The sequence below is a fragment of the Zingiber officinale genome, chromosome 6A (assembly GCF_018446385.1).
Source record: "Zingiber officinale cultivar Zhangliang chromosome 6A, Zo_v1.1, whole genome shotgun sequence".
In the NCBI taxonomy this organism is placed as follows: domain Eukaryota; kingdom Viridiplantae; phylum Streptophyta; class Magnoliopsida; order Zingiberales; family Zingiberaceae; genus Zingiber; species Zingiber officinale.
In genome coordinates this window covers 14,257,691-14,315,451 of record NC_055997.1, presented here as the reverse complement: position 1 = coordinate 14,315,451, position 57,761 = coordinate 14,257,691, and the positions used below count along the sequence as shown (strand labels likewise).

Sequence of the window (57,761 nt, the reverse complement as noted above, 5' to 3'; positions counted from 1 at the left end):
GAGATATTGTTGATGAACTTGAGTTGGGTATTCGGGGCGAACACGGGAAGCTCAAGTTCATCGGGAGACCAAAACCAATTCCTCCTCTCGGTCCCTATTGTAGTCTCTTATTTATAAAGTCTTATATCCACCAAAAACCCAACTTCTTACCCACCTCTTGGTGGCCAGCCAAAGCCTAGCTTGGAGCCCAAGCTAGGGCAGGCCAAACCAAACTAAGATGGGAGCCAAGTTGTGGCCGACCCTAGCTTGGAGCCCAAGCAAGGGTGGCCGACTACATTAAGGTTAAAAGGAGTTTTAAATTTTGAAATCTTTCCTATTATGGGAGCCATGGTTTTAAAAGAAAGTTTTAAAATTTTAAATCTTTCTACAAATGATTAAGAGAAAGATTTGATATCTTTCCTTATTTGTAGTTAAGAGAAAGATTTTAATTTTTAATAAAACTTTCCTCTTTTGTAACCATCCACATCTTTTAAAAGAGAGATTTTAATTTTCCTTTTATAACCAACAAGGGATTTTAAAAAGAAATTTTTATTTAAAATTTTTCTTTATGGGAACAAATAAGGAAGTTTTAATTTCATGTTTAAAACTTTCCTTGTTTGGAGCAATAGGGGTGACCGACCATGACAAGAAAAAAGAAAGTTTTAATTTTTATTTTAAAACTTTTCTTTTTAGTCATTGGCAAGGAATATAAGGAAGTTTTAATTATGTTTAAAACTTTCCTTATTTGCCAAGACCAAGGAATATAAAAGAGAATGAGGGGGTGCCTCATCGAAAAACACATCTTCTAATCCTCCTCTCTTTTTCCTTGTGGCCGACACTTCCTCTTTCCCTTTTCTTCTTCTTTGGTGGCCGGCGACATCAACCCTTGTGGAGATATTGGTGGTCGGTTTATGCTTGAAGGAGGAGTAGAGAAAGGAGGCATTGTTTCCTAGCATCCCTTGGAGATTGGTTGGTGCCCCCAGGGCGTAGCGTAGACGGTGGGCTCATGATATCTCTGGCGTAATGGACAGGGGTCGATTCTCAGGAACTAACGACATAGGGTTTACCCCGCCATGCGCTTATGGCCTATGTACCTGCATGAACCTCCCTCCATATCCGTGGGGCCGGTACTAGGAGAGCCGCTAAGGTAGCAGATCTACCTTGGAGATTGGTTGGTGGCCGGAACTCATCATCCTTGAAGGTTGTTGGTGGCTGAAACTTGGAAGCAAGAAGAGAAGGCTTGGGTGGATTTCATCTTGGTAGATCGTCGCCCACACGACGTCCAAGATAAGAAGAGGAATACAATAGAAGATCAAGAGGTCTATAAGCTATGAAAGGTATAACTAGTTATAAGTTTCCGCATCATAAATAGTGCATCCTTTTTGTATAGATCTTGTAAAACCAACCACAAGAGGTTATCGATTTTAATTATCATTTTTTGTTATCGATTTTATTTTTCAATTTCATGTTTCGATAATGTGTTTCTATTGAGGTCTCTATAGTTAAACCTACTTTACTGTGAGAAGTTTAAATATCCGATTTCTTAGAAAGGCTTTGCCTAGACAGTGGTGGATGATCCCATACCCAAGAAGGTCTAGTACCTCGCCACGTTTGACCTGGAAGTTGATCCTTGAAATAGATATTTGATCAACTTCTGTAATATGATTTAACTTAGGAATATCACATCGGTTGAACTTGAAGTAAGAATGTTAAGTTTTGTTCCCAATTCAAGTTTAACTTCTAAAGGAGAAATTTGAATTAATAATGTTAAACATCGTTTGTAATCCAAATTTAACTTTAGTAGAGCACATAGGTAACAGGATAGTTCTATGCTTGTACAAATTTTTATATAAGGAAACTAGGATGGTATTCCGAGTAGCAACCAACACCCTAGACTTGAGTTAAGCAAGTCAAAGGGAAGTCAATCGATCAACTGATAGATTGAACTGTGGTTCAATCAATCAGTCGATCGATTGAAGGTGTGTTGCAAAGAAGGTTGGTCCAATCGATCGACCGATCGATTGTGAAGTGAAATCGCGAGCACAGAATACTCCCCAATCTATTAGAGCAAGTTTTCTCACGCAGACGTGAGAGCATATAAGAATGCTGAATCGATTAGCCGATCGATTCAAGCTCCCCAATCGATCAACTAATGGATTGGGATGTGATCGTTACGTAGGTAGCGAGTGATGGACAGCTGGGATGAAGCTGATTTGATGTGGCAATCGATTGGGAGCATGCCCAATCGATTGGGAGCCCTAGAAGCGCGAAGTATATAGCCATTGGTGAGCTTCTTCTTCGCAACTCTTCTCCCGATCTTCACGCTTTCTTCTCCATCGAGCTCACACACACACACATCAGATCTTCGAGGCTTAGAGAGGAGTGTTGTTGGACTTTCAAGCAAGTCAAGATGTGTATTCAAGCTAGAAGAAGAGCAAGCTAGGGTTTCTTCATTGTAAATCTTGTAAGATTTGTTTGGGCAATTTTCCTAGGTCAAGTTTGACCAGTTTGACTAAACTTGAGTTGAGTCAAGCTTGAGTCAGGATTTGAGTTTTGATGTTTGACAATATAAGGAGATTGCTGGAGCAATCGTCCGGTTATGGAGATGGTCAAAGGGTTGACCAGGTTGATGAAAATACAAGTCGAGCAGGTCAAGGTTGACAGGAGACTTGACTGTGAAAGTCCTAACTGGATGTTAGGCATTTGGAAAGTCCTAGTGAGGAGCTAGGCAGGAGAAAGTCCTGGTGAGGAGCCAGACAACGGGAATGTCCTAGTGAGGAGCTAGGCAGGAGAAAGTCCTGGTGAGGAGCCAGACAATTAGAAAATCCAAGTGTGATCTTGGCAAATGGTGTAAGTCCAAGCATGTGGTCTTGGCAAGGTAAGTCCTGGTATGACTTGGCAAGGAAGACCCGACAACTAGGATGAGGCCAAAGGAAGCTCCTGAAGGTAAGACATAAAGGATGGGGAGATATCCGAAGGACGCAAGGCTGATGGAGGAGGCTAGAAGGCTAGTTCAAGGTTGGTCGGATGTCCAAATGCTAGGCATGGAGACTCAACAGGTCATGGTTGACCGAAAGTTGGGTTTGGAACTTTGGACTTAAGTTTGAGTCAAGTTCAGAGTGTTCAATCGATCGGGCGATCGATTGAACATGATCCAAATCGATCAGTCAATCGATTTGGACTGTGCTACGATTGTGGGAAGGCCCAATCGATCGACCGATCGATTGGGATGTGAAATCGTGAGCACAGAGGCTTTCTCAATCGATCGGGCGATCGATTGGGAGTTGCCAATCTATCGGTCGATCGATTGGGCAGCAGAAGCTCTCACACGGACGCGAGAGCACAGAGAGGCGCTGAATCGATCGAGCGATTGATTCAGCCAGTCCCAATCGATCGGTTGATCGATTGGGAAGTGACCGTTGCAAAATATAGGTGATGGACGGCTGCGATGGAGCGGTACTGATGTGGCAATCGATTGAGGTTGATTTCAATCGATTGGAGGCACTGTCATAGCCTGGGCGGAGAGTTTTCTTCACTAGATCTTTGCGATCTTTTCCTACGAGCTTATAGCGATCTTCACAATGATTTCTCCAGCACTCACACCAGTTCTTGAAGGCACTTGAGGAGCATCTTCACGGTTCAAGAGGCAACAACAAGTAGCAAGAAGAAAGGTGTATTCACTTGTATTCTTAGAGTTTCTTCTTGCATTTGTGTTTGTGTTGTGTGTGAATTTGTACGAGCTTCTCCGCCTCTGGCTGCGACCGAGAAGGAGTTGTTATTAGTGGAGATAGCGTGTCGTATGTGGATCCTTGGATTAGTCACCTCTTCTTGAGGTGGATACCAAGTAAATCCTAGTTGTTAGCATTGTGAGTGTTTGTCTTCGAGTATTCCGCTGCATATCATCATCAAGACGAAGCAAACCGACGCAAGCGCGACGAAATGCTATTCACCCCCCTCTAGCGGCCACATTGGTCCCAACAAGATTTATTATTGTATTAGCTTATCTTTTCTTCTTCTTGTATATTTTGTTGCGTGAATCTTGTACGAGGTTTCTCCACCTCCAGTAGTTGTCGAGAAGGAGTGTTTTTATTAGTGAGTGTGTGTCACGTGTGGATCCTTGGATTAGTCACCTCATCTTGTAGTGAATATCAAGTAAATCCTAGTGTTAGCATTACTTCAGTTACATTCCGCTGCATATCATCATCAAGGAGCAAGCAACGAGTGCACGACGAGCTATTCACCCCCCTCTAGCTATAAATTGACCCTAACAAAATCAAGAAGCGGGTCAGTTGGTTTAATATCCAAATGACACAACAAGACTTTTAAATGAAAGAGAGTTCAAAATTGGCGAAGAAAACTTTCTTAGAGTCAAAGGAATTAAAAAGAAGAAAAAAACGGTTTCAGGTAACAGGTTGAAAGGTGACTTAGATAAGATTTCAAGGAAAAGGAAAATAGCGAGGAAAATCAGCTAAACTTCAACAATTGTTAAGGTTTCGTCTTTATTAAAGTGTTGTATATTTGAATTTATTTTTTGTCGTTAGATTTGAAAAAGCATATAGAATTAAATCATTTTTTTATATAACAGGGTATAGAAGAGCATTATGAAAGTATATTCAGTTTGTCCAGTGTAGAATGTCAACGGATGATCAATCAAATTAAGGATTGTTTTAGTATGTTAAACTAAAATAATTATGTTATCACTATCTAAGACTATATTTTATTATTTTAGCTTACAAATTAAATGCAAACACTTGGTAGCTGTGTTGAAGGTTTGAGTTGTTGGAGTGTATACTGAAAGCCTAAGCTTTGTAAACATTCATTATGAATAAAGAATCACATTTGGTCAAATTGTCTATATTTTGTAGTTGTTCATTTAATTTATATTGTAGATAACATAGTATGTGGTGTCACATGCAGAAGATGATATTATCAGTACCTTATAAATTATAAACAGTAGCTCACGACCAAAATGGAAAGGAACAAACCATTAGAAGGTCGTAGTGTAATTAGGTATTAGTTTATCTTGACTACATAATTACACTAGTACACTCAGAGTGTATTGAGTAGGACCATTTGAGGTCGTTTCTTTTATACTGACTTTATAAAGGAACAAAGACCTCGGTTATTATGGAAGTGTGTACTCTTAATCCTAATATAATAACAAGCATATATATTTGATATTTATTTCTTTAATTTATCAATGGGTGAGATTTAGTTCGATGAATCAATAAGCCCGATAAGTTGGGAAATGATATCACTTATAGTGTGTGTTGTTGATTATAGAAGGAAACTGTGTCCTAGAGATACTAGGTTGATAATGTCCCCAAGAGGAGTTCATAAGGATTGTCATGTTAAACCCTGCAGGTGGACTTAGTCCGACATGATGAAAAGGTTGAGTGGTACTACTCTTGGATTTAGATATTAATTAAATGAGTTGTCAGTAACTCACTTAATTAGTGGACATTCGATATCTTAAACACAGGGAGACTAACACACTCATAATAAGAAGGAGCCCAAAAATGTAATTTGGGATTGGTGCGGTAGTTCAATAATAGTTCTCTAGTGGAATGAATTATTATTGATAAAATTAAGTTGTGTGTTCGAGGCGAACACGGGATGCTTAATTTTATCGGGAGACCAAAACCAATTCCTCCTCTCGGTCCCTATCGTAGCCTCTTATTTATAGAGTACTATACCCACCTATACCCACCTTCTATACCCACCAATAGGGGGCCGGCCAAGCTAGCTTGGGAACCAAGCTAGGGCCGGCCTAGGTATAAATTGGGGTGGCCGACCCTAGCTTGAACCCAAGCTAGAGGGGCCGGCCAAATTAAATTAAAAAGGGATTTTAATTTTAATTTTTATTATGTGGAAGAAATAATTTATTAAAGAGAATTAAAATTAAAATATCTCTCTTGTAAAAGATCTACAAAAGATTAAAGAAAGAGATTAGATCTCTTTCCTTATTTGTAGATTGGTGAGATATTTTATTTTCTCTTTAAAATTATCCACATGTTGATAAAATTAAAATTATAGAAATTTCCTTTTATCAACCATAAAGAGTTTTTTAAAGAGAAATTTTATTTTTAAAATTTCCGGAAACAAATTAGGAAGTTTTAATTTGTTGATTAAAACTTGTCTAATTTATTTCCTCTTGATGTGGCCGGCCATTAGAGTTTAATTGGGGAAATTTTATTTTATTTTTCTCAATTAAATCATGTCAAGGAAATTAAGGAAATTTTATTGTAATTAAATTTCCTAATTTGCCTAGGCCAAGGAATATAAAAGAAGGGGTAGGGGTGCCTTCATGAGACACAACCTCTATTATTTTCTCTCCCTCTTTTGTTCCTTGGTGTGGCCGGCTATCCTTTCCCTCTCTTCCTCTTGTGGTGGTCGAACCCCTCTCTTTCCTTGGAGCTCTTGTGGTGGTCGGATACTACTTGGAGAAGAAGAAGAAGAAGGAGAGGAAGCGAGCATCTCTTGGAGCTTGGTTAGTGTTTTGATTTTCTTCCTTGGTGAAGCTTCTTTCTTTGTGGCCGAACCTAGCTAGGAGGAGAAGAAGGTGGTTGGTGGTTTCTCATCTCGGAAGATCGTTGCCCACACAACGTCCGAGGTTAGAAGAGGAATACGGTAGAAGATCAAGAGGTTTTTCTACAAGGTATAACTAGTAATTTTTCTTTCCGCATCATACTAGTTATTTATGGAAATAATACCAAATACAAAAGGCTTACGTTCTAAAATTTTGAATATGTTTTTCGATGTTGTGTTCTTTTATTTTTTCTTTTCCTTATGATTTGATTGTTCTTTTTGGTTAACCTAAAGTTATTTTAGGAAATTAAATATTAGATTTCTATAAAAGGTTTTGTCTAGTCGGTGGTGGTTGCTCCCATATCCAAGAAGGCCGTGTGCCTCGCCACGTCAGTATTGGGAACCAATTATGGAAATTAATATTTAATGGAATTAATAACTTAAGGTGATTTGGGTCGAACGTGTTAAGTTCCGCAGGAGATCCAAGTCAAAACCTAAAAGAACAAATAGATTAAGTTTTGGATCAAACGTGTAAAGTTCCGCAGGCGATCCAAAATTTAATTTAAAAGAACACATGGTAGCTAGGAAAAGGTTCAGACTTTTGTACAAAATTTTTGTACAGTAGAACCTCTAGGCTTTCCGAGTAGCAACCAACATGAGTATGGCTGAAACTCAATTTCCACCACTTTTGTCAATACAACTGTCTCAAGTTCACTCATGTTTTAACATTACAAAACTAAATATTTATTAATAAATTGAAACAACTATCTCAAGTTCACTCTGATATTGGTTATTTTCAGGCAACTGTGTTAGCTTCGGACTTTCAGGCAACTGTCTCAGCTTCGGACAGCAGACCAAGCAAAGAACAAGATAAGACGAATATGATGATCACTTACATTAGATTTTAGGAAGCTTCTTCCATTGTAATTTTACTCATGGCTTATATTAGGTTGAATTTCGATTGTGTCGGACTTAAACGAGTGTAAATTACTTATTTTTCTAGTTAAAATTTTGCCTGATGAATCACATCTATAATTGGTAGACCATAAAGTAATAAGATTAACTTGAAGTCTCCAGCAAATCATTTTAAAATAAACTTGAATACTCCAGAAGATCAATTGAAGTAAACTAATCAATGAACATTATCCATTTGTCAACAAATAAGATACACTGATAACGAGTAAATGTAAGCTCAAAATATAGCTTACTTGGAATTATAATAACGAAGATTACAAAAATAAAAAAATGAAATAATGTCAAAAATTGAATGCATTAACTAAAATAATGATATAGAACTTTTATCCATCCATAAAAAAATAAATGTCGACATCATTCATAATTACATTTCTTTATTACATTACAATATTAGTATTACTTAACCAGACCAACTAACAAACACATCAATTATACTGCCAAAAGAATTAAGTTCACTATCACTAATATCCAGACTATGAGCGATACATTCCAATTTCCCATATTATGTCTAGGAAAAGTAATGTGTTCACTTCCTACCCTTACTCCATTCTTGGTAACTACCTAAAATGTATATCACTGGTGTCTTCATTTAGTCAAGTATCGGACTTCACCCACTTTAACTATCTATGTTGCTTACATCCATAATATAGTGTTCCTGGGTTCTTGGTCAATCTCGAGACTAGCACCAATGCTCTTAGTCTGCAATCCTTGCATTGTAAATTTAAAATTTGGTGTGGTCAATGCTATTGTTACTTAATGATATCATTGAATAGCAACCTAATACATAACAAAAAAGAAGTAAAATTTTACAAAATTAAACTAAACAGTAGCAATTTGCATAGTAATGAAAAATTACTCATTTTTATGAAAAATTTGACAATGAATCCTTCCCCGGGACTCTACATGGCGAGAGCTCTGTGCACCAGACTGCCCTTTTTTTATGAAAAATTTGATAAAATTCACTCAAAGTAGCTCCAACTTGCATAAAATACCTGAATTCACTCAAACATTACCAATTTGGATAAAGAGGGCATCATACGCATATCTATATTTGCAAGAACAATAATACTTAAATTCAACAAAATTTAATTAAAATCAATACCAATTAGGTCAAAAAAATATAGAACATACATAACCACAACCATTCAATAAAAGTCCTAAATGACTCCTCCAAAATAATCTCATACTTGTTGGTTGTTGCTGTTGGGTTCAATCAAAGTCTCACATTGAAAAGATTTGGTAAGATCATGGGGTTAAAGGATGCAAGATATCTCCATTGGCATGAGACCTTTTGGGGAGAGCCCAAAAGCAAAGCCATGAGAGCCTTGACCCAAAGTGGACAATATTATGTCATTGTGGAGATATGTGGGCATCCTTTTGGGCACAACAAATGGTATCAGAGCCATGGTACGAACCAGATACCATGTGGGGTGACCTTGAATGAAGTTGAGAGTGGGCCCGGAGTAGGTCAAGGTGACCGGATGTTCGTGGGAGGCCTGGAGCAGATCAGGATGATCAGATACTTGTGCGGAAGCAAGTAGGTCAGGGTGACCAGATGCTCGCAGGGAGGCCCGAAGCAGGTCAGGGTGACCGGATACTCACGGGGAGGCTTGGAGCAGATCAGGATGATTGGATGCTTACGGGAGGCCTGGAGCAGGTCAAAGTGACCTGATACTCGCGGGGAGGCGAGTAGGTCAGGGTGACCGAATGCTCGCAGTGAGGCCCGAAGCAGGTCAAGGTGGTCGAATGCTCACAAGGAGACCCGGAATAAGTCAAGGTGACCGGGTGCGGATGCTTGCGGGGAGGCCCAGAGCATGTCAGAGTGACCAGATGCTCGCGGGGAGGCCCGGACCATGAGAGTAATTGTGGTCCTTCGTTTGAGGGAAGGATTATTGGAGTTCAATCAAAGTCCCACATTGGAAAGATTTGGTAAAGATCATGGGGTTAAAAGGAAGCAAGATATCTCCATTGGCATGAAACCTTTTGGGGAGAGCCCAAGAGCAAAGTCATGAGGACCTTGGCCAAAAGTAGACAATATCATGTCATTGTGGAGATATGCGGACATCCTTTTGGGCACAACAGTTGCGACGAAGCTACGACAATGATGGACATTGGAGACGTGACGGCCGTTGGAGCTAGAGTGATGAAATCTGAATTTAGGACACCTTCTGCAGGATTCTGGAGCTAGAGTGATGGTGGTTGAGGACCACAATGGCGGAAATGGCGAAGCTACAGCTAATAGTTGTCGGAACCAATCGAGTAAATGGAAAGACCTTTTTTTTGATGGAGCATCATTGTTGGGTGAAATCACCCTTTTAGGTACTTTTGAAATTTTAGAGCTGGAATTAATGGAGTTGGAGTCGACGAAATAAGTGTTGCTGGAGTCAACCAAGAGAGGAGATGAGAAGTCGACAGAGGGAGGAGATCTGAACTCGAAGGAAAGCCGGAGGAGCGTCGAAGTTGTTCGAAAGAATTAGAAAATTTCACTCAAAATAAAGAGAGGTTTTGTTTTGTTCGATTATCGTTTAGCTAGTGGAATAAGGGGTAGAGAGATATTGGGATAGAAGATTCAAATTCCGGCCGCTAGGAGGATCTTTATGCGGATATTCAACATCCTCCGTCCATTTTAGGAAAGGAATATTAACCGTCAGATTCTGCCAGGTGTGCTTGGTGGGATCGTGGTTCAGGGACGCTTGACGCGGGGAATCGTTAGGCGGACAGCAGATAAATAGGATCCGATATAAAACATGTTTAAAGTAAACTTTCCAATCCTTACGTGCCGTCCCAGAGATTCGATTGAGCTTGGATCCGATGATGGTGTTATTTTTAATTCATAACAATATTTAAATTAGTATTTTCGACCGCGGGAATTACTCTTGAACTAAATAATACTTTTTGTTATTTCGCAGTGTTTAATTTAGCCAAAATTTAAGTTAATTTTGACCGTAACAAAATTAAATATAGCATAATTAATTAGATAAATTTATGTAAAGTGGTAAATAATTAAAATAAAATCATTTCTCATTGATATATAAATTTTTGGACGAAATACTTTCTATAACTAAAAGAGGCATGTCATATTTAATGAAATAGTTTTGAAATTCATAAGTTACGTTAAAAAAAAAATAACAATTTAAAATATAATTTAATTTTATACAATTATTTAATAAAATTTGAAATAATAAAAGGAGATGTGACGTAACTAGCACGGAGAAGATGATATTTAATTACGGTTAACATTTAATTAAACAATTATGGTAATTAGAATAGAGAATTATATTTTAAGAGACTTGCTTTTCCCCCTCCCCTGACACCCTCACCTCCCGAGCCCACCCATGTTTTTGACCTTTATACCCCTTATTCACTCCACGTTTTTTTTTCTTCACATTTATATTTCTTTTTAATCAGTTTTTTTATCATTTTTTTTATCAATTTTATTCTTTTTAAATAATTTTTTATTATATATTTACCATGGTAAATAATATTTATTTAATATTAAAAAAATAGTATAATTTTTTAATATTTTATTTATTTTTTAATTATATATTTTCACATTCCACACACTCTCTTGTAGTTCCATTATATTATTTATCTTTATATTATTTTTTTATTTCATTTTTTTTTTATTAAGTATTTTTTTGGCAAGAATATCATATTGGTAATCTAAGATCGGATTCTATGTTCGTAATTTTCTCTGTCCCTGTGTTCTACTCATCGCCTCCAGTCCACTACCAGCGACCTCTGGTCGTCGTCCCGACCAAAACTATACCCTAGAGGGAAGGTGAACCTAGGGAGATCGCCATCGACACGATCGACATCGGTATTCGACCGAATCTGAGCAAGGACTCAGATCGACGGTGAAGGAAAGTCTGCTTAGATCCGGCCAAATTTTGGCGCTGATTGCGCCGATGCGACCTCACTACGTTCACCTTCTCCCTAGGATATAATTTTAATCAAGGCGGCAACCGAGGGCCTCCGACGGTGCCGTCGACAGTGGGCTGAGGCGACGAGTGGGAACAAGAATAGGTGACATTGGAATAGAGGATTCGATCTCTTGTAATCTTTTATTTTTTTAATAGTAGATTTTAGGGGTTATTATTTATAAAAAATTTAAAAGTAAAATAGGGCTAAAAAAAAAATTGATGAAAAAATAATAAACAAAATTTATTAAAAAAATAAAACTAAAAATGTAAATAAAATTGAAAAAAATTAAAGAAGTAAATAAAATTAGAAAAAAAAACTTATTATTTAAAGAAGGAGGGGGTGAAAATGTCATTTAATAGAGGAGAGAGAGTGGGGTGGGTGTTAGAGGGGATGGGAAAAGTAATTTACATATTTTAAACCTGTTTTTTTTAATTAATTATTCTTTACCCACTATTCTTTAGGTACCCTAACGCCATTATAGAGGAGTACAAAATATGACTATATATTACTAGAAAATTTTTTCATTAATTAATTAAAGATTTAAAGTTTAATACTCAATTGTGATATATTATTAAAAAAATTTCTCATTAATCAATTAGGATTTAAAATTTATTTATGATATATTATTGAGAATTTTTCTCATTAATTTTTTTTTAATTTTTTTTTAATTTTATATTTTATGATTGGTAATATTACAAGTAGAAAATCTTTTATATCATGTTAAAAAAATATATTTTTTTAAATTTTTTTTACTAAAATATATTAAATTAATTTTTTATAAAAAAAAAGTTTTTACTAAGTCTAATATTTATTCTCCCTTAATATTTATAATATATATAAGTAAAAAAATATTTTATTAAATTTAGATATCTATTTTTTTCATCATTAATGTATATTAAAATACTATTAAATTTCGGGTATATGAATCCTTAATTAAAATTTGAAGCATGTAAATGAAATATAGTTGACATTCCTACCGTACCAAACCCTAATGTTTGACATACCGAGAAGTCATGCAGTAAACTGATCCAGTGTCCTGTGTTGTGTGGAGGGGCACGGCCCAGGGACTGGGAGGAGACGTAGCATCGTCTCCGTGGAGCAGAGAGAGAGAGAGCCATGGTCGATCTCGCTGCTGCTCCAATGGTTTCTGCCGCTCGTGTCTTCCTAGGATTGATCCCCGGGCCGTCGCACCCTATGAGACTGCAGAAAGGCGCCGCCTTTAGCGCCTTCCCTTCCTTCTGTAGCGCTGGACTCAGGCCTTCTCCGAATCCCCTGTCCCTCAGGATCCCTTCCTCGCGTCCGTCGCGGCGGAAGCCGTTCCCCAAGCGCAAACCTTTCTCGCCTGTCATGGAATGGCAAGATTGCAGGTATTTGGCTCTTTCCCCATTTTCTCCTTTTGTCTTCTTATGAAGTAGTGTAATCTGCCAATTAGGCGTCGAAAGCGGATGTTATTTTTTCAATAATGACCGTGCTGATGAGCTGATCCAAATCTTCAGTCTTCGTTGGTTCAGTCTTGTGGTTAATAAGCTTTTCATACTCGTTTTGACATGGTAATTTGAATTATTCAAGTTTTTCATACTGAGTTCAGCTATTCCCTTCCCTTTTTCATCAATGTAATGGTGGACGATCTGCTGCCTAGAACACACTGTGTTCTCTTGAAACCCTGAGATGTAGTTCAAAACTCTGACATTTCTGTCTCTGGTCAATAAATTTGGCATCTCGTTGATCAGGCATGCTAAAGAATTAATTCAGGCTTTAAGTCATGAATCCATACAAAGTTCATGAACTTCCACAAATTAATCAAACTTGTATAACCTCCACGAGAATAAGAGTTGCAGGCTATAGATTTCTCCTCGGAATTTCCCATCTATAACTGTATGAACTTTCATTAGTTTTCAATTACTTTCAGTATGGTCCATCGGCTTTTAGGATTTTCTTCTTCCACTTCTGGTAGCTGTTTGATTATTATTGAACTTCAAATTTGGGCTTAGGCATTGCATTGCTATGTGAAGTAACTCAATGCTTGTGTGGATGCAGCTCTGAGATTGAAGTTGATGTTCCATGTTCCGTAGCTTATGACTGCTATTCTGACCGTGAGACAATTCCAAAATGGATGCCCTTTATTTCTTCTGTAAAGGTGCTTGCTAATACCTTGCAATTCCACATGTTTGATGGGTTTAACTCATGTTTATTCAGCTTAAGTTGCTCCGTCTATTGAGCAATTGGCTCGCATAGAGCTTGCTACTGTCAATTTCCATCTGTTGATAAAGTAGCTTAATTATGCTGGACCAATCTTCTCATGTTCTTGTTAATAGATTAATATTATATTATTATTGTGAATTTTGAGATTTCAGATTGAAGTGGGATTGAAAGTTAGAGCATTTAGGATATATTTGTCAAAAATATAGTAACATGTCTATAGTTTAGTTCTTTTTCTTTGTATTTTTGCTTGTGTATTAGAAATTTCCTGCATCGAGAATGAAGCATCTTTGAAGTGGATATTCAGACACCCTGCTGCTCTTGTGTGTTATTATTCTTATCTTGTATCTTAATATAACTTTAATCAGCTAATACAACTTCCTAATCGATTCAATTTATAAACACTAAGCTGTATCTTGATTTGGAAGCATAGTTGAATCTAGGAAAGTGAAGTTTTTGGCTACACAATTGATAGGTGGTCTGTGTGGATGTAGAGTGCTTTTGAGACTAATTGTAGTATTTTCATATAAGGCTAAAGTATTTTATATTACTTGGCACCATACAGGTTCTACAGGATAAGCCCTATCTATCGCGCTGGTCACTTAAGTATGAAGTGTTTGGTCGTGATGTTGAATTCTCTTGGCTTGCTCGAAATTTGCAAGTAAGCACGAAATCAACTTCATTTGGTGAAACAATTTGATATTAGTTCAAATGTTCAATTCATTTCTTTCTTGTGCTGCAGCCTATTCCTAATCAGAAGATACACTGGCGATCTTTAGAAGGTCTTCCGAATAGGTAGGCAATCATTCAATTAAAAGATACACAACTTGATGCTTGTACTAATATTCAACTGTTCTATCCCTAGTATTCTCTACAACACTAAGAAACTATAAACAATATGGTCATATGCTTTGGTTGATCGCAATATAATAATCATGAGCCCAACCTACTTATTGGTACTAGAAGTTGAATAATACATTGTGATGCTTAAGATTAGCATGTAAGGATTTATTCTTGTGTTGTTATTTTAAGCCCCTGCAAAGGGGAGCGTCATGCACTTCATGCGAGTTCAGATATTTCACCAAGGAAATTCGATGAAGTAAAACAAAATTGCCAAGCAACTATGATACCTCTCCGACATTTTACTCATTGAACTTATGACTTCCCCCCTACTCAATCTTGCAGAGGTGCAGTCAGATTTTTTCCCAAAGGTCCATCTTCTTGCAGAGTTCAAGTATAGCCGCTGTCTCATTGTTTCCTTTCTCTTTTTCCCCCCTAATATAGCCATCACTTTGCTTCATCTCTGATGCAGTTGACAGTTTCTTATGAGATTCCTGAAATTTTAATTCCGGTGGCAGCAGTATGTATCACAAACCTGGATAAAAGCCACAATCTGCTCGTTAATCTCTCCCTAACAATGAAACTTATTGGATATGTAGGCACTTAAGCCATTCTTAGAAGGACTGCTTGCTCAAGGGTTACAAAGATTCTCTGTCGTTGCAAAAGATTATGAGAGAAAGATGCTGCAGCACTGATCTGCCGGCCATCTCTAATTAGAAAGGAAATTGAAATATTTGCCATGACGTTAATCAGCATTCCTTGAAGTTTGCAACAGTTAACTCATGATTAATCTCTGTATCAAACATTCCCTTATTCCATATTGAGAGATCTCTTGCTATGTGCCAATTTTTCTTGTTCCTTCTCTCTGAAAGAACCTGGTCATTTCTGTATTCCTTTACAGATTCCTATGCACTTGCAAAATTTCTTTCATGGGCACCTGATGCTGATGTGGAAAATTGACTCAGAATTTTTTTTTAAGGTTTAGAATTTCAGGATTTAAAGATGAGATTTTTTTCAATTCTCACATAAGTGAGAATTTAATGTTCATTTCTTTTAGCTAAATATTTAATTTTCACTCCTTTAGCTAAATATTTTATTTTAAATCCTAAGTCTTAAAAAAAAAATAGCACCAGCTGTTCACTTAGTGCACACAAATGTGTGTACAGGATAACATTTCAAAATATATGAAGAGAGAGAAATAATATCCTAAGGATTTTATGAGTGTGATTTTATGTGCCCACTCTATAAGCACTTAAAAAAAAATTTTATTTAAAATTTTTTATATGTTTAATACTGTAATTTAACTTAAAAAAATAAAATTAATAAAAGGTAAATGCACAGGTCTACAAAATAAAATTTTATAAAAATACATCTGTACCTTATCATTAGAAGAGAGTAAATTAAAAAATTAAAGTTAACTATTATATGGAAAGATAATTCTTCAGCTTTTATCAGGATTTAATTTTGTTTAATTCAATAAATTTATCATGTGATATCTACGACAGAGCCGCAACATAAAACTACTATTGAAAGCAGGTAAATTTTATGGGGCAAAATAAAAAAATTTAGTCGATTATTCATTTAGAGCATCTCTTTTTTGGATTGTTGTGTGGCCCAAAAAAGTGAAAGAAATTAAAAAAAAAATCTGGGTTCGAAATTCTTATTCGGTGACACGTAGGAAAGAGAAAATATAAGAGTTCGGATGAAAAGTCAACTTTTAAGTTGGTAGAATCCATCCATATCAAAGCACGGATCCTCTGGTTGCGGATCAGAAGATGATCTACTTTTTTACATCATTGATTTGGATGGATCTCATTTATTTAAAAGTAGGGTTCATCCAAATCAACAATAGTGTGGATCATCCTCTAATCCGTAAATTACGGACCAGAAGATCTGTCCTCCCGTTGGGATGTTTTTATTCTCTCTAGGGATTTCACAATAAACCCCCTCGACTCTGTAAACTCCATTCTAGACTGACGCAATAAAGCCAGCAGGAGGTTGAATTTGAAATTATCACAAACGAAAAGACGTAAAAAGAAAATAAGGCGTTCAACTTCAAGCAGCGATCGCTCAAGTTTGGCTGTAGCGGTGAGGAGCGGAAGCAGCAGCAGCAGAAGAAGGCAGACGAAGAAAGAGCGAGGAGGGGAGATCGATCTGTTTTCCTACCTCTACGCCATCTGTTTCTTCTCCTGTTCTAGTCTTCCGATAGGTGATTTGAGGTTCTGTTCGGTGAGCATTTCAGCTGAATCCTTGCATTCTATCTTTTATCTTCACTGATGCAGGGCATGAACATGCGTTGAGCTTTCCCTATTTATTTTTCGTTAATCTATCGTTTTCTACTTTATATAATAGTTTGGTGGGTTTGGGGGCTTAGATCCGAGATTTATTCTTCGTCCGGCAGCGAGGAGCGGGCATCGTATTAGGGTTGGGGTTCTTCTCTTTACATTTGAGTGATTAAATCTCCTATATCATTCTTTGTAGGTGTAAGACACGCAGAGTTTGGATTAAAGTTCCTTTGTTGTCTGTTCTGGTGGACAGGGTATATCTCTGTGAAAATGGAAGAAGCTTTTTCCTCTCCTTGCTCTTTTCCTCGTATCATTTTCTGAATCATTGGCTGTTTGTCTAGTCACTTTGATATGTCTTTATTTTCACAAGAGAGTGTTATGCTCATTGGAATTTTCCAATAACTGAGTGTTAAAATTGATATGAAGGCATCATGTGATTGAGTGACTTCATAGTGCATATTATCTGCACTATTTGTAATACATATAGGAGATACATGTAGTTATCCACTGTTTAATCTTGCATGATTACCTAAAACACTTCTTAAAATAGTAAATGTAGTGCACATTTAACTATTATCTGTATTTCAAATATGGCGAGCTTATATTATCATTATTAGAATGCCTATAATAAAAAACCACCATAATGCAAAACAAAGATAAATCGTGTACCTCAATTGACAATCCACAGGAATGATGTTGCTTAGTTAACAATTACACAAAAAGAAGAGGAAATTTTCAAATAAATGATATATTATTGCTTAAATGGTCAAAACAATCAGATGTGGTTCTCCTTTACAAATCTTACAATAATCTAACTTTATGAGACAAACAAAATAGACTAGTTTTGATAGAAATAGAAAAAATTAGAAGCAATAAACTTGTCGAACTAAAAGGAAAACAATTTCTTAGATCATGAACTGGTAATTTTCATGGATGGGTTTTTAAACTTTTTGATTTTTTATATCATTCTATCTCATCAAGAACTCAACTACTGATGAATGAACACCACTTCATCTTGGTTATTCCATCCAATGAATAAGGAAATACGGGAAATTATCGCCAGCAAGAAAGTATCAATATCTCAATTATACCCTTGATATCTTGAAATTTCTGTGCTAAAATAAAAGTTTTGGTCCTTGGAATTAGATAGCCTACTAATGAGAAATGAACTCACAAAGTAGGAGGCTTGATCATCTCCTGGTAAGGTTGCAATGCTCTATGTGAAATATTGGACTAATTTTTGTTGTAGACAAGTTAAACAAATAAATATTTCAATCAACTTTTCTAACAAACGGGTTGATGGAGTGGACATGAAAGTTCTTAGACTATTAGAGAAATCACTTGCACTTGTACGCATTAACATCTTCTTAGACTAATATTCGGGTATTATATTCTTTAGTTTTAATGGTGTATTGACATCTTCAAAGGCCGTCAAATGATTTATGGTTAGATAAGTGGAATCAAGTAAAGTTTAAGGAAGAAGGGGTGGTGGAAATGAAATAAACTATAGTTAGTGAAATAAGTGATTAAGTCGATTTCAATATTACTAGTTATGTTGTCAATTTCAAAGATGGGATAAGATTCATCTAGCTAGCCCCAAATAATTGGGACTTACATGCATAGTCCGTAGAACCGGAATTGGTAGCGATATTGGTTTGTTAAACAACTCAAGTATCAGCTATATTAGATCAGTTGGATTAAAGTCGGTGAAAATGAATTTTAATAAACATAATTTAATATATGGGAAAAGGTAAAAGTTAAAAAAAAAATCTTAAATAGTAAATCTTGTGCTTCACTAAGCTTTAGGATCACTATTTTAATACAGAAGAAAAGGGAAAAGTCCAATTTACATTATCAAAGAAGCAAATCTTTTTGCATAAATGTCAACCAAATTTGACAACTCATGAAGCAGTACAATCTTAGTGATCTGTTCTTAATTTTCACCGTGTTAAGCTATTCATACTGGATTATATATGATCATAGCCATTATCACACTGATGATAATGAGGACATAAATGATTGTAAATTGGTAGATCCAAAAAAATGAGGGCATTATGGAGCCAAATGTGATAATTGATCCAGCACATATTGCCATTACTTGACTCCATATAGTCTTCATGGTGCATTTGTGGTTTGTAAACCCAATAAGGATCAAATGAATCATCCATACCTTGAACTCCAGAATAATTCTATGGAGGTTGTTGCTCTGAATCCTCAACTTTATTATCCTTTTCTTTTTCTCCTTACACGTGGTTGTGATCTGTCTCCATCTATACTAGAGTTTTATCGATATCAAAAAATTTAATTATTCTGGCATTTTTATGGGTTGTTTTTCGTATGCCCAAATTGTGCATAGCAATATTACAATTTCAGTAAATTGTTTGAATATTCTCTAATCACAAGGTGGTATAATTTTTGGTTAAGCTGTTTGTCATTTAGGATTATATGAATTGAGTGAGCAAGAATTTTTCACTCTGTAGGTTTCCTTCTCTCTTTTTCAATTTTACATATTAGCAAGTCATTGCTAAAACATTTTTAAAATTTGTTCTGGAAAATATTGCCTTAAGGTGTTTTTGTTGTCATGATATTATGTTTCTTTTACAGGTGTTGCTTCCCGTATTGTTCTCATGGAGAATTGCTTACAAAGATTAGTTAGGACTTCTGTACCTGATCAGTTAGCATGGCACCTAAATCAGTGATCATAGATGCTAGTGCTAGTAGTATATCGGTAGACAGATTGCCAGATGAGCTGAATGACATGAAAATAAGAGATGGCAAGGTATGTAGCTCAATGAATCAGGTTTGTGTATCTCCTATTATTTCAAATTAAAATAGACAAGAGAATCACACAGTTAATGGATCCAATTGTAGGGAGCTGAAGCTACTGTAGTTGATGGAAATGGAACAGAGACTGGTCATATAATTGTGGCAACTATATGTGGCAGAAATGGGCAGGCAAAACAGGTACTTCCCATCAGTATATATATTGTTAATGATCTCTATGACTGGATTAGGAAGATGGAGTATCACTAATGTATTATGTTGTTAGTTCTTCTCAGACATAAAACCACTTGTGCTCAAATGCTTAACAAGTCGCTCTAGTTACAAAACTGAAAACTACTGTGTCTGTTCAAATGTTGAGAGATGAGAGTTGTATCAATTTTTCTGAAAAAAGAGCACATTTTTCTGTACATCGAGAATGAATTTCTTGAATTGATTGAAGAACTTCCAAATGCACACAAATCATATGTTACAAGGCAATATTTACCAGAAGCCATTGTCATTGGTTCTTCCAATGAGCTCTCTCCAATCACCGCCACTCATCAAACATACTAAACTGCATTTGCACGATGTTAATATGATAGTTTGGTGATAGGTCTCAACTAGTCATAGTGTCAAAAGAATGGAAGAGATCAGCAAATCGTATGCTGAAAGTGAGGATGCTTGCATTGATTCCCTAAAACCATTTACAATTGATGTTGATGGAGAATTTGTGTGATCTCACAACCATCTTTGATAACCTTCATATTGAGAGAGTTTTTGGCATTCTTTGAGATGTCAACAAGAATCTTTGTATATCCTTCTATCATCATGATTTTACCTAGCAATTCTATCATCCAACTACAATGGTGGTGGTTGCATGACTGTGATGGTGTCTCAGGTCACCAAAAATAGCACTCAACATGTCAAACCACTTTATCTGTAAACTTTGTCCAAGGACCATGCACTTGGATCTACTAATAATCCAATAAATTGTTGATCTGATTGTAGCTTCTTTATATAATTGATGGCCAGTGGGCTATTGGCTTAGGTCTTTGACATCACTTCAAACTATTTCAGGTGATTGTTTCCATGCTATGATCTATCAATGGAATTTGTATTCCGTAAAAATGGGAAATTTATTTAGAAGGTCCATCTGGTGGCCCTGTATAACTTCTTGAAGCATTTCCTATACAATTGCCCCCCCCCCCCAACTGTTACCTTTAGCAATTCCATTGTTAGAAGCAACATGTTTCAGGCTTGGGCCAAAACAAATTTATCTCACAATTGCTGAGCATACTCATTCCCAGGAACTTGCATTTAGTTTTTTCTCACTCTCTGTCTTTGCTGTGCTGTCCCTTTCTACCTTTTTATCTAATAACTTTGCTGGGTGCTTGTCAGACTATAAGTTACATGGCTGAATGAGCTGTTGGGCATGAATCATTTAAAGCTGTGTTCTTTCTGCTTGTCGCTTTCTACATTTTTATCTAATATGCTGGATGCTTGTCAGACTATAAGTCACATGGCTGAACGAGTTATTGGGCATGGATCATTTGGGCTTGTATTTCAGGTGAGTGTGTAGCTGTTTCCTTAGGAAGCAGAATAGTTTTTTTTTTTCTTTTTGTGGTTGCTGATGGCTTCGCTGTTTTTCATTTCCTGGCTGCTTCCTTTAACAAAGGTAATGCATTTTGAATTTTATTTTATAGCACTATCTTAGCCAGCTGCTGCTTTACTAATTTTATTGTTGGTTTTCTCCCATTAGGCAAAGTGTCTTGAGACAGGTGAGACTGTTGCGATAAAGAAAGTTCTTCAGGACAAGAGATACATGAATAGAGAGTTGCAAACCATGTGCATTCTTGACCATCCAAATGTTGCCTGCTTGAAGCATTGCTTCTTCTCAACAACTGAAAAGGAAGAACTTTATAATCAGTGCTTGAATATGTACCTGAGATTGTTCATGGAGTAATCAAACACTATAACTAGATGAGTCAGCGTATACCATTGATATATATGAAGCTTTATATGTATCAGGTAAGCTTGACTTTATTTGACAATTTTGCCATGAGGAGGGATCTATTGATAACAAAGTTTTTTTTTTTTTTTGCATTTCATTTGCTCAACGTTAGATAGTCTTATGTTAGTTTTCATCTCAAGTCATTTATAATGGCTCCTCTTCTGATTTATTGCTTGAATACTAATTCTAGAAAATCCACAATGCAAATATTCTGATGTCTTTTGTCCTTACAGACTTGCAGAGCATTGGCTTATATCCATGGTAGCATCGGAGTATGCCACAGGGACATCAAGCCACAAAATCTTTTGGTATGTGGTTCATATACCTTAGATGCTTTTAAACCTTTCCCTTGTGAGGGTAACATTTGCTCAGTGAACGAGAAATGCATGTGCAAATCTAGCTCAATAGTGACCATGTTCTTTGAATAAGAGTTCGCTGTAAAATCTAGTATATGTGTCAATCAATTGTTGGATATGTTGATGCGTTTATAGTCACAATTTTATATTTCATTTTGATTTTGTTGTGGAGCATAAAAAAAATGCACATTATATGTTTGTGCAAAATTTTCTCAAGATTCTTTTATACAAATGATTCACATAGATGATGTTCTTTTGAAAATTGTTTCCTTTTTTTCTTTTTTGTGAAATTTCACTCTTACTCTAAAAAACAATATGAATAACCTTACTTTTATACATCAGGTCAATCCACACACGCACCAACTGAAGATATGTGACTTTGGTAGTGCCAAAGTTTTGGTAATCCTTCTTGTCAGATCATAATATAGTTTTGAGTAGGTTTGCAGAATATTAACTACTTTCTGGTTTTAACAGGTGAAAGGGGTACCAAATATATCATACATATGTTCTAGATATTATCGAGCTCCTGAACTTATAGTTGGTGCACTGAACTCCTTCTAGGGCAGGTACATAACTACTTGTCATCCCTCAAAGAGTATCAGAATTCCATCATTTCTGTTAGAATTATTCTTTTGACTTTGCCAACAGCCTTTGTTTCCTGGTGAGAATGCTGTTGACCAACTTGTAGAAATTATTAAGGTGCGGGTGGCATTGTTCTAATTTTATTTGTTAGCTGTGTTTTCAATAATTTTTTATAGTTTATGTCGTATTTTTTTGCATGATGAAAGATTCTTGGTACCCCAACTAGAGAAGAAATTATATGCATGAATCCCAATTACAATGAGTTCAAATTCCCACAGATTAAAGCTCAGCCTTGGCACAAGGTCTAATTTTTCCCATATGGAAACTTTTTCCATTTTCTTCTATCCGGTGTAAATTTTAGTCCAAGCTTCTACTTCTACTAGATTTTTCACAAGAGGACACCGCCTGAAGCTGTAGACCTAGTCTCTCGGCTTCTTCAATATTCTCCGAACTTGAGGAATACCGCCGTTAGTATACTACGAGACCGTTTCTGACTTCTATAGTTAATAACCGCAGATCTATAACAAGTTTTTATTCATGCAGTTGGAGTCATTGACTCACCCATTCTTCGGTGAACTTCGCGGCCCAACCACCCATTTACAAATGGCAGATATTTACCTCCTTTGTTCAACTTCAAGCCTCACGGTAAGTTCGATTTGTGACGGCATTTTCTTATAATTTACAGCAGATTCGATCATAACTTCCTGTGTGTTTTCTTGTGTCGACAATGCTCGGCTGTTACTAGAGTTAAGGGGTGTGCCAATGAAGATCATAACAAAATTGATTCATGCAAGGAAGCGGTGTGCCTTCTTAGGATTGTAACTTGTCTACGTGAGGTAAGAGGAAAATAGTTCCCTATTAATATTATTCATCTAAAGTTTGTTGTGGTTTTGAACTTTGAAAATTTCCTCAGTAACATTATTGCCACCTGTTTGCTCTTGTTTAATCTCATGAGTATGTTTAATCCCATATGCTTTTCCTTATCGTGGCGTGTCGAATGGAGGCACGTGTAGCTCTGTTTTTATTCATTGTAAAATAATATAGAACGATATTATTGGAAAAATTTTGATCACTGTCTTTGTGATCAATGGAACAGTCTTAGCTTTCAAACTCAATTAAGTAGGGGTGGTTATGGTGTAAATTTATTTGCTATTTACAACCTTTGTGTGAAAAAATTCTCTAGATGTAACTCGCATATTACTAAGCTATGCAACTATTTGTGAAAATGGAAAGTATTTGAACAAAAATGAAATATAGAAATTTGCTAATGATTGTTGGACTTAGCAGAGTGAGCTAGATTTGAAGGGAGCATATCTCCTGGTTCATAAAAAAGTGGATCAGGACCTGGATCATTTTCAATTACAATCGGATTATAATTGATTGTGATCCTTTCTTGGATTACCGTTCTTATCAGGTTATAATTTGAGTCGGAACGGATGACCGGAGGTTGCTCTTGCTCAACGCCGGCAACCTGAACATTTGCCCACTTCCGGCAGCTTCTGGGCTGTTTTTGGTCGTCCACTTTGACTTAAATTATAATTTGATAAGGACGGTGAATTTAAAAAGAGATTGTAACTAATTATGGTCAATTCATGATCCAGTGGATTATCCCTTAGTTCTTTTTTTTTTTTTTTTACCAAGAGATCTGGTCTCAGATTTGAAAGTTAGTGCAGCGGTCAGGCGTGTTCGACGGATTCTCAAGGCGCTATGGTTCAAGCCCTAGCTGGGGTATGCGCAGGCTACTAGTGGCATGCACAGCTTTATAGTGAGTAAGAAAAATCATGGATTTCTTAGTTAGGTTTATAAGGGTCTAAATAAATACCTAGATTAACAAAATAAAAAACTGAAGCAACATAAAATGGTAGTTATATGAAGATTCATGTACTGATGATACATTTTTCACATTAGTAATACAAGAAGATAGCCCCAGGACAATGGTTACTTTTTTACGGATAATCAAGCAAGGACATCTACACCAACTTCCTTAAACATATAATTTATCTTAAATTTTATATTTTACGTAAAAAAAATTTTTACATCAATTATCTTATTTATTTTTTAAATTTATATTTCATGAATAGTATTTTTCTAAATTTAGAGGATAAAATTTATTTCTTAAATATTAAAATATCATTTAATTTGAGAGAGAGAAATTAAAGAGAATGAAAAAATAATTAAAAAAATTAAAGAGAGGAAAATAATAAAAAATTTAAGATAATGAAAAATTTAAGATAGTTAATATAATAGGTAGGAAAAATAATTATCTAAATTTAATAAAATAGATGATTTATTTTAACTTTTACAAATATTATAAAAAAATTGATGTGAATATTCTAAAGTTCAAATCTCAATTACGGCATAAAAATTTTTATCTCCAATGATAAGCGATTTCAAAAATATTGACAATCTAGATGAGTCTCTATTAACATTTCTTAATTTATCCGGTGACAGATGAAAAACTTACATGAGATTAGTATCAGCCACCTTTAAAATTAGTCAATTCAAGAAATTGAATACATGGATTAAAAAAAACAAAATCATTTTAGTGACAAAACTCAGACGCCAACTCGGGAACTAGCAGAAGTATATGAAGGATTACTACTGACAAAAGATGCATTCTCTTTTTTGTACAATAAACCATTGAACCCTTTTTGGCACGGCACAATGGAGTTCATATCGCATTCCCAAAGACTGCACAATTGTTTCTCTGATTCTGTTACAGCCTCAGTCCTCATCGATGCTGATCTTTCATTAGCCAGAACCTCAGAAGCATGTATGCAACTGCCATGTTGATGGTTTGATCAGAGCAATTTGCAGCTAGCTACATTCTTTGATGGTGCAGGAATGAACAAACTGTGCTCCTCGCGAGACTACTTGGTTCCTGGAATGAGGTTGGACAGAGAGTTTTGACGGTTGCGGATCAGTCGGGCTTGTTTCTCTCATGAGATCCTACTCTTGCAAAGTTTTCACCAGCTGCAGCACGTTGCATGTGAGACTGCACCGTATGTTGTTTTTGCATCTCTTTCAACCTTTCTACAAGTTCTTGGAAGGTTGGTCGCGATTTTGGTTCACTGTGCGGAGAAGAAATAATTAACACATACACCAAAAAAAAAAAAAACTTCGGGCAACTATTTATCGGGTGAAGAAATAACCTATGCCAACAGCTCTCTATGATGGATACCCATTGAGGATCCAAATCTCCTGGCAAATCCAACCTCTGATTCATAAATCCTACCGTCGCAATAATCTGGATAAAATGAAATTTTTTTAGAACTATGGAAATAGGAAGTTAATCCGAGAAATTTCATAGGCAAGTGAAAAAGTAGGATGCGAAAACACAAATTTACTGGTGAAGAATGGCCTTTACTACATTCCCCCTATTCAATATCAGCCAGTAATGTCTGTTGATGATAACAACTGTTATGACTCATGAGGTAGAATTCACAATCAGCGAAAAGAGGTGGCAAAAGCAGAGTATAATTAAGTTGGCCTAGAGAAATTGATCACGCAAATTCTATCGACGAAGTCGTCTTCGCATTTTCTGCTTCTATTATAAAGAATTGGAGAAAGTTAAAGATACTATCATTACTTTGTTGAGCAGCACCACATGAAGACCACTATTTTGTTCTTCAATGAAATGGTAATTACCTTCACTGAATTGAGATTCTCCCAAGGGATCTTTTTGGTGGCAAGTTCCCATAGTATTACCCCATAGCTATAAACATCTGACCTGTTTTTGCACAAACCATACGAAGGTTTCACTAACATTCTTTTTCAAGAAACAAGTAAAATACAAATGGAAACTGTCCTAATTGCCATAAACTAGCATACTTTTCATCCGAATGCTCATTTCGAAGAACTTCCGGAGCCATCCATTGTGGCTAAAATGAGGAAAGCACAATATTGGAATAAGATTTCAGGAGCCATAGAAAACCAACAATGGCAAATAGGGAACGTCAAAAATTACCGTTCCTTTCCCAGATTTCGTTGTCAAATAAGTTTCATGTTTCAAACGTGAAAGGCCAAAATCACAAACCTGGTGCCATCGAAGTTGACAACATTAGATGTTTATGCTTTTATAAAATGAATACTTTGCACATATTTTGAAGTGAAATTCCCACCTTCACAGTCCAATTCTTGTCCACCAACAGGTTTGATGACTTCAAATCACTATGGATGATAGGAGGGTTGTGATGGTGAAGATAATTCATCCCCCTTGCCTATCAAAAAAAAAAACACTGATAGCATCTGAGACACTTGCAACATCAAAAATATTTTACATAAACAGAAACAAAAGAGCAAACGAGTATTTTGAGTCATAAGTTCAATTAATTTCATCACATCCCTCAAGAAGTAGTGGAATTTTAGTAATAAACTGTGTCCATGTCACTATCCATCTTCTATTTATAAGATTCTTATGAACCATGTTTACTGGATCCGGCACAGAGCTTGTATAGTACATGTCTTTCCTAAATTCATTTAGTGTAAAATCAACATAACTCCTTCCTAACGACTGGATGTGTCATGTGTGTACTGCATCTCATACAATTTAATGAAATATCAACACAGATTAGAATAAGAACATCAACTAACATGCACATTTTAGTTTGAGGAATTACACTTACAATGTCTAGGGCCATGTTAATGCGTCGTCTCCAGTGCAGCCTCATGTTGTTTCTTTGCAGCAGACGAAATAAGCTCCCACTACATTTGAGGTAGGAGAAAAATGGAGAAACAGATGGTAAGTTTAGTAATACTAGTTAACCTGTTTTTGTCAATAGCTGTTTCCAATCTAAAGAAAATAGATATCTCAAAAAAAAAAAATGAAATGAATTGTGCACCTAATAAATTTAAAAATTGGAAGAAAAAAAACACTACATGGATAGCTCTTTATAATTTAAAAAATGAGTTGTTCCCTCTCAAGAGTCCACAATAACAAAAGCCTTCACAAACTCGTCTCCTAGAACGGTTGATCCCGATTCAGATTTTAAAATCTTGACCAAAACTTGAAAGTGAATCATACAATAGCTCAAAGCCAATCTATTTGGACCCTGCTTATAGCTAGAAATACAAAGCCGTATTCAACGACACCTGGCACAATACTAAGGGAACTGCAGCATAATACAGTGAAATTGTAATGGTTATCTATCCAACCATATAATTATTTCAAACGTCAGGTAAGGAGAAAAAAAGTGAAGTCTCCCTGCATTATAGTGCACCGGCACAATTGTTCTGTGCCAACCCATATCAGTGTTGACAAAGATTGGTAACTATGGGTCAGCTCTAGTCAAAGAATGGAACTGGCTTGAATACTGGTTTTAAACCTTGGAGACAGATACGATCATGTCAAGTGACTCTAATCCCCCTGTTATGCAATATCTTCATCCGAAGATAAAACATAGAAGATAACTGATTCGCTATGTACGTTGAGAGAAATAAAAGTCTACGAAACAATTATGCTAATACTGATAAGCTAATAGGAGAATCAACCGAGGAAGAAATTCTGTCACAATGCAAAGACGTTGAGGAGAGGTAACTGCACCCATGAAAAGTAGCATATTCGGATGCCGCAGTCTCTTCATCAGTGACACCTTGTAAAGAAACCAACATCAAGGTTAAAGAATGTGTAATATTCAATAACGAATTCAATAAAAGCATGTCAAAACTATATGGATGGCAAAACACAGATGAGTTAGATTCAAAATTACTATCAGAAAACATAAGACATAATCCTACCGTACCAATGAATTTTAAAGTACATAAAACTAAAGGACAATATATAAAAACTAAAAGACAACATTAAAGAGCAGCCTCAAGTCTAAAATCAAATCACCCAAGAGAAACCAGTATCTTCCTAGGATTGTTTGTTTGACAAGGAATTTCAATCTGAATAATGAGAATTAGATTGTCATTTTGACATTTCAAGCAACTTGAACAGTGGAGCATGTCAATCTCCTTACTAATATTAGACCTTTTGTACAATTCTTTACTTATGGAATGAAAATATAGCATGCAAAATCTAACTAGGTTAAAGATGAAAAAAAAAGAAAATGTAATTATATATGTTAAATGAGCAAGCCAACAGATTCTCACTCATGGCCTCTCCCTTTTACTGCAAGGGGCAATGCACAAGGCCTTCACTCTCTTCCTCATCAAAAAACAAAAAAGTTTAAATAATTTTGTAATGAAATCTATATGGAGCCTATGAGCAAGCAAACAAAATGCTGACCCATATCATCTTCATTTTATCTCAATGAATCACACATGATAAATTCACATGAATAAAAAATGTTTGTTCATGAATTATTGTTTATCGACCCTTAAGAGTTGTTGAGTTGGCTTGTATAGTTTGATAACAGATAACATATTAGTACCTACAAATAAGAGTCAGGATAGTTTTAGTTTTACCCCACATAAAGTCCTGCTGTCTAGGCATCGTTATTGACCAACAAGGAACGCGACTATATATTGTTAGTACATGTCTCTATGAATGAAAGCATAATTGTCATGACATGCTAGTTGATATACAACATTTCAACTTGTAAACTAACATTATAAAGAACTAAGCACATCTTTCAGAAAGTTTCACAAACAAGATAAGTAACAAAGTTGGCCACTCATGACATGCGTAAAGTTATTTTAGAAATATTTCAACAGACAAAGAATAGAGCAGCAAGAAAACAATTAAAACCATTATTTATACCATTCCATAAATAAATTTTGTATGAACATGCCATAGATAGTAAGACCAAATAATAAACCACCAATGGACAATGTAACCTAACAAGAACATAGCTAGTTTCTCAGTGTAACACATAAGAGCAAGTTACATAATATTATTTTAAAAGATACATGCAAAGAGTTAACTTGATCATTACCTCTTGCCTAAAGGAAAGTATCACATCATCTGAATATTCCTGTTTTGAAAATACTTTTGCTGCCACATCCTGGAACCAATAGTATATATTTTATTCATCATTTAGTAAAAAAAAATGAAAGATCTATATTAGGGATTTGATAGTACAATAATTATCACATTTTCACCTAAATGAGAAAATTCTTTCATTCACTTTTTAGATCTAAACTGTAGCCCAAAATGTTTAAATTTAGTTAATATTAGCACTCATCATTGCCTTGTAAATTCCCTTGCTTTGCCAAAACCTTCCATGGTGAGACTAAAATAGGTCGTAACAATGTCCCTCATTCAAGGCTTGAATCTTCGAGACTTCTCCCATAGTATTCATCAAAATTGTCCCGTCCACTAACCTAAAGATGTTTAAGCCAAATTCAAGGTAGTACACTCATTTGGCCTTATAACTATCCCAAATTAGAACACTATTTTTGATGTGGGGTTAAACTACAGTAATTTATAGGAAAAACAATCATCTGTGCCCGCGCGCACGCACGCACACACACAACATTTTTTTTTATCTCAGAGGGTAGCCCGATGCACAATGCTTCCACCAATGTGAGGTCCCGAGAAAGGGACAGATTGTATTGGATCTATTGTATGCACCATTATCCTATATTGCAAGAGATTGTTTCTACGACTCAAATTCTTGACCACCAAGTCAAATGGTTGCATTGCAAGGGTCAGACAATTGTTTCTTTTACCTCAATTGCATGAAAAACATTTGGGTTCCCTCTAATAATCATGTAATGTAGTTATAAACCTGTCAGGAACACTAGGAGTGTAACATATTTTCCCCCAACTTCAACCGAGTAAAAAATTAAATGTCATTTAGGCTATATCTTTCCACGAAAAGAGATCAAAAGCTTTTAAGTGATAAATATATATATTTCTATAGTCATAGTCAATTCTATATCTTTCCATAAAATTCTTATATATTCATAGTCAATTGAAGCTTACCGAGCCATACCATAAAGCATGATATACAGTTCCACAAGAACCTGGAAGAGCAGAAAACAAATTATTGTAAGAAATAGAAAAGTAATCAATTACATTGATGAGAGCATTGTCTCCAATTCAGTCTTAAAGATTAGATCATTCAGGTAAAATCTTGAATTCAACAAAAGATCCTTGTATGATGTTAACTATGACAGGTGCTAAAAGAGTAGTTTGGGACAAAGAAAAAGATTTGATACTTATTGAATAGTGACCATGGTAAATTGGACAACAGTCCTTAAGCATTGCATCCTGAAAAAGTAACTTACGTCGATCGCTAATAATGCCAAAGATGCAAATCATGAAAAGTCAAATTTCTCCACAACAATTCTCAGTCATCACAAGAATAAAAGAGTTTCTTCACGTGAAGTAACACAAAATATAAACCTCCAAACACAATCCATAACAAGAGAGCAAGAGCACAAGAACCAAACTTTTGACAAATTAATCTCGACATAGTTAACTGAGGAAGTATCTGAACATGAACACAACTAGAACATGAACATGATATCATATATCAAATTAAATGACAAAAAAAAACAAATTCTCATATACAAAAAAGAAAGCAGCTCAGATGTGACTACCAGGTTTTGATGATCAGATAATTATTCTCATTGTCCTCTAGATTTATTGCCAATGTGAAGTTTTGCACAAGGAGTGATGCTTAGTGTGCCTAGATGATGATATCCATCTAACATAAATACAAAATAGCAGCAGTGCAATAGCTGATTGATGTTATAAATTGCAAAGTAGTACACAAGCTTCTGGTGAGGTTTCACTTATTGTCTCGCATTTATCTTCCGCACTATAGGAAAAAATAACAGCTCTAATATATAACACTCAAACAGCTATATAGTAAGAACTAAGATAAAAAAATTTGAGATTAACCAAAAAAATTCATAAGCATGCAAAATCAGCAAAAATCCTAGATGATTTAATATTGTAATATACTGTGATAAGACAGACATTAGATTTAAAACTACAGGTAATTTGTTTATGCAATGTTATGGAAACTGAGGCAGGACTGTTAGCAATTTGGTAATCAGAGTTCAAGGTTGAAAGTAATTTGTCTTAGCAAATCACCGACTGGCACATCCAATAGCATCAAAAATGAAGTATAGCAATATCACAATCAGAAAGATGCTTGTAGCTATCTCCGGAGTTGTTAACAAAAGTACAAGGATCAATCTTAAGGCATTGTAAAGCAAGAACATATGTAGGCCAAAGTGAATCATAGCAATACTTGCACAAAAGGAAGTATTTCAGTTTAGCTATTCTTATCAACTTATGCTTCGCTATAGGATACATTTTATCATATTTATTGGAGAAGAAGGCTACCTTGACCTATTTGTTCACCAATTGTAAGATCTTCCCATAAGATCTCATAATCTAAACAGTCTGTATCCACTTTGTGAAGCGCACTGCTGCTGGTGCTCCCACAACTGCTAATGCTACTTGTGCTATTGACATTAAGAGAAGACCAAGATCCTGAGGCTTCATTGTTTCCTGCCCGATAGTTTTCACTCATTTGACTTTCTGACTTCATACAAGACTCAGATGCTTTAGAATGATTGTATGCATTTTCTGGATTGCTATGCAACCATGGCCAAACAAAGCGAGTCTTTGAATTGGTAGCATCCTGCTCATTTCCTTTCCATGGCCATACTATACCCTTATTGGCAAATAGCCCCTCCGTCTTGCTTATGATCTTGTAGATGCCAGCCTTTCCTTCATCTTCATCATTATTTACTTTGGCTGCTTTGCCAGGAGACTTGAACTCTATGACAGAAGAAGGCTCCCCAAAGTCACATGGTAGTACCTCTCCTCTCAGTGTGCTAGCATCACTACAGATACCATCCTCCTTGTGGTCTGTTGAAATTCTGTCACGATCAGAACACTGGCTACCTTCGGTTGCCATTTCCCATTCCATATTATTTTCGCCTTGCTTCATTTGAGAGCGAACTTTATTTGTAACTTTAGTAGCCTGTCATGATGATTTTAAAAATCAAGAAAGAATGAACTAGAAAATAAATTAACAATAGATGTCAAACTAATATACTCAAGGAACACTCCCAATTGTTTTTATGACCTATGCATCTATTGAATTCTTTATGTTTAAGATCAGCAAGTGCTAACTTACTAGATTAGTAATTTTAGATGCAATAGTAATTTGGAGGGGTTGCTGAGGATCCAAACTACCATTATTTGTGACACTTTTTCTAGCAGTGTCACTAGCTTCCAAATTGCTAAAGGTTGAAGCGTATGTTGAATCCTGAAATGATTGAGAATCACTTGAAACACAAATAATGCCAACCAGGCTACCATCATCATCATAAACAGGGTTGTACGTGGCAATAACTAGAAAATGTTCTCCTAGTTTGTTCTTCACAGGAAACTTCCCTTTCCAGTTCTCCCCCATGTTTACATGCTTAACTATGCTCCTAGCAATGTTGAAATCACAGGCATCAACTAGTAGCTCAATAGCATTCTGACTAAGTGCTTCTGATGCAGTATAGCCATAAAGTTCCTCTGCCGATCGGTTCCTACAAAATCAAAAATGATCATATTTGATACTCTTCGATAAGCAACTGGAAAAGGTTCCTAACAAAATCGAGAAACCAAAAGTACCATATTGATACAAATACATATGCAAATATAAACATTTGACAGAAGAATACTTTTGAACCAGACAAATAGTACGTTACCTAAAACTAAAGTTAAATACCACCAGGAGGACAATTTCACTGCAGCCAGGAGGACAATTTCACTGCAGCTTTGATAAAAATAAATAAATAAATAAAATAAAAATGGAATATGAATAAAGAAGATGGACTAGAATTAGAATTTTAGCATTGAACCTTGCATATGTGAATTAACATCAGAAGAAGTGCAGACTTCTAGCATTCCATAATCAAGATAGTCCATTCTTGTCAGATTGTAGATTTCAAACTTCTAGGTGAATAAACGATATGCACATAACATTTTAGTACCTAAGCGATATTTACATTAACTAAAAGCAATTTTCTTGCATGGCCTCCCAAGATTATTAATCATTCTTACATAGTTCCTTTTATGCATTCTCCAATCGTCAAAATCAACTTAAATACAATGAGTAAAGGCCATGCATTAAGCAGCTCCCTAAAATGTTCGGGATTCTAAGGCACTTGATCACAAAAGAAAAAGGGAGTAAGAACAACAGGAAAGGCAAGGGCAACCGACCAATAGATTATCCGGCCCTCGAGATCAAAAATATGGACAGACTGAGCCAGTGACTGCAAAATGTTTAGGCACTGCCCCTCCGACAGCCGGATCCCAGCGGGACTGCCACCGGGGGAATCGGTCGGCCCCCGACTCTCACGCTGCAGCCTCGAGGAGCTGGATCCCCTCGCCCAGGCCGCCGCGGAACCCTCGACGCCTCCTCCGCTATTCGTCCTCCGCGGCGAGACCGAGTGGGACCCGCAGTCCGCTCGGCGCGCGCCGCCATCCGCGGGCATCAACCTGGACACATCCTGCTTCAGCCGGGCGTGGTCGGCCTCCAGCTCATGGATCTTCTTCAGCAGCACCTCCGCGGAGGGTTCCATGCCCCAAAGGCGGATCCTGGCGGGCAGTGACGGAAGAAGCGCACGGCGCCGATGAAGCGCAGGGCAGTGACGGCAGGCAGGTGTTGTGTTGCGTGCTGTTGTGGAGTATCTTTTCTTTTTCTTTTTCAGTAAAATATCTTGCCTTCTCTTGTGACGTGTACTATTTTTTTGTAAGCTAATGGCTTTGCAATGAACTCTTAAGTCACGAAGAAGTTCAAAGTAAATAAAAAAAAATTGGTTGATTTTTCTTTCCACTTCGACCTACAAAATAACGGTAAATTATCCTAAAATTTCCATAAAAATTTCAATCAGTCCAGTACTCTAGATCGGATTCGAGTCGGATTCTATATCCTCCGTCTTCATATTCATCGGATATACGATCGATGAATATATTCATACCCATTAAATGATTGAATATTTTTTATAATTATAATTTTTCTTCTTTCCATCCAACTATTATCATTCAACAAAAATATATTAAAATTAACAACTTATTAAAATATATATATATATATAATTAAGAAAATAGATTAAGCATCTATATAGTAATATCAACAAAAATAGTAAGTTAATTTTGGAAAAAAAAATTCTTTAATATATGTATATATATTATTTAATCGGATATTCGGGTCGGATATCGGTTATTGATAGTCTCTCCATACACTCCTCCATTCGGGTCGGATGTCGGATCCTCCATCGGGTTCGGGTGAAATTGTCATCCCTAGTCCCAGAATATTTGTTTCAACTTTTCAATCCATATCAATTCATTTAATTTACTATCTGTGCATAATCTTATACAATTATACCCAATTAAATTACATATATACTTGATTTCAAATATTTTGTACCTAATAAAGTGGATTATATATATATATATATAGAGAGAGAGAGAGAGAGAGAGAGAGAGTATTGATCTCCAGTGCGACGCGCACATCGCGCAGGAGATCAATTAATAGCTTTGTTTTTTTGTGTTTTTTTTAATATTTTAAATTAAAAAATCAATTAAAAAAATTAACATTTCCTTATATAAATTTCTAATACATTAATATATCCCCTCAACATATTACAATACTTAATAAATACTTAGATTTATTTTATTTTATTTTTTTTAAAACTAAACACTATAACCTAATTGGGAAACCTGGACCCTAGAGGTAAAATCTAAAAAAAAAATAGCTTTGATACTATAACTCAAAGCCTGAACCGTAGAGGTAAAATCTAAAAAAAAAAAAAAATAGCTTTGATACTATAACCCAAAGCATGAATCATAGAAGTAAAATCTAAAAAAAATAGCTTTGATACTATAACTCAAAGTCTGAACCCTAAATAGCTTTGATAATATAACCCAAAGTCTGAACCCTAGAGGTAAAATCTAAAAAAAATAGCTTTGATACTATAACCCAAAACCTGAACCCTAGAAATAAAATTTAAAAAAATATTTTAATTATTTTTTTAATTCAAAAATTTAAAAAAAAAAAAAAAAACTAAAACCAATGATATCTTGCGCGCGCGCACAGTCGCGCACTGTGCGGGCGCGCAGGATATCAAATTCGTATATATATACACACACACTACATATTCATATATATTGATCGATCTATTATGAATAGCGCTCAATTGAATAGAAAATATACTAGATTTTAGTTTAAATGATGTTGAATTTAAGAGGAATTATATCTTATTATGGACTTTTTGTACATATATTTTGCCACGTACATAAAAAAAATGTGCACAAGAATGATGCTGAATTTAGAAGGAACTATTCTTACATTTTGCCACGTACATAAAAAATATGTGCATAGGCAGTATACTAGATTTGAGTTTAAATAGTGTAAAAGTTAAAAGAAATTATATTTCCTTTTGAACGTTTTTTTACCTATATTTTGTAACAGTCCCTCAAAATATGTGCATAGGTAGTGAATTAGATGAATTGGTGTGAATTAAGAAGTTAAAATAAATATTTTCTAACATAGGGACCGGTGGCAAAGGTGAAACTTTGTGCATGGGAAGTTTAGGGCAATTTGCCCACAAAACAAACATATTCTGAAATAAAAATAAATTTTTTCTGATAAATGATCTTTTGTATCAAATTGACAACTTTGTTATTATTATTAAAATTGTGTTAAAATTAAACAAAATAACACCAACAAATGTTGATGCTAAGAATTAATCAACCTGTGCCCTATCGAGGTGATGAGTGTTACCATATGAGGTCTTGGAATTGAAACTCGCATCCGAGCACATCTTTCTCTATGTCTTGTCCATCTGCACTAATGACTAGTAGTCACTCATAATTTAACTCCTCCGTGTTGACCTAAAGACGAATTGGCATGAGCGCTGGATGAGAAAATCGTCTTTTTTGCAACGTAAAAATTGGCCAACCTTATTAAGGCATGATCATTAGATGTTGCCTGTTTAACAATTCATAGTGACCTCCGAAGAGATCGATCAGTTTGACTATGATTCGAGTTGCACGATGAGAGGATGAATCAAACACCTTAGTTCATGTTGATACAATTACAGAAGTGATCCTAATTGTTTATGCTAACAGATCAACAAAAGAATAACACCACTAAAGAATCAGAAACAGAAAACTTATATGATCTTTCCAAAAAAAAATAGTTTGTCAAATAAAAAGAAATATGTAGATGAGAGCCAAGTGCTCTCACCTCCACGAAAAGTGTTGCATCCTTATTTTGCTATGTTCTTATGTTCCACTGAAATGGTAGTAGATGAATGCCAAATACAATAGGGAAAACCATGTACTTCCACCTCGACAAAATATTCGGGAAAACTAAAGAGCTTTCAAACCAAACTAAGCTTAAGCATTTGAGAGTAGGCGGTGCGGTACTAATAGAAGAATCAACCTCTACTTGATGTACTGTGAGATCCATTTGAAACCTTCACCATATCCCATCTTCCGCACGATGCTACACATGAAGATCTCAAGGGGGCGGACATTGGAATCGCTAAGATTCACCGTTCCCTTGCCAGTTGTGAAGTTGTTCAGACCGAGATGGTAGCGTAGCTCTTCCTCTGATGCTGCATAAGGGATGTCGATCTTGTTTCCTAGAATAAGAAATGGGACATTTGCCAAACAATCGTCTGATAGCAGTGCATCCAATTCTTTCTTTGACTCTGCAAACCTCTCTTTGTCATATGCATCTACTAGGTACACCACTGCATCCACCTGGTAGAAAAAAAATTTAAGGATTTGTAACATTTCACAAGAAAAGAAATAGCATACGACATCGTAAAAGAGAATAGCAAACTTAGAGAATGAAGTGAACAACTTGTTTGACAACTTCAACCCAAAAAATCATTATCAGTGACACAAGTATGTCACTGCATTCCATGAAAAAAAATTGAAAGAGGGTTGCAAGGAGAATAATAATAAATATGTGATGAATGTGTATACAGTGACAACGACACTATCTTGTGTGGCCAATTCATCCAGCTTAATTGAAAGGCTCATTTCTGTATTATTTTTACTCATAGTTCTTTCGTTTTAAATTTGGGAAAAAGCAAAAAATGTGATCGACTGGCCAAGACAAATGGTTCAGAACTTCCTCGTGTGAGTTAATTCGACCAACAATGAGAGAACTTTTTGTCCTTTCCAACTACTTGTTTATCCTCTTGTATTGCCCACCTTCCTTTTTTCTCATCTTCTTTCTCGACACAGCCTAGAAGTATCTAAGAAAGAAATGTAACTATCTAAACAAACATTCAAGAAATATCAAAGTCCAGCCGAACTTGGGTAACAGTGTCTGGGAATTTTTAACAAATTCACTGCAGCTTCAAGTTTTCAGATGCTTACTAAGCTCAAACTATTTTCAAGAGCAAGAACAATACATCAATACTCTGTTTGATATTGGATTGATCTATTCCAAGAAAAAATTTAAATAGACAGCAACCAATTTATTTAGCTTAGTTCTGAATGAGTTCTGTTATAAAACATTGTGATTAAAAGATAAGTATCTCCTAAGAACATTTACCAAACTCCACCAAATTTCTTTTTCAAAAATTATATCATCTGTGGTTATGATTCAAACACAGCTTTGTCTTCCATTGTCCCAGGCTTCTAGATTTGGTTAAATCAGTGTTCAAGAATACATGAATGACAGATAAAGTTGGATTCCCCCTCAAATCCAACAACCCATGAGTTGACTGAGCAATGTAAGAGAAGTTACAGATAGACGTCAGATTATTCATATGACTGAAGTAAGCAATTGATCATGACAACCGTATGCATGAAAGAAAAACACAAATTGTAAAGATGCAACCATGGTGAAATGATTTGTTTATCCCTGGAGGGTCAAAAATCACAACTAAAAAAAGCTGCAATCAAATATGTGGTCAACATCACGGTAGAATCACCAATAATTATGGCATAACACTAAGATAACCAAACTTTAGTTAATTCTTCAGAAAAGTACACGATCAAGGAAGAGAAGAACTCAAGAACCACCCCCATGTATGTAAGAAAGAGTTGCAAGGAAAACGAGGCATAGATTCGTCGTCAAAAAGACAAATTTTGATAGCTTACCTTAGCATAGTAATCTTTCCAGACGCGTCGAGCGATCTGATGGCCTCCCAAATCAAAAGCCTTGAACTTGATCTTCCCGATGCTCAGCTCCTCCGACGTCGGGTGCTGCGTCGGCTGGTGCTGGGCTAGTCTCTGCATTCATGAGAAAAGGAAACGAATTCCGACCAACATAGGAATACATCAAAGAGATGAATGAAAAAGCAAACGCTGATCTGAGAATCCAACCTCGTCCTTGAGCATATGAAGCAGCGTGGTCTTCCCGGCATTGTCGAGTCCCAGGAACAAGATCTTGGCCTCCTTCTGCCACAGGCCTAGCGAGGCGAGGACCCCGTAGAACCAATCCACCAGGAACATCGCGGCTGGTGGAATTCGAGAAGCCGGGCGAGTAGATCTGTAGAACGGACCGCGCGATCTCGCCGGAGTCACGCCAAAGATCGGATCCGGCGACGCTAACCGCCCGAGCCAAATCTAAGTCTGATTTAAATGGCGAATGAGATCGAAAAACCTGAGATCGATTGGAGGAGAGAGAAACAGAACAGACGTTATAATACCGGCAATTGATTTTTTTTTTAATCTTTTTGATTTCCTAAAAAACACATTATTATTTTTTTTATTTTTAACTTCACGAGTACCAGCGAAATTTTGTCCATACTTTTTACCAATTTAAATTTAAATTCTTATTACTATTTTATTATTTATTTATTTATTTAGACAATTTAGGAGAGATGACAAACAGGGTTAATATTCTTTTAATGAGGCATTCTTTTGCATATATAAAAGTAAAACGTATTCTTTTACTTTTATACTTTTAAATTTTATATATATATATATATATATATATAATAAACCCAACTAATCATGAGATAATAGATTCATCTCAAAATTTTTCCACTAACTATCAAAATAAATCAAAAAATAATACTTATAACTATCAAAATAAATCAAAAAACCTATAAATTACATACATAAAATATTTTAATTTATTTTTATTAATCCATGTATCTACCCAACTAATCTCTACAACTAATGTTAGAGATGGACGACCAGATCAACAGACCGACCACCACCACTGAGGAGCATAAGTGAATCATGGCATGGCACTCTAGAACTCAAGGATATAAAACAGATCCCACTTGTAGTTAAAGAGTTGTATGACAAAACTCAACTGAAATAGACCGCAAATATTAAGACATGCCTTTCAACGGAGACCCTATCAATAACTAATTCAACACAAAGTAGGCAAAGCTCATGCTCTACACGAGGCAAATTTAAAAAAGAAAAATAAAAATGGCATCTTCTACTTGTAGCAATCACCTGCACCAGCATACCTTCTATGGCTTGGCTGGACTGACCCAAACTGACCTGAACACATGACATCGACTGGAAACATCTTTGGATCGTGGCGCCTGCAATGTAGGATATGTAGCTCCTTCCAGTCATGGTTATTGTTCTCAAGCATTAAAAGCATTGATCCTACCAGTGTTTAGCTGAAGTTGAACCCGCCAGGAGGAGCCGCATTCTGGTCGTTGTTCCCGAAGTGGAATCCAGTCTGAGTTGCGTCGGCTACCGGCATCGCATCGTCTTCCTCCTCCAACCAGTACGTCTCGAGAATTTTCACAGATTTCTCGTAGATTTCAGTATTATCATGGCTCTGAAGGTTCTCAATCTTCTCCAAGCCCTCAGCTTCATCGATCATCTGAGCGTACAGATTGACACTGCCAGTGGCACCTAAGTTCTTCTCCGCTTCCCCAACCTTCAAGATATTCTCCAGCCCTTCCAAGCAGACAGTGACGATTCTTGGATCTGGGCAGATAAGTAGATCGCACAAGGGCTTGATGCAGCCCTGGCTAACTAAGAACCTAATTGAATGCATCAACACATGGTTGGTCTAGGGAATGAAACATGAATAACAATTCATTTAAAGTTTGACATCCAATCACAAAATCTCGATAGCATACTTTATCTGATCGTGTGTACCGCCAGAGGTAGCATTTGAGATGGCCCATGCTGCCTCTTTCTTGATATCAAACTCTGCAGTTTGCATTAGAGTCACTAGCGGGTTGATGATACCAGCAGCTATAACCGCCTGCAATCAAGTCGGTAGCTAATATTATGATTTGCGATAGAAACAAATGGTAAAACATTCTAAATAAGGTTACAGTTGGATAACTTTGGAAAGAATACCCAGTCGATTATACACTACTATAAACTTAAATGTCTTATTGTCTACAAGTTCAAATACACGAAATATATTTAGTCGTTATGTTTTCTAGGAACACATACACAGGGATAGCCTAAAACCTTTAAGGATCTTCAAAATACAAACAGTTGATGCGGCCAAGAACTAACACAGTAATTGTAATCATGAAGAATTTTTCTTAAATTAGACAAGTCGTTAGTTAACATGCATTAGTATATGTTTCGTATTGAGACACTAATTTTGCTTATATTAACTGCATAGATTGAACTCACAATTTTGGCATGTAATGTCATGAATACAAATAGCATATTTTTAAAAACAAATGATGCATATGGATACATGGTTATTCTTCAAATGAAAGCATCGAAGAAGATGCATTATTGCTTTAATACAACAAATCTTATTTATTCTTCTAAAATTCACCTGTATTTGTTCCTTGTTTCCTGCTGTGATGTTTGATATTGCCCAGCAAGCTTCCTTCTTGATGCTTTTCTTGTGATTGTGAGTCAAGAGGTTGAGGAGGCATGGAAGTGCTTGGTTATTGATGACAAACTGGATAAGCAGAAGAATATAAAACAAAAAAAGAGAGTTAAAATTAAGATAACACACCCAAAAGTTGAAGCAAATTATCTTTGAAATATACTGTATGACTAAAAATTCTATTCACATAATTGAATTAATCATGTATTTATTTCATGCTGAACACATGAATGTTCATTCATTTAAATATTACTTTGGTGCTAAAATTATGTTATATGAACCATCCAAAGTAAACTTAGTATAATCATATAAATGTAAAAAAAAAAATGACACCATATCTGGGATATATAATCAAGCATCTAGCATGTGGCAACATGTAGCAAAAGAAACAGTTGCATATTTCTTTTCAAGCAACTGAAGGCAACATCATTATGCATATGATTATTTATTTTAATTAATAATCACAATAACCATTTTTTCACATTATATATTACAAATTCAAAGGAATAAATCCCAACCACATGACTAAGTTGGAATTCAAAGCAACGATCTTAGCATCAGTTACCAAAGCCCTTTCTAAATGAGACAACTAGCATCTTCCAATCGATACAACTGACTGCCCTTTATAAAAAAATAAAAAACTGAATCCAAACAAAGCATCAATAGTGTTGTACACCCAACAAAGTCTTATATTGCAACTCCAAAGGCATCTAATGTAAATTTCGAAAATGTAAGAATGACATTGGCATGTACACATGATTAGAGAAATGGGTCCACTATCAAATGTTTTACATTTTGCTGCTAAATGTTAACAATTTGACATAACCAATTTACCAGTCTCTAATAATTGTTGAATTGACAAAGACAAAGTATCACATTAACGCGAGAGAATTCAGAATTGACAGACAAGTAAAACAAACAAGCACAAAAATGAATCAAGCCGAAATAATTTTCTTAAAATCTAAAAAGGTAACATGCCTGTGTCTGCATATCATCTCCTGTCACAATGTTACCCACAGTGCGAAGTGCAGGGATGAGCACAGAAGGTGAAGGATGACTGCAATTGAATAAAATTGGTCAACCATTGAGAAGTAGAAAAGCGATGGAATGAACAAGATCACTGCATTCGTACATAAGTAGTTCTACAAGCCGAGGGCAGACACCAGCCTCAAGTACAGCTTGTATTTTGTCATTTGTCCCATCAGATAAGTAAGAGAGTGCCCAGCATGCATCTGTGAGTACTTCCTCATCATTTGAATGAATTAGACGCTCAAGGGCAGGAAGAGCAGGTTTGACCTGCCCACAGACAAATGCATGGCAGGATTAATAAAAACATGACAGGGATTAGGAAAATATGAACAATAGACAAGTCAATATTACAAATAAACCTGATCAAAGTCTGGTTGAGGCTTCCCTCTGCAAAAATTAGAAAGAGTCCATGTAGCATTCCTCAGCATGGAGAGCTTGGCATGCTCATTCAGCTGTTGAAGGAGTGGAAACAATGCGCCATTGGCAAGGACAAGGTCTCTGCATTTTGGGGAATCCCCGGCAACATTTCCCAAGGCCCATACCGCCTACATAGCATGCAATGCATTAGGAAAAATAATCACAGCAAAAGCACTTATCAACTAGAATCAAAAACAAAGTTCCACTGTGCAAAAGAGCATACCTGCTCACGGACATCATCACTTGGGGAACTGAGCAGTTTAACAAATATTGGAACTGCACCATGATCAATGACAACCCTAGTGTTTTCAGAAGTTCCAGATGCAATATTGGTGAGAGCCCAAGCAGCTTCAAACTATAACAAGAAAACAAAGCAACAAAACAAAAGTACATATAAGCCTACTGGCAAAAGTAAATAAAGAAAAACTAGTTTACACAGATAGGAAAGAACACAACCTGAAGTTGAGGATAATCCTCCCGGATAAGGAACTCAATGAATCGAGGAACTACTCCAGACTGTATCACCTCCTCAATCGGAGGGCTTCTTTCTGAATACAAAATGAAGTTATTCAGAATGACTAATTTATCATCTACAGGAATCAATTACGGTGTACAAGAGAATCATACATATCATCTATGAACAATTACCTATAGAAAGTAATTTTCTAAACTGTGTGACTGCTTCTAATTGCATGGAACTATCATCAGAATATACGCCCGCCACCATCGCTGGAAGGCTTTCCAGCTGCAAATCATCGATCAAACAAAGAGTAAATCACTCGTTTGATATCTACTACCCTACTCCTAGTAGCATTAATGTCGCCGATCCAGATTAAAACCATAGAGAAGCCGATGGGATTTCGCACAGATCTAACAGTCCAAATCACGAAACATCAAAGGATCATGGCGAAAGGAAGCACCTTTTTCTCAACCACGGACGTGTGGACCGCCTGAGGGAGGGGCTGCGACAGCATCCCCTCCCGTCGCTTCTTCAGCAGGCTCTCTTCCCGCCGGTTTTTTCGGATCTCCACCATGTTGTCCTCCCTCCGTCTACGCCCCTCTTCGGCGTCGACGGCCACCTTATACTTGTTACGGCGAACCTCCGCCCTCTCGCTCGGCCTCAGCGACATCCTGCTCACTTCCACCGCCAACAAAAACTAAGAGATCGCGCAACGACGCCGAAGCCAAATCCAAAACCACAGTGAAACTCAAGCGCAATCGGAGGGAGGAGGGAACGAGATCGAAATGGGGGCGGAGACGAGAGACGCCGACCAGAGGCTATGAACCCTAAATTTGCGAGTAAATCCGCCGACACATTGGTGTACCCGCCGCGGGCCAACTGGGACACGCCCAAGTGTTATCGACCCGTTAGCGCACAAAGTGGGTGAACGTCAGCGGTCGTCGAGCGAGAGGATAGTTGCTCCCGATGAGAGCAGCTGAGTGTGAAGTAGAGTTTAACTAAACGTGAACCACATGACGTGGCGATTGACGAGTGAAGCAAATTTGACTATGCAGAAAAATATTTATCTTAATCAACTAAATAAATAAATTACACAAAACACAATTTATGCACATTAAAAAATTTAAAAAATCACAATACGGACAATACGAATTAACAAATATGGAATAGAAGCTATTTCATTGAAAATTGTTTTCTTTTCTAAACTTATTCGGTTAAATAGAAAAACCGCCCAACTGATTTATTTGAGGAATTCGAATTGGTAAATTTAAAATTTAAGTTTTTATTTTAAAAAATATCGATTCATTCGGTTAATTTTATTCGATTTTAATTTTCAAATTAAAAAATTTGGATAACCGAAATAACTAAATTATTAAAAAAAATAAATTTTATTTATTAGGATTTATATATAATATATAATATTTATTTAATATTTATATTTAATAGTGTTGGTAATTTTTGTTATTATAGACTTAATTAATTATTAATTTTGTATATATTTGTTTTGCATTTTAAAACAAATTCGAGTAGTTTGGTGTTAATCGAAATAATTTATTTTTAACTTGATTTGGTTAGTCAAAATTAAATTGTTTAAATCGATGCTTGATTAGTTTGGTTTAGTTATTGACCGAATTAATCGAATGTTCATCCTAATTCCAAGGAAATTTGGCGCATTAAAGAAATGGTCGTATCAACTGTAAGTCATGAATTTAAATTTCAAAAATGATCTCTTATAAAATAAAATAAGACTACATACAATATATCTTTCCTCAAAATCTTACATTAGCAAAAGTTTAGAGTCTTAAAATTAATCACTTACAAAGTAGAATAAAACTACACACAATAGACTCTTCTGGACACATATTAACAAAAACTTCATACACCAACTACCCTAGTGTTTATCACATTAGATGATGAGATTATCAATAATACCAAACTCTATGTACCCTGTGACCGTTTTGATGTGATCAACCAAATTAAATTAGGTCTTATTATGGTTTGATCCTTATATCTAAGTGTGCAGGAACTTAGGAGTACAAAAAGTCAAGTGAAAGACGCAGTTAACAAGAAGGATGACACAATAAAGAGTCGGCAGGCTAGGTGCGCCCGAAATATAAGGTCCTACAAAAGAGTACGATGGCGAACAAGAAGGAAACACGCAGCGTTTTAGAGGAATGAGAAGCCGGAGCGAATGACTGCTCAAGAAGGTTGGGAATGGGTTCGAGTGAGCCATATTCTGGATGGCTAAAATCACCCAAGCGAGTGTAGTCGAAGCGGAAGACCCGAACAGAAAATCAACATGAAGTTAACCCTGGTCTGAGCGCCCAGAGCTATTCCGAGCGTCCGGACCAGTTTAGTCCAGATAGGGTGCCTCGACTCCACGACGACTATGGATCAGGTTTTAACAAGGTTCGAGCGCCCGGAGCAGGTCCAGGCACCCGGACCAGGATAAAGTTTTATCCCAACTCCGTCGCATAGCCGTTTGTGAGACAATAAGAGTTGCCACGTTGGGGGCGCTCAGACCGTGCCACGTTAGCAACAGTCGTATTCGACCAGTGGACTATAAATAGAGCTCTGTTCTTCTCCTTTTCGTATTCGACCAGTGGACTATAATTATGCATGTTCACATATTCAACAAATTAGAAATTATCAAGGACTTAATTGACATTTTAGATATCATAAGGGATAAATTAAAAAATTATCATCAAAATATATTCCGAAAAACTTTCTAATTAATCTAATAGATAGAAACCTATATTAGATTCTAAAATCATGTTTAAATTAAAAAATCATTATACATACTTTGTTTTTAATTTGAATTTATAATATTTGTTTAAAATTATCTAACATTTTTTTTAGTATGATTTCTCTTAAAAATTAATTTGATATCAATTTTTTTGAAAAAGAAAGTTTAATTACTTATCAATATAAAAAATTTAGACGATTGAATTACTTTTTATGAATTTTTAACAAAAATTACATTTTTTTTATTTAAAAATATTTTTCAATGTTATTTTTGCAAATTTTATTTTTTTGTGAAAGTATATCATGTTTTCTGTCCATGAAAATATTTTTAAATTTTTTCAACCATTATTAAATTTTCTATGAATTATTTATCCAAAAACTAATTTTTAATATTAAAAATTCTCGAAGATTTAATTGTTAAAAATTTATTTGTTTTATAAAAATACTTGTCCTATTACATTCTCATAAAATTTTTCACGATTTATTAACTTAAAAACTGTTTTTAAACATGTTTTTAAAAGAATACAACTTTTGTAGAAAATTATTTATTATTACTTAAATCAATTTTATTTTTCCTTAAAAATTTTCTCTCAATTTTAGATATGTCAACTTAGCTGCTATAAAAATTTTCTGAATTTTTGAAGAATTAAAAATAAATTTAAAATTATATTTTCCAAAACTACTTTATAAATAGTAGAAGTTCATATTTTCAAACTTTAACATTCATTTTCAAGTCATTTTCCTATCCTTATAAATTAATTTCCAAATTGTTTTCCAATATTACTCTTATTTTTAATATGATCAAAGAGAGAATTAGAGATTAAGTTTAGGGTTAGGGTATATATTCTTTTTGCATTAAAGGTTTCTTTTTTGCATTAAATGTTTTTAATTACAAATTATGTACATACTATTTTTATTGTTATTTATTTTTAATTTACTCTAATTTAACTTAATTTGCTCACATTAAAAATGAGAAGATGGTAAGTAACCAGTGATAGCTTTAATGTGATAAACCAAGTCAAGTTAGGTTCTGTTGTAGTTTGATTTTTGTGTCTAAGTGTGCAGGAACTTAGGAGCACAAAAAAATCGAGCGAAAAACGCAACTAGCGAGAAGGTTGACACGGGAGAGAGTCAACGGGATCAGTGCGTCCGAGAAGACGAGGCGCTGCGGAAGAGTACGCTGACGGACGAGAAGGAAGCGCACGACGTTTCGGAGGAACGAGAAGCAGAGAGTAGATTTCCTAGTCCCTTTTTTGTGGATCAGGAGATGGATCACTCATCATTGTGGTCGGATCGTGACCGCAATATCCCCTTCATGTTATAGTATGGTTCGGAGAGGGCCACCGGAGGCTGTCCGGAGGCCACCCCTCGTTCGGCGTCCAGCAACCTGACCACTTGTCTACTACCGGTGGCCTCTGAACGGCCTCCGGCCACCCTCTCCAAACCAAATTATAACCTAGAGGGGACGGTGAATCCAGGAAAGGATCACAATCAATTGTGGTCGGATCGCGACCATGATCCGGCCGCAATTATGAGTGGTTCATCCTCTAGTCCATAAAAAAAAAAAAGACTAGGAGATCTACTCTCCGATAAATCGGAGTGGAAGACTATTCAAGAAGGATGGAAAATGAATTTTGATAAGTCCTATTCTGAATGATCGAAATCACTCAAGCAAACAAAACCGAAGAGAAAGACCTGAAAAGAACAGATGAGATTCCACCGAGCATCTCACTGCCAAAGGCAAGAGCCGATCTAAGAGGTGCCTGCAGATGGGCATTCCTTATGGATGTCAGTAGGGTGCACCAAAAGTCTACTGTAGTTATCCTGATCGCTTTTAAGAGCAATGGCATCATGTCCAACTTCTATGCTGCAGCCTTCAATGCATAGATTTGAGCAAGAATCTGAAACAAGCAAATAAAAAGGAGAAAGATTCATGACCTTAGTGTTTTAGGAGATACTTGAAGCAAAATTCAGACAAGTTTCTGGCATTAAACAAGAACCTTGATATCAAATTTAGTTGTGTTTCTGAACAACTTAACTAAAATTTCCAAAATTAAACCGACACTCTTAGTGGACACTAGACACTCGTATCGATCACAAGTAAAAATACTTTGAACTATGCCATTAGTAAATGGTGATTCGACCAAAGCATGAATTGTTATGTGCAGAATCTTTACGTTGCTGCATTGTGCAATCGTTCGTTTAATCTCACTAAAGAGTACTCAAAATGAATACGAAAGTCATTAGAAAACTTTACGACAGACCTAGAATAGACTGGAGCAGGAGAATTTAAGAAAGTTAAATTTAATACGACGACATTAGTAGAGTTCACTAGTTCGAGAATATATCTGTAGGAGATCAAAACTTCTTGCCTGTTATCACTACATCGGTCAAGTTATATCCATTTATCGAGCCACGATGCCTTTGGCCAGGAAGATCTTACCCTTGACCATAGGAAGGTAAGGGATCCACTATAGGCCATTGAGAAGAATCCTGAAAGAAGTGATTGATTTAACAAAGTAAACTTTCAATGCTTTGAACTATCAAATAACAAATCTAAATTTGATACTAAAAGTATGGGTTCCTGTTGGTAATTTAAGAGCATGAAATCAAAACTATACAAAGATAAAATAAAGCGATATACGGTAATTATAAATTCACAATGATCTCCCGAAGTGCTGTTGAAGATGTCGGTGGTCGACGAAAAGGTTGCCGCTGTCGGAAGCACGATCACGGAGCAACCGGAAAGCGCTTCAAAGTTCACGAGCCAAATCTCAGCCGAATGCTCTCCCTTTGCTCTCACACGATCTCTCCCTTTACGATCGCCTCGGTGCTCCCTGATCACCTTCGCCAGAAGCTCTCCCTCTTGATCTGCACTTGGACGCCTCTTATAAGAAGGCTAAGGAAGACGAAGGGGAAAGGACGCCCCTTCGTCTCCTTAGCGTTTGCAGCAAAAGAAGAGTAACGAAGGAAAACCCTTTGTCTCCAGTAACGCCCAAACGCCCAACATCTCCCACTCGTCCAAGTGAATCCATATGGTCATATATACCATGTCAGTCACATAGACTACAAGGTGATCATGTCACGAAGACAGAGCAAAATTTGTCACAAAGACTAAATAAGTCACGTAGACTTTATGAGGATCAAGTCACGAAGACCAGAGCAAAATTTAGTCACAAAGACCAAATAAGTCACGAAGACTTTATGGACATCAAGTCACGAAAACCAGAGCAAAATTTAGTCACAAAGACCAAATAAGAACATTCATTCCATACATTAGGGAAAATGGTTCGTGCGACAGTAAGCACAGTGAGCATTCAATTGCTAAGAAGATTGTCACACCTTACTTAGTTGCTCCACAGAACGAATCAGAGACATAAATGCCCATAGAACGAATCAAAGACATTATTGGCTTGCTTTTACCCCAGATTAAATTATTTACATCATCATGAACATCTCTAATCCCTCATATTGACCATATGTCAAGAGCATGTTCAACATCTCCAATTAAACAAATTATTCACAATTACATTTTATGTACTAAACTAAAAATATAACCGGTACCAGTGAATAAATGTCACAGATGTAAATCAATCTTAATCTTCCTTTTTATCTAGAATTCATTCATTCTAATCAGTCGCTTTCCTAGTTATGCTCCATAGACCGAATCATCCATAGCCAATAGGAAACATGCTAAAGTAGCAGACACTGATCAGAACTTCAAGTAGACAGCTAAATAGTCACTTAGGGTAAAATCGAGGTTAACTTATAATCTCAAGGGTCTCACATAGTAGAGAAGCAGAGATCCATTCTCCTACTACCCTTCTTGTCACCATAGCACATGTCGTATGAATCACATGCTATGATGTTATTCTCTTTACCAAAAAGAGCGCATGTTTTTCCCAAATTTAACATCGTACAGATTTCGATCTAGACATTCCCAATGTCTAATCCTGAATTCAACATATGAATTCTAATCTGGCTTCAAGCAGATTCAGTAAATGGTGGGTGCATTTATTCCAATCATTACATAAATGATCTCATCTTGACACAAATATCAAGGCGACCTTAACTTATGGATATGTCTCTATTCACAGCTACAAAAGTTGTCCCATAAGCAACGGTCTTACCTTTATTCATACTTAACAAATAGAGATAATTGTCCATGTGAGTAGACCAATCCCAATCTACCAACATGCTTATCGAGACTTTTATTCGAATGTAACCAAGACATATACACTGAATAGATCATGACATTTTCATTTATCAAAATGTCTTTATAATTGTTACATTCTTCGAACTCCCAAAGACTTCACATGCTCATGAAATGAATCTTTAGTCAATGGCTTAGTAAAAGGATCAGCAAGCATTTTTCGTGTAGGGATGTACTCAAGAATCACCTTTTTCTTGTCAACCATATCCCTTACAAAATTATACTTAATTTCTATATGCTTGCCTTTGCTGTGATATTTGGGATCCTTGGAAAAAGCTATTGTAGCTTGACTGTCACTGTAATAGGACTCCCACTATCCTCAGCAATTCTCAGATGCTTCAAGAACCTTCTTAGCCAGACAACCTCTTGCACAGCCGCTGCACAAGCCACATACTCAGCTTCCATTGTCGACAAGGCAACACAAGCCTGCTTCTTGCTGTTCCATGAGATAGCGTCATCATTCAGCAAGAAGACATAGCCAGATGTAGATTTTTGTCATCAAGGTCCCCAACCCAATCTGCATCTGAGTAGCCACTAAGGCTCATATACGATCCTTGGAAACAGAGGCAATAATCAGCTGTTCCTTTAAGATATCTGAATATCCTCTTCACCGCTTTCCAGTGTCTCGATCTTGGGTTTGACTGGAAACGACTAACTAAGCCAACAACATAGCTTATATCAGGACGAGTACACAACATAGTGTACATCAAACTACCAATAGCACTGACATATGGTTTTTTCTTCATTTCGGCTATTTCCTCAGGAGTCTTGGGATACATACTTTTGCTCAAGACAGTACATTTCGCAATAGGCGTCTGTTCAATGTTGCAATCTGACATATTGAAGTGTTGCAGCATCTTAGTGATATAAGCTTCTTGAGACAAACCCAAAAGCCTCTTTGATCGGTCTCTAACGATCTTCACTCCTAAGATGTACTCTACTTCTCCCATATCTATTATGTCAAATTGTGATGAAAGTCAACTTTTGACTTCTATCACACACTTTATGTCACTTCCAGCTATTAGCATATCATCAACATAAAATGATAAAATGACAAGCTTTCCTTTTTCCTTTCTTAGGTAAACACAATGATCCTCATTGACCATTTCGAAACCATAAGATAATATTACTTCATTAAATCTTAAGTTCCATTGTCTTGACGCTTGCTTTAGCCCATATATAGACTTTCGAAGTCTACATACTCTTTTCTCTTGGTCTTCAGCAATATAACCTTCTAGTTGTACCATATAGATTTCTTCGTCAAGATTATCATTAAGGAAAACCGTTTTTACATGCATCTGATGTAATTCCATGTCATATTGTGTTACTATAGCTAGGATGACACGTACTGACACAAACTTCACAACTGGGAAGAATGTCTCTTCAAAGTCAATACCCTCCATTTGGGTATATCCTTTTGCAACTAATCGAGCTTTGTATCGATTAATCGATCCATCTGCTTTCCTCTTTACTTTGAGAATCCACTTATTCCCAATAGCCCTTCGGCCCGGAGGAAGATCGACTAAATCCCAGACTTGATTCTTTCTCATTGACTCCATTTCTTCATCCATTGCAACTTTCCATTCTTTTCTAATTGAGCTGCTCAAAGCTTCCTCAACTGTTCGAGGTTCCTCATCGTCAACTGGGAGAACCATTAATGCCTCATTCTCAATATCAAACCTTCTCCGAGGAATATTCTGACGACTACTTCTTCCAAGGTTAGACTCTTGAGAAACTGACTCATTCAGTGGTAAATTACTCCCACTCGGTTGACTAGATTCAAACATCTCCTGATTTGTTGATAAAGGAACATTATCCTCCTCCTCTATCTCATATAGAGGAATTGTCTTATCAACTTCACCTCGTGTTGGGAAATCAGTTTCTAGAAAAGTAGCATCTCTTGACTCTATTTCAGAGATGGTTCCATCTTTTCGCTCACCAATAAAAACATAACCCTTAGAAGTCTCAGAGTACCTTATAAAGATACACTTCTTACCTCTAGGTCCTAATTTTCCATATTCGTGAGTCTTATCATGAACGTAGGCAGCTGACCCCCAGAGTCTCAGATTACTCAAATCCGGCTTTTTGCCTGTCCAACGTTCATGTGGGGTAGATGGAACTGATTTTGAAGGCACTTTGTTAAGTATATATGTCGCAACTAATAATGCATCTCCCCAATAGGAGATTGGTAAATTAGCCTGCGCCATCATAGACCTAACCATTTCAAGAAGAGTCCTATTTCTTCTTTCAACAACCCCATTTTGCTGTGGAGTTCCAGGGATAGTTAGTTGTCTAATAATTCCTTTCTCATTACACATTGTCTTGAACTGATCAGACAAATATTCTCCTCCACGGTCAGTGTGCAAGGTTTTAACCTTACGTTCCAATTGATTCTCAACTTCGTTCAAGTAACGAATAAAGCAATCCAATGCTTCAGATTTGTAAGAAATCAAATACACATGACCAAAACGTGTGAAATCATCGATAAATGTAATGAAATAAGAACTCCCATTTCTAGCCTTCATATTCATCGGACCACAAATATCCGAATGAATTAATTGCAATGGTGATTCAGCTCTAATAGTCTTACCAAATGGTTTCCTAGTCGTCTTTCCAGCAAGACAATGCTCACATATAGACAAGTTAATCTTAGCATGAGTGCCTAAGAGACCCTTCTTAGCTAATCTATTCATTCGTTCTTGTCCTATATGTCCCAATCTAGCATGCCAAATTTCATCATTAACATCAGCATTACTAGTAAGAGCAATGTTTGAAAACAACTATTATTATTTGGTTCTACATCAAGAACCATAAAACCATTTGTTACATAACCATACCCAATTAACACAGAGTTAATTCGAAGTTCCACACAACGGCTATAAAAATTTACATTGTAACCTAAATCAAGAAAACAAATAACGGAAACCAGATTCCGTCGAATCTCAGGAGCGTACAGGACATCATGTAGAAACAAGGTGTCTCCACCACATAGGTTGAGCTTGCAAGTGTCAATTCCTTTAACTTCAATTCTTGCATTGTTTCCTACATATATCCATTTATTGTAGTTGGTACCCGACGGTACTCCACATATGTAGCTCGATCACGAGCTACGTGGTTCGTTGCTCCTGAATCTACAATCCACAAAGGATACGAATCAGTTAACAACACTGTACTTGCAACATATTGCTCGTGGAAAGAAGATAAAAATGGATCTACCTTTTTAGGCTCAGTACAATCCCGAGCAAAATGGCCCTTCTTGCCACAGTTGAAGCAAGTCAACCTGCTCTTAGGTTTCTGTCCATGTTTCTTTCCTTTCTTTTTGATTTGGTTTTTCGCAACAACAGCATTAGCCTCCTTTCCTTTCCCTTTTCCTTTCTTAAACCACTTGTTCTTATTCTTGGAACCAGAACCTTCAGCTACAAAAGCTTGACCCGAAATCCTTGCGGATTCAATCCTCTCCGCCTCAAGTTCCACATGGCGTGAGACATCAGTGAAAGTCTTGATACTTTCACTATGGGTCAGATTCTGTTTCATCGTTTCCCAAGAATCAGGAAGGGAATGGATAACTGCCTGAACCTGTTGTTCATCAGTCAACGTATAACCAGCAGTCTTAAGCTCCCGAATCATGTTACCCATCTCCCTGAGATGTTGGGCCATGGTAACATTTGAGCACTTTTTACAGCTATCAAACTTAATAGTTAGCTGACAGAGCTTACTCAGACTGACTCCACTGTACTTCTCTCTAAGGGCTACCCGAACAGCATGAGCCGATGGTAATGGCTCATATTCAAATACCAGGTCATCCACCATTGAACTAATCAATATACCCTTAGCAATGGAGTCCTTCCTTTTCCATGCCTTATAGGCATCAATGTCACGTCTGTGTTGTGCTGTAGAACCATCAGCTGGTTCTTCCATGATTTGATTTACAGCCTCTAGAACTTCTTGTTCCTCAAGAACATATTGTATCTTGAGGTGTCAGATTTTGTAGTTATCCCCATATAATTTCTCACCCTTATTGAGTTCAGCTATGATGTTTTTAGTTGTCATGATCTACATAAAAAAACAAATTATTTATTATTTCAGTGTAATTCATATATGTGCAACTATTTATTGACTCAGTGTAAATTAGAGTTAGTTTACAAAATCAAGTGATAATATTGTTTCCACTCATCATTTGTATGTTCTAATCTAATCAACACTGATCAATTATATTACACATATCCCAACTAATGAACGAATCATTTAATATGAACGAATCATATTTATATGAACTAATCATATCATGAAATGAACTAATCATTTCCAAGTTAGTTAACATATAACATAACTTTTCATTATTTAATTTTGTTCGTATAAAACGACAAAAATTATTACATGACTCAAAAACCAGACGAGCTGACATTGTTTGTACATAACGACAGTAAACAGAACACTAATAAACTAGATAGACCAGCACTGCTCCCACTAGGACAAACACTAGTGTAGCAGCCAACATTGTCCCTATTAACCTGGACTTATTTAGGATAATCTCAGATGGGGCAGCTTTAGGATTCTCTATCAGATTCATTTCTGGATCTTCCTCGAGCATCTCCTGGTCATCTTCAGACTCTTCAGGCTCTTCTTCACCCATATGGTGAAGTAGTTCCTTACATAGTATTGAATATGTGACACGCCCTTCATGACGCCCCCCATACATAGTCTGCTATTATCCTGGGATACTCTGGCAATGAATGCATCAATGCCCAGAACTTATAACTGTCCAGGACTGGAAACTCTTCTTGCTCAAGTTTCCAAAATAGTCTATCCAGTCGTCTAACATGTCCGTCGACTCCATAAGCAAACTTATACTCTATCTCCTGAATCTCCTCTCGGAGCTGGTTTCGCCGCACTTCGCGACGAGTCAATGTGGTAATCGTCCGTGCCATTTGAAAAATTGAATTTAAATAAGTCAGTACAAAACCAACTAACCAGTACAAAACCAGTTTAATTCAATTTATACAGGCATACCATGATTATAAATCAAGAAAAATAAATCTTCTCAATTTTCAGGAGTTTAAGTCGACTAACCTATTAGACCGGTCAATCAGGAGTCCGGATGTTAAACTTAGTTTATTGTCCTCATTAGAACTAATCTAATTGGACCTATGTTCTGTTATTGTTTAAGCCCATTTGAGTCAACCTCAGACTTATTGATTAAACTTAGGTCCGTTTGATTCATCCAATGCCCATTGGATTAAGTCTGACTCATTAGAATAAATCTAATGTTTTTGATCAAATCTGACACAACGGAACTAACCCGGTCATATTTGATCAGCCCAACTTTTGTAATAAAAAATACCCCAATTAATTTAATAATAAACCGAACTAGTTAAACCAACAAATAATTTGAACCAGCTTTAGGCATTATTAAATCAAAATGGTCTCCTTAAATCAGCTAATAATTTAAACCAGACCTGGGTTTGATTGTACAAGTTGGTCTGGTTCCATTTTTGGTAAATTAAACCACAAATTAATTAAATATTTTATTAATTAATTAAATACATATAGATATGTATTATTAATTAATTAATAAATTTTTAATTAAATTTTTAACACAAAAAATTCACGTTTTTTTTTCATGCAAGAAAAATGTATCTAATTAAATTTTGAAACTGTTCACGTTTTTTTTTCTTTTTCTTGCATGATTTACTGTGCTCCGAGAGAAAAACAAACTGTTCAACCTTTAATCGATTCATGAATCGATTCAGTTCATTTTTTTTCTCTTCGTCAAAAAACATTGTAGATTTTAATTTCTCTTCAATCGATTGCATAATCGATTCTGTGAGCAATTTTTTTTCAATCGATTCATGAATCGATTCAGCAAGACATTGTGTCGTCAATTGAATCGATTCAATTCTTTATCAATCGATTCGAATATTTGAATCGATTGAACAATTGATTAAAACAAAAAAATACGTACTGTTCATGATTTTGAATCGATTAATCAATCGATTCAATCAATGAACAGTGTTACTGTTCATCTTCTTCTTCATGACAGAAGAAGAAAAAACGCGAGCGTTTTCGCGTCGATTTCCATGCTTTCAAAACTATGCATGCTCTGATACCATTGTTGGTAATTTGAGAGCATGAAATCGAAACTATACAAAGATAAAACAAAGCGATGCGGTAATTATAAACTCACAGTGATCTCCCGAAGTGCTGTTGAAGATGCCGGCGGTCGACGAAGAGGTTGCCACTGTCGGAAGCACGATCACGGAGTAACCGGAAAGCGCTTCAAAGTTCACGAGCCAAATCTCAGCCGAATGCTCTCCCTTTACGATCGCCTCGGTGCTCCCTGATCACCTTCGCCAGAAGCTCTCCCTCTTGATCTGCACTTGAACGCCTCTTATAAGAAGGCTAAGGAAGACGAAGGGGAAAGGACGCCCCTTCGTCTCCTTGGCGTTTGCAGCAAAAGGAGAGTAACGAAGGGAAACCCTTCGTCTCCAGTAATGCCCAAACGCCCAACAGTTCCTACATACTGGCAAAAGCTACAAGAGAGCATAAACTGTGTCTATCATGTTTGATACCTGACTGCCAATGATTACTGCATCTTTCTCCAGGAAGGGAGTGAGGTGACTTGTCAGGTTGAAACTTCCAGTGAACCATTTCCCTTTAGGAACATAGAGCTGAGCACCTACTTTGTGTGTGAACTACCTCAAATAAAAGACGGCATTTGGAAGGCGACCGTGTTCAAGGTTCTCCCATCTCCAACTGCTCCAAATTCAGTTATGGTGACACTGTGTGGCCTTGGAGCCATGTTGTGCTTGCAATTACAGTAGCCACCACCATCACTTCCGGTGGCTTCGTTGGCATTGAAAACAGATAGAACTAGTATCACAATGGCCTAAGATGCAGCAATCAACAAACAAAAAGGGTGATCAAATTATTGGCATAGGTTCCAGAACCTGTCCGAAAGTCGATGAGATGGAAAGTTGGGGATGTGACGCTCCCGCTGATTGCATGTAGACTCCGCTCCGCCCTTCACAACAGATGATGTCAGTGCCGAATCAGGAAAGAGGTTCCCGACGTTGGTCGTTCGACGCTCAAGTCAGTCACCGATGATGTTGTAGAAGGCGGAACAACAAGAAAGAACTGTAGCGCAAACAGTGTATATCGCATGCCTCCGTTGATGCTTGGACCCTCTTTATATTGATTTCCTGTAGCGCGTGTGCACGCTTCTCAAAGTTTCTCCAGAAAAGACTTGTAAAATGTCCCTGACATATTACCTTAACAAGCCGAGCACATCTCTGATGTGACAGTGGAAGCTTCCATCGTATAATCTCCTTATCGACCATGCCTGGTGTCAGTGGCATTAACTCCCAAACGGATATCAAGAAACAACAGTGGATCTGTCGCTAGGCCGAGCGGGTTAGCCGCTCGATCAGAACTTTGTTGTCCCTGCATCCCGTCTGCTCGGCTGGAACTTCACTGCGATTGTGGCGCGTCCGGTTGGCCGGAACTCTGCTGCAACCGTGCCAAGTCTGGTTGTCAGGCTGAGCGGGGTAGCTACTCGGCCAGGATTCTATCTATAGTCTTCTTCTCCGTTCGACGCCCCACAATAAACTTGAGTTGTTTGACATACCTCTCCAAGTCAAAGGTGGGGTCGGACCGGACACCTCCTCCTCCCGGTCGGGGGCTTGCTCAACCGACCGATCAATACAATTATCGTCCGTGTGGCCATCTGATACCTGAGTGTTGAC

The 57,761-nt window shown here is 36.5% G+C and overlaps 4 protein-coding genes and 1 pseudogene across 4 annotated transcripts; 2 read left to right on the top strand and 3 right to left on the bottom strand.

The window, feature by feature from the left end:
- The first annotated feature begins 12,394 nt into the window (after positions 1 to 12,394).
- LOC121995892 lies at positions 12,395 to 15,381 on the top strand. Its single transcript, XM_042549662.1, has 7 exons — positions 12,395 to 12,773; positions 13,444 to 13,543; positions 14,171 to 14,266; positions 14,348 to 14,400; positions 14,791 to 14,839; positions 14,918 to 14,965; positions 15,045 to 15,381. The coding sequence occupies exons 1-7, from the start codon at positions 12,523 to 12,525 to the stop codon at positions 15,138 to 15,140; spliced, it is 693 nt and encodes a 230-aa protein (XP_042405596.1). The 5' UTR covers positions 12,395 to 12,522; the 3' UTR covers positions 15,141 to 15,381.
- A 1,082-nt stretch (positions 15,382 to 16,463) lies between these two features.
- On the top strand, positions 16,464 to 23,594 carry LOC121995891 (annotated as a pseudogene).
- Positions 23,595 to 24,902: 1,308 nt separating this feature from the next.
- Positions 24,903 to 34,061, bottom strand: LOC121995890 (RGS domain-containing serine/threonine-protein kinase A-like). Its single transcript, XM_042549661.1, has 13 exons — positions 33,568 to 34,061; positions 32,489 to 32,891; positions 31,687 to 32,332; positions 30,313 to 30,353; positions 29,321 to 29,389; positions 27,933 to 28,033; positions 27,068 to 27,146; positions 26,564 to 26,662; positions 26,410 to 26,478; positions 26,274 to 26,323; positions 26,091 to 26,172; positions 25,595 to 25,689; positions 24,903 to 25,513 (listed from the first exon to the last, which is right to left on the bottom strand). Exons 1-13 carry the CDS (start codon positions 33,927 to 33,929, stop codon positions 25,363 to 25,365), a joined length of 2,247 nt encoding a protein of 748 aa, XP_042405595.1. The 5' UTR covers positions 33,930 to 34,061; the 3' UTR covers positions 24,903 to 25,362.
- A 2,447-nt stretch (positions 34,062 to 36,508) lies between these two features.
- Positions 36,509 to 39,114, bottom strand: LOC121995889 (GTP-binding protein SAR1A-like). The gene is made up of 3 exons (XM_042549660.1): positions 38,701 to 39,114; positions 38,476 to 38,607; positions 36,509 to 37,119 (listed from the first exon to the last, which is right to left on the bottom strand). Exons 1-3 carry the CDS (start codon positions 38,827 to 38,829, stop codon positions 36,799 to 36,801), a joined length of 582 nt encoding a protein of 193 aa, XP_042405594.1. The 5' UTR covers positions 38,830 to 39,114; the 3' UTR covers positions 36,509 to 36,798.
- Positions 39,115 to 39,584: 470 nt separating this feature from the next.
- Positions 39,585 to 43,960, bottom strand: LOC121995887 (importin subunit alpha-1b-like). Its single transcript, XM_042549659.1, has 10 exons — positions 43,522 to 43,960; positions 43,250 to 43,346; positions 43,058 to 43,149; positions 42,825 to 42,956; positions 42,544 to 42,729; positions 42,288 to 42,451; positions 42,134 to 42,212; positions 41,099 to 41,227; positions 40,434 to 40,561; positions 39,585 to 40,334 (listed from the first exon to the last, which is right to left on the bottom strand). The coding sequence occupies exons 1-10, from the start codon at positions 43,729 to 43,731 to the stop codon at positions 39,959 to 39,961; spliced, it is 1,593 nt and encodes a 530-aa protein (XP_042405593.1). The 5' UTR covers positions 43,732 to 43,960; the 3' UTR covers positions 39,585 to 39,958.
- Positions 43,961 to 57,761: the final 13,801 nt, after the last annotated feature.

Coding starts and splice junctions, on each gene's coding strand:
- LOC121995892 (XM_042549662.1), top strand. CDS start 12,523: ATGGTCGATCTCGCTGCTGCTCCAATGGTTTCTGCCGCTCGTGTCTTC. Junction 12,774..13,443: donor ATGGAATGGCAAGATTGCAG/GTATTTGGCTCT, acceptor GTGTGGATGCAG/CTCTGAGATTGAAGTTGATG. Junction 13,544..14,170: donor CCTTTATTTCTTCTGTAAAG/GTGCTTGCTAAT, acceptor GGCACCATACAG/GTTCTACAGGATAAGCCCTA.
- LOC121995887 (XM_042549659.1), bottom strand. CDS start 43,731: ATGTCGCTGAGGCCGAGCGAGAGGGCGGAGGTTCGCCGTAACAAGTAT. Junction 42,730..42,824: donor GTGATGATGTCCGTGAGCAG/GTATGCTCTTTT, acceptor CATGCTATGTAG/GCGGTATGGGCCTTGGGAAA. Junction 41,228..42,133: donor GAGATGATATGCAGACACAG/GCATGTTACCTT, acceptor CTGCTTATCCAG/TTTGTCATCAATAACCAAGC.
- LOC121995889 (XM_042549660.1), bottom strand. CDS start 38,829: ATGTTCCTGGTGGATTGGTTCTACGGGGTCCTCGCCTCGCTAGGCCTG. Junction 38,608..38,700: donor TTCATATGCTCAAGGACGAG/GTTGGATTCTCA, acceptor TCATGAATGCAG/AGACTAGCCCAGCACCAGCC. Junction 37,120..38,475: donor GGAAAGATTACTATGCTAAG/GTAAGCTATCAA, acceptor TTTTTCTACCAG/GTGGATGCAGTGGTGTACCT.
- LOC121995890 (XM_042549661.1), bottom strand. CDS start 33,929: ATGGAACCCTCCGCGGAGGTGCTGCTGAAGAAGATCCATGAGCTGGAG. Junction 26,663..27,067: donor TTAACATGGCCCTAGACATT/GTAAGTGTAATT, acceptor TTTTTTTGATAG/GCAAGGGGGATGAATTATCT. Junction 26,173..26,273: donor AATGAGCATTCGGATGAAAA/GTATGCTAGTTT, acceptor GTGCAAAAACAG/GTCAGATGTTTATAGCTATG.